Source organism: Papaver somniferum, chromosome 11 (assembly GCF_003573695.1).
Source record: "Papaver somniferum cultivar HN1 chromosome 11, ASM357369v1, whole genome shotgun sequence".
In the NCBI taxonomy this organism is placed as follows: domain Eukaryota; kingdom Viridiplantae; phylum Streptophyta; class Magnoliopsida; order Ranunculales; family Papaveraceae; genus Papaver; species Papaver somniferum.
Genome location: NC_039368.1, coordinates 38,281,748 through 38,353,836, shown reverse-complemented (window position 1 = coordinate 38,353,836; position 72,089 = coordinate 38,281,748). Strand labels below are relative to the sequence as shown.

The window sequence follows — 72,089 nt, the reverse complement described above, 5'->3', positions numbered from 1 at the left end:
TGGGAAAATTGTTTCGGACAATTGTTTCCTTGGTAACATATCAAAATAAAACTACTTGTAGTTTCAGTTTTGATATTGGTTATCAGAACATGGTGTGTGGAACCTTCGTGCTTAACTCTATAGGTTGCAAGTCTATTTTGAGATTTGTAAGATTTTTTCGATTTGTCCTTTATTTTTTCGTTTCTTTGTCATTTTGTGACAAAAATGGGGAGAAATATATGGAGTAAACAAGTGATACTGGCATTGATTTTATATTGATTGGTATCACTAAGGAAAAGAACATTGGTGCTTAAACGTTTATCTAAACGAAAGAGTGAAAGCACAGACTAAGGGGGAGTAACATATCATATTAATTGGTATAAAAAAGACGTGTGAATTGAAAATCTACCTATCTTCCTTAGGTGGAGTATTAGCTTTGTTATTATAATGTCAACAACGACATTTTTGAGGATTGAATGTATACAGATTATTGTGTTGTTGAATTCGGGAATCAAGCGTATGTGTAATGAATTCTTGTAATTTGTTTATCCATATGATGTAAGAGTTTTGTCACTAAAACTGACAAAGGGGGAGATTGTTAGAGCATAGCTCGGTTGAACCCACCAAGCGTTGGTATGTCAAGTTTGGTTGTCATATTTTAGTGAATCAAAATTCATGTTAAGAGTCGATTGATTATGTACTACAGTCAACTTCATATAGGTTAGCTTGAAAGTATTAGAATATGAGACATTAAGTATTGCGAAGACTTGAATATGTGAAGAAGCAAGGAGCTACAACAACAACATCATCCTTCCACTTGAGGTTAGTGATATTTGACTTGAACTGTTTCATTCCCTAACGTATCTTTCAAGTCGTGCATATTGAAAACAAAATTGTGAAGCATGATTGAACTCTAGATAGACATAGTATTAAGGAATACAATACGAGGTTTATTTCTTAACCATTAAACTTTGTACATAAGACATCTTCATAATCATTTGATTGCTATTGTGATTATGTATGGGTATGAGGTGAGGATTTCATCCTAGTGAACAATATTTACATGTGTTCTAAGGAAGTAAATTCATGAACTTGGTTTATGAATCGAAAAGGAAATCGCCAGGTGTTATTGGTATTGTTATTCATTGCATATCTCGTGAATAATCAATATGTGTAATTAGTATAACCGTTCATGACTTGTTTTTTTTCTTGGTAAAACTATTCACAAAGGCCTGACTTATGTATTAGTATGACTTTTATTAGTGAAACCGATCTTAAGTAATCACCTGAGATGGTATGATCGATTTTCTGATTTAATGTCTGACCAAATCTGGGTAAAGGGGAGCCGATCCTAGTAATAGGTGAAGTACATCACAAAAGGGAATCGATCCTTGTATGAGGTGCAACAGGTTTATAGCATAAAGGGGAACCGATCCTATGGACATGTGCAACAAGTTTTTAGGCAAAGAGGAACCGATCCTATGGACATGTGAAACATATATAAGTTAGATACCATATATATGTGGGGAACCGATCCTAGTACCTAGTCAACCGAATTTTGGAAAGCTAGTGTGACTAAGCACAGTACTCAGTTGGAAGGTAGAACTGAAACTTGTTTTGCTAGAACCATTAGACCCATGTTTTGTGATTGAATGTTATTTGATCAATCACATAGTTCTTGAAAGTCAGATGAACCAATTCTAAACTTGTTTGGAAGTGTGGAAAATCGGTTTCAAGGTTGTAAGTATGAAACGGGACTTACAAAGTAAGGATGTCGACATACTTTGAACACGTGCTGTGAATGTTTATTATTTAGTTGTTCAAAGTTATTCCTTAATACCTAAGGGAAGAGAATCCCAGGATCGAAACATAAATAAGTCAAGAATCTTTTAATCAAGGTTACTAATTTCATTTTTAGGAAAATAAGATTTAGTAATGTGCATTTACTAATTAGAGATTTTCCGAGAGATTTCGATCATTATTTTTGGACAGAGCATTTCCAGGAATTATGGAAACCGAATTTGTGATTTAATGAATATCTTGGGAATATTTTCGGTTTTGGAAATTCCTTGGTGTCCAAACTTCCTGATCTATAAATACTTGAAGTTTGCATTTCTAGCAAACTAATCCTTCGTAACATCAAACTACCTCTTGTTGTGCTACTACTGGTGAAGCCGCCTATTCGGAGAGGAGAGTAACCTAATTAGGCGAAATCTCTTACGGCCGCTCCTTTTAAAGTCTTCTTTGGGATTGAGAAGCTCTATTAGTACCGTTGGTGGGAAACTAGATAATTGCGGTTTATATTTTGTTTTCGATTGATTTGATTGACAAACGGTGGTTGAACTTTGATTGCACCTAGTTTGTTTATGCTTGAGGATCTTCTCTTATGATATAAGATTCACTCAAAATAGTTCAGAGTTTCGACATGGATCTTTAGACTGTTTGTAGTTCTAAAGACGATCTTGTGATAATCCATTGTTAACATACTCCGTTCTGTGCGTGATTGATCACAAGAGATTTAAGTGACTGTGTGCAGGTGTTTATTGAAGATTTAATAAGATTTGATGACAAAGAATATATTGAAGATTTCTGATTTGTGGTTCATAATCTTTGGTATGCACAATACTTGTTTCGGTAAAAAGAGGATCCAACTAGTAATCGGTTTTATCCTTGTGATAGAATTGGATCGATTATTTGAGTAGATCGACATCAACACAATTCTCTGGATTAAGAGTGTTGATTGCAAAATCTTAAAGATTACTTCGTTAATTGAACATAAGATAGATCTAAGGACCTGACGAAGGAGTTTATGTTAAGATAAACAAAAGATCCTTTGTCCGACCCATATCACTTGGTTGAAGAGAGTTGATACCAAAAAGATTTGTTATTCCTTTACTGTTTGGGATACGAACCAAAGGAATTGTTCCAAGTACGTGACTTATTTATAAGTTGGAGGCGTGGGAATACAGACATAACTAGGTGAACTATAGGTTTAGTAGCTTGGTATCAACTATACGAAGTTAGGTTTAAATTTGTGTAGCGGCTTAATCCTGAGAGTATTCAATTCTGGACAAGGTCCTGGGGTTTTTCTGCATTTCGGTTTCCTCGTTAACATAATCTTGCTGTGTCATTTACTTTTATTTTCTGCATTATAATTGTTTTATTATAATTAAAGTAAATCACACAAACGTTAATTCATATTTACTTGATAAGTGAATCCTATCGTGTTTGGTTAAGTCCGAACCTTTTTATCAAGTAAACATACTTCATTGTTGTATTGTCTCGATCTTGTATCCATATACGATCACACGAAGTATGAACCGATTAGTTATATTGTCTCGACTCAGTCCATAGGCAATCACTTTCGGAGAAAGGACTTATAGGTAGGAAAAGTTTTAGATTGAGGTATATTTTGGTACCCTTGTCTTTTCAAAAACGTTAACTGAATCATCCATTGAATTCAATTCTTATAGGTTGGATCGCACCAAACACAGATTCTTATATCTTTTCGTGTTTGCCTGCTCTGATACCAATTGAAAAAACGAGGGTACCCAAATATACCACAATCTTAAAATTTTCCACCTATAAGTCCTCTTACCGAAAGTGATTGTCTGTGGACTGAATCGAGACAATACAACAAATCGGTATTCACACTTTGTGTGATCTTCTATGGATATGAGATCGACACAATACAACAAACAAAGTGTGATTACTTGATAATAGGTTCGGACTTAACCAAACTCTATAGGATCACTATAAAGTAATACGGAGTTAACGTTTGTGTAGTTTACTTTAAATTATAATAACAACAATTATAATTGCGGAAAACAAAAGTAAATGACACAACAAGCTTTTGTTAACGGGGAAATCGCAAATGCAGAAAAACCCCTGGACCTAGTATAGAATTGAATACTCTCAGAATTAAGCCGCAATACAAAATCAAACCAACTTCGTATAATTGAGACAAAACAACTAAACCTATAGTTCACCTAGTTTCTTCACTATCCTTGCGCTTCCGACATTCGATAAGTGCACGCACTGGAATAATTCCTCTGGTTCGTATTCCAAACAATAAAGGAACAACAAATATGTTCGGTAACAACTCTTTTCAATCTCAGTGATATGAGTTAGACAAAGGCTCTTCTGTTTAATCCAATAAACTCCTTTTGTCGGGTTTTGATCAATCTATCCAACAACTACCAAAGTAGCATAGTTTAGACTATGCAATCAACAAAATAGAATCTACCAAGACACTATATGATGATACCGATCTACGCAACTAAACAATCAAATCTATCAAAGATAAACCGATTATAGTTGGATCCCAACCGATCAAGTTTTGTGTATACTAAAGATTATGAACCTGATTAAGAAATCTTCTTTGTCTTCAAATCTTCTTAGATCTTTAATAAACACCTGCACACCACAAAAATTCAATTTCTTGTGATCAATCACGCACAAAACTGAGTCTGTTAACAATGGATTATCACAAGACGTCTTTAGATCTACAAACAGTTCTAAAGATCCCGTCGACACTTCGATCTAGTTTGAGTGAATCTTATATCAGAAGAGAAGATTCTCAAGAATAAACAAACTAGGTGAAATCAAAGTTCAACAATCGTTAGTCAATCAAATAAAATCGAAAACTAATATTACTGCAATTATCTAGTTTCCCACCAACGGTACTCGTAGAGCTTCTTGATCCCACAGAAGTCTTTAAACAAGTGGTGGTAAGAGATTTCGGCTAATTAGGATGGTTTACACGAAATGCAAACTTGGGTATTTATAGACCAAATAAGTTTGGACACCAAGGAATTTCCAAAACCGAATATTCTCAAGATATGCAATATATTTCCAAATTCGATTTTCATAATTTCTGGAAATGGTCTGTCCAAAATAACCGAAATCTCACTAGAACATATCGAATTAATAAATGCACATTACGAATTTTTATTTTCTAGAGATATGCGTTTATCAAATTAACAACCTTAATTAAAAGATTCTCAAATTATTTCGGTCCGAGATCTCCTTGAGTTATTAAGGAATATCTTTGAACAATAAAAGATAAGAGTTACTGAACATGTTCAAAGTATGTCGACATCTTATTTCTTTGTAAATCCTCTTTCATATTTACAATCTTGGAACTGATTATACCACATTTCCAAACAAGTTTAGAATTGGTTCATCTGACTTCCAAGAACCATGTGATTGATCAAATATCAATACAGTAATCATGGGTTTATGGTTCTACCAAACACAATGATCGGTTCTACCTTAATATGGTTACTTGGACCGGTTACATCAGTTACCAGGATCGGTTACGTCAATTACCAGGACCGGTTACGTCAATTACCAGGATCAGTTACCATATTCTCATGGCATTACTTGTGATCGGTTACACTAGTCACTAGGATCGGTTACACCAATTACCAGGACCGGTTACGCCAATTACAAGGATCGATTACAACTCTTTTGTGATTGGTCACACCACTTACTAGGATCGGTTAGACCAATTACTAGGATCAGTCACACCAATGACAAATAAAGATCATACCATCTAAAGTGATTACTTAGGATCGGTTACACTAATAAAAGTCATACCAATACATAAGTCAGGCATTGTGACTAGTTTTACCAAGATACATAACAAGTTATGATCGGTTCTACTGACTCACACACATTGGTAATCCAAAGATATGCAATGAATAACAATACCAATAAGCCTAGCGATTTCCTTTTCGATTCATAAAACAAGTTCATGAATGTACTTCCTATTAATAAATGTAAACATTGTTTCCTAGGATGAAATCTTCACCTTTACCCATACACATAATTACAATAACATTCAAACGATTATGTCGATGTATTATATACGAAGTTCAAAAGATAAGCGTTATACTTCGTATTCTAATTCCTTAACACTATGTCTATTAGAGTATAATCATTCACAGCTTCGCAGTTATGTTTTCAATATAGCACGAATTGAAATATACGTTAGAAATGAAACAATTCAAGTCACACTATTACTAACCTCAAGAGGAAGGATGATGTCGTCAATGTAGCTCTTTACTTCTTCACATTCTTCAAGTCTTCGAGTAATACTTGTATATCTCATATCCTAATAACTTCGTAGTTTAACCTATACGAAGTTGACTCTAGTACATAATCAAGCGACTCTTTAACTTAGTTTTGATTCACTAAAATATGATAACCAAACTTGACATACCAATGCTTGGTGGGTTCAACCGATCAATGCTCTAACACCAACTGAACTTGTGGTTCGCGAACTGGTTCGCCAACCTACCCTGAGTAAAAATATTAGTAAATTTAATATTTCTCTCTTATGATGTTTGAAATATTCCCAATTGATAAAATCATTTGCATAGGAAATTTTCAATTGATCCACAAATTAAACCGTTGAACATCTTTGATAAATCATATTTCGAGATTTTTCACAAGACAAGCTTGACTCAAAAATTCTTCTTTGTAAATTTATTAGAAGTCATACGACATAGTCTCAATAGATAAAATGGTGAGATAATAAGTAAAATAGAATGGTTGAGTCTTCACATACCCGATACAGAAGTTCTCCAAATGGCTTCGTCGTTCTTCAGTCTTCAAGGGTGATGTATGATACTCAACAAAAAATTATAACCTAATCCGAGACTTAACTTAGTAGACTAGATATCAAGACATAGTTTTGATCAAGACAACAAGCTTGAGATAACAAAATTTATGGGTTCAACCGAGGAACGCTTTAAAAAACTGCCTTAAAGAAGTTAAAAACCCAATTTTATTTGGGAGTGACTAAATGCAATTCACACTTAAGTTAAATAAAATGCTCTCCAAATATTGTAAACCTTACTAATATATGTAACTATAACCCGCCTTCATCGTCTTTCTTCTAACTTATTATTTATTTTTTTACTGTCGTTTTTGTTTTTGCTACTGGTAAACCATACTTCGGTGGATGATCAAATAAGTCATATGATCAAAATGATATGGAGAAAAAAGACATAATAGAGTCTTATATAATTAAAAGTTCAATCGACCTCATTTCGATATCTAAACAAATACGTAACATTCAGTTCTAAAAGATAGATAATCAAATTTTCGATGGTGATTTATCGCCTACTGTTGCATCATCACTCATGACTAAATCATATTAAAACAAGACAAGATGTTACTAAAATTAATTAACCTAAATTGATTTGATTAAAGGATTTTTAGGTTTTTAATTGTTTGTAAATTGATCTCAACTTGGTACATGTGTATGCAGTGAAGCAAATTTGTACGACTCTCCATCGAAATTGTTAAGACTTTCATTAATTTTTAGTATTGTTACAAGTAATTCTAAGAGAAGAAAAATCCACTTGATATTGATATTATCAGTTTAAGGAAGACTAGGTCAAAGAGAAGATGATGAACATGTGTTTTAATTAAGTTAACAATATTTGGAGAGGGTTGTATTTAACTCAAGTGTGGGTTGTATTTAGTCACTACCTTTTATTTTTATTTTAGAAAAAAACTTGTATTGAGATCACATTATTCCAACAACAGAATGTAAGGTGCTAATTACGAAGGGTCATACCTTATCGATAAGCCTGCTAGAGTGAAGCATACTTGTTGAGGAACTTACTGGCAATATGTAACCAAAATCATGGAACTTCTTCAATTTGAAAAAAAAACAAACTACTATTAATGTATAATAATCATTTATCGATAATAAATAATTTCTTTCACGAATTCACATACTCAATTCAAGTAGTGCAAATGGATGTCCATAACTGGAAGACCGAAGCACATAACGATGTGGTAGCAGAATGCCATTTACATTCACGAAACTAAACTAGGACAATATGCATCTCAGGAGGTAAGCTCAAACAATTACTCAATTTGTCAGACCTAATTTTTTATTGTATTCCTGGTGGACCTTCAGGAGGCTTACCAAGATTTATTGACCCCTTAGAGATTGGGTTAACAGGTGTTACCAAATCATCAAATAATCTCTTCCTAATCCCTTGAGACAAGTCTTCCATATTATGAGAAACAATATTCACCATGATATCTCCCTCATCTCCTTCAGAAGATCCTCAATAATTTCCTCAACTATTCCTTCCATAAGAAATAGTCTACTAGCAATATAAACATGATCTCGTTCCAGAACAACTTGTCTATCTTCCTCATGATTAAATTCAAAGACAAAAGTCGCATCACTGTGAAGAGTCATATGAACTTCTCCTTTTAATTCCCAAATATGCATAAGAGAATTCTCCACAAAGTAATAAGGCAGTTTACGCCCAACAAAAGAACCCACAACCAGATTCTCAAATTGCTTAATATTATCTCCAAAATCAGAAAAGGAAACTACCGTTTTCATCCATTAAATAACCGAGGATCTCGATAACCTAATTCCTCATGCTTCATCCATCGTTCACTATTAGCTTTAGAAGCCATCTCTGCCCAAGAACCTTTTCCAGCACCAGATCCAACTCTGCTCATCTCGATATTAGGGTTTCCTCCGCCAGAAGAAGGAAGAGGAGGAAACATCTCCCATCTTTCTTAGCAAGATCAGTCAAACCGCCTCCCTGAGAAGATCTCTCCATCACCTTGGGAGCAAATGAAGGAAGAAGAAACATAGCCGTAGAAGAAGAAACATCACCACCAGATGGCGGTGCCATGAGAATCGACGAAATTGCAGAAAAAAGAAAGTCAAACCCTAATCACCTTGGTCAAAATCCGACGGCCAAGGTGAAATGAAAGATGGTATTCCATAGTGCTTGTCATAAGGAATAAAAAATAACAGCTATGCATGCCAGAAAAAATAAAACGGCTGTTACCGTGATCGTTTCCAAACCGTGGGTGAAACTATATTTGAAGGTCGTACAGTACTCCGTCGTAATACTGGTTAGAGCATTTCCTGCTCCTCTACCTAATTGCATTCGAAATTGGGGAGGGAGATCCAAAACCTGAAGAAACTTTTGGGAAACCACTGTGAACACAAAAATAACGATGGTATCCAAGCGTTCACAAATAATATTCACATTTCATACGAAATCATTGGGAGATATGAAATATATATAAAACAATATGAGTTCGAAGCCTATCAGACTCTGAGCCTTCGGGCTCGTCATCGTCTGGTCACAAGGGAAGTAATTAAACCATGCATACGATTAAGGCATAATAATAAAACAGAAAGTAAAGTGTTGAATGTAAATGAGACAATGATTTACGTGGTTCAGCACTTAGGCCTACATCCACGGGGGTTGGAGTTTCACTATGTATTAAAGAGTTCCAATGATAGTCAAATTACTCTGTATGAATTACGAAGCTAAAGGGGGAAATGGAATTCATACTTACTCTTCCTATTTCTCTCTCCTAAGATCTCCTATGCTCACTCAAAACCGGCCGACCCCTTCTCTCTCAGTGGATAGGGGTATTTATAGGGATATAACGTGGGGTCTATTGTGTGAGACAATTACAACCTTATCTTCTCGATATTTGTGCTAATCCCGCTGGTATCTTCGTTCTCGATCGATGGCTCTCAACGGTCATGCTTGGTGACGAAGGGTCACCTCTTTCTCCTCCACAGGTTGATTGGCACGTACTCTATGTTTAGGGTGTTTAATGTGGGTGGTTGGGTCGTCTGCACGCGTCAGACAGGTGTCTGCGACTTCTGTCCCATCTGAGTCAGTATGTCCCATCCCCACCGTTGGTCTTGGGTCCTCCTCGATATGGAATAAAGTAGATCCTAGGGTATTCTTCAGTGCTTCTCAGTGGCTCGATAATCAGTGCTCCTAGGTTCTTAGTCGTCGGATCCGCTTGATGATGAACATGTGTAGATGGCAGTTGTCCCTCGGGTGTAGAGACGTGGCATCGTGCCTTGATGTCTCAGGTTGTGCATCCTCCACGTGTTATTCTTCCGACACGTGGCAAATGATGAATTATGTGTATACAATTTGCCCCTTTTCTTCTGATTTGGATGTTAGTCAAAGTTAGAAGAAAACTGTCTTCACATCTTCTTCATCTATCCACAATAACTTCCCCTAGATTTTAGGGCACGTATCCCACTCCTTGCAATAACTCTTTCTTGAATCATGGGACGGTTTTATCATCTTTGTTATAAATAGGAGAGAGGATGTCATTGAGATAAATTTCATTCTTTCTTCATTATCTTGTCAGTTCATATTCTCCGAACTTCTTCATTCTCTTCTTTTGTTTTTTAGCTCTTTACTCCTGCTGGTGCTGCTCTTCAGGTGTTTGCGGATCGTCTTCATCCTCTTATTGATGCTTATGATTCAGGTATGGAGTTCTTCCAATTCTTATTTGCTTTCGATCAATTTTCTTTTTCTGCTACTTCACCTAGATTTCGTGATGAAGAACAAATATACGAAAGTATATATACTTTCCCCTGTTCTTTATCATGAAACCTAAGGATTCCCCGTTGATTGTTTGAAGCTAGTTTTTGATGGTCATGACTGGATTAGGGTTCCTTGATTTTGTGAATTTTAGGTTTTCTAGATTTTACTGGGTTACTTTTCTCCGTGTTTCTGATGATATTTTTGGCGAACGACATAAGTCTTTAAAGCTTCGTTTTGTGAACTTCATCACTTTCTTTGTTCGTTTGTTTGTAGATATGGCTAATCTTCATCGGATTCCATATCAGACTCCACCATCGGGCCCTTATAGATCTCCACCATCTAAAAATCCTGATGCATCTCCGCCGAAGGGTGGTCTACCTAGGTCTTCCCAGCCAGATCTTCGTGCTCAGAGACTTCATCTGTTTCTGGTCCCCGAGTTTCGTCTACCAAGATAGGGGTTCCCCCGAGGAGTTCTCAGGGTTCCCGATATGTTGTTAATCGTCCTTCTGCATCTCAGCGTGCTGAACCGAAGAACGCGTCGTCTCCTACTCCTCAACGTGCTAAGCCGCTATATATACAGCCTATTCGTTCTATTTCTCCTACTACAAAGCCTTCTCAGAAGTCTACGGTCCCCTTATCTACTGCTCAAGTTAAGGGGAAGTCTTCCAAAGGCTGACCCTTCGAGAAATCCGCCAACCAAGAGGAAAGCTTCGGATATGAGTCCCCCGAAGAGGCCATCGTCGGATAAAGCTGATGATTCTGATACTGCCCCAGTTATACGAAACGTCTCGGTTGGTAAAAAGAAGGTTACTTTTAAACACATAGATCTTGAGGCGTTAAAGGTAAAGCATGAGCTTGAAGCTTTCGACGTTAATTTTTATGCTCCTGATGACGATCTCACTTATGATTTGATTAAGAATTATAAGTATGATGACTTTCATCTGCTGACAAACGTGGGGGACTTCGAGGCTGGCCCTATGTTTCCCCTATATAAGTCGGGTGACTCCTTTTATTACGATGTCTTGGCTCATCGCGAGGGCCCTACTCCACATACTCATTATCGCTCGGTGGTACAACTGTCTAGGAATTACCTTCGGTCGCTTAAGGAGTGCTACCTTCGGAGTTAGGGGGAGATGACGATGGCCTGCTACGTTCCTAACCCGGCTGAGAGAAATTGGTACACTCCTGAGAACTTCAATGCTTCCTTTGGTGACTATGTTAATAGTAGGAATCTTAAGCCATGGAGCGTCGGTCTTCGTACTATTCTTGCTTCCCAGGGCGAGGTTCGTCTCCTGAGTGAGGTGAGTGGATCTAAGCTCCGATACGTCCCTGGTACTGAAGTAACTTCTCAGCGAAAACTTTTCCCTGCTCGTGAGCGGATCAAGCGTGATCATGATTATGAGTGGCACGCCACCGTTATTGAGGTTGTCGGTCCTTGGGCTTATGGTTGGGTACCTGGTTAGCATGGATGGCGCCATGTTGCTGGTATCCAGCCCCGTGATAGTGCACCAGCTCGTTATGGTAACTTCTGCCCTTGGCATTTAAATTTTGATGGTATGGACTTTGAGTATGCCTTCGATGCTGCTGATGTAGACGAAGAGGAAAGCTCCAACGCTATCCTTCCTCCGAAGGATGTTGCTAATGTCAAGGTATGACTTTTTGTGAGTTTATAATGTGTATATTTGCCCCTTTTCTTCTTAGTTTGATTTGGTCGTATTACGGAGAAAATTGCCTTCTTGATAACACTATACTATGTCCTTAGATAACAAAGAAGAAAAAGATAAGTCCGGTTCAATCTTCCACCACTACTGTTGAGGAGACTGAAATTCCCGATGAGGTTACCAGCCTAGTGAACGATGAGCTTGCCTAGGAGTAAGAGGAATCTACCGATGATGAAGATCGTACATGGAATTCTCCTCACAATTACGAGGATGGTGAGAAAGAGATTGCCCCTGGCGGTCAAGGATATACTGGCCGTGGAGCTAATGCAAAAGAGATTTCCCCTGGCGGATAAGGAGATATACTCGCTGACGAACATATATTCCATCCTCCTCCGACCTAGAGGAACGAAGATGTTGATCTTCAATCCACGATCCCCACTGGATTGGGTCCGAAATTCTCTTTTGGCAAGATCCACTCCTCTGGTGGGCGGGATGACCTTGGTGCTGCTATAGGGTTGGCTTCAGATTTCTCCTTGATCCCTCCAAACGATGAGTGGGATGTTCTTGGCGAGACTGGTGGAGAAAAAGTAACTGAGATGGAAGAGAGTTCTGCTAGTGAAGACGCCAATGCCGAGGCTAAGAGAAATTCTGATTCTAGAAAGAACGTTGTTGTTGATGAGGCTTCCGCTGAGGCGTCTTCGGAGGGTTTTGAGAGGGCCATGATGCAAGATGGTGATGATATTACACTTGAATGGATGATGAAGAAGAATTAGATGTTCGTGTCAAACCCTACTCTAGTGATCCAAGGTGAGAAGAGTTCTGATGCTTTCACCCGTCAGAAGATGCAACTAACATCCCATGATGAGGTGGCGGAGATCTGGGAGAAGGATTTTGGAGCTACTTCCACTAGTATTTTAGTTTATCCTCCGTATTCTGTTGCTAATATGATGGCAATTGCCGATAGGTACCAATACGGTTTCCCTCAGCAGCGGATTCTTGAGGTAAGGCGTCATAAATTCCCTATTAGCCAAGTGATCTAATGTTGTGGATTTTTTACAGTTATAGCTTGTCTTGTTATTAATGCAGATGATGAGAAGCGAACATTGTAATCATACCTTGTAACAGTTCTTCAAGGGGAAGGCCCTTAAGTTGGAGGTAAAGCTTCGTCACAGAGAAGGTGAGTTGACAGCTGCTGAGGCGCTCATCGCTGCTAAGGACGAGGAGATATTGGAATTGAAGAATCGGCTAAAGGGAAAAGAGCGGCTTGGTGCTGAAGAGGAGAAGCTTCTTAATGAGCTTGCACTGGTTCGTAGTGATTTGGAGAAGGCTCGTAATGACACTTCGTCCTCCAAAGGTTTGTTTTCTTATTTATTCTTTTCTTCGTCTCTCCCTTTCGTCTTCTTAATGTGCTGTCTGAGTCTCCCATCCCTATCTTTATCGATCGATATCCGAGAATTAACATGGCTTCAGAATGAGAAGACTCTTCAAGCTTCTCGGATTAGGGAACTAGTGGAGAAAATCAAAGATGAGGCTGATAAGTTGAATGCTCGGGAAGATGAGCATAATGAATTGATGGCTCAGTATCGACAACGACGTGAGCAGATGGTTGATATGCAGAATCGTTATAACTCTGATCGTCGCCAGTTTGATGGTGCTTTGTTGTGGACTCGTGAGAATCTACGTGAGGCTCGTGAGGGTATTTATCGTTTAGAAACTAAGGTGGCAAGCTTGGAAGAGGAGCTGCGTCAAGCTCGTTCATCTCATGATCCTGAAGCTCGGGATTATATACAGTGGCTCGTTCGGGAGAGGGATGATGCCAGAGCTGAGGCCCATGCCCTTAGTAATGCTTTATCTGCTTCTCGGGCCGATGTCGCTCGTTTAGTGGAATCTGAGAAGGACCTTGAAATAAATATGGACGGGCTTACTAAGGGGATAGAAGAGATGAGTAATGAAGTCAATCACCTTCGACATTTATACTCCATGAAGCAGGTAGAGTTGGATGAATGTCAGTTTTCCCTTACAAATCTTCGGTTGGATTATAAGAAAATTTCGGACGAGTATGATTTTCTTGATGAAGCCCGGGACGCTGTAGTTAATGAATATGAAATAGCTTCGGCTAGGGTCGAAGGTATACACTTGTTTGGTCGTGAATAGTCTTCGTAATTTAGATTTCTAACCTATTTGTGTTTTTTTTTCAGATCTCGAGGGACAACTTAACCTCGCAAATGAAAGGCTTGAAAAGGCTCAATCTTCCCTAGCATACCAAGAGGGTCAAGCCAAGTATTTCGAAGGGCTAGCAGGATCTAGGGATGCAGCGGCGAAGGAATCAGCCAAGAAGGTGGCCCGACTGACATCTTTGTTGTCGCAATTTGAACTCAAGGCCACCGTTATTACTCATAAGGCTCGTTGTCAGCTGGCCGAGGAGATTAACAAGACTTTGACCAAGATCGAACAGAACCTTCTGAAGGAACATGATATTGTTAAGAAGTATCCTCGTCGTCCTATGCCTGAACCCTTGACTTACTCTTCAGGTCCTTTTTCGGGAGGAAGTGTTCCTTTGTCTCAACCGAAGAATCCTGCTGATCGCGTCGAGTCTTCCAAGAGGAAGTAGACTTCTATGTATGTTATAGAAAGTTGATCTTTGTTGATTACTTGGCTCCGGGCCATTTTTTGTTGTATCTTTCTTTTCTTGTTCAATTCCTCGAACTTGTAATCAAATTTTATGGAATGGATCATCGTTTGTTTGGATATGTACAATTCTGCTTTACCTGCATCATTAGTTTACTTGATTTTTAGGCAACGAGTAACTAAATATTGAAAATTAGGTAAATAATAAAAAGTGTTTGACGGCAGTAACGAAGGTATGCACCTTCGTTATTGACTTTGGACCTGTCACCCCGCTGGCTAACCCTTGGCCAAAGGATCACCGAACGGTGGGGGTTGATGCAGCGTTCCCGGATATGTGATGCGTTTATTAAAAATATTTACATGCACTTATTCCGCTGAACCGCTGTATTATCGATCGTTTGGGTATCTCTTTCTGCTGGAAGCCTTCCCCATGGTCGTACACTTATATACGCTGATAGGGGAGTCCCGAGAGATTGTAAATGGTTACTTTCCCCAATAGAGTTATTTTGCACCAAATTTTGTTCAATTGATAAGGTGAGGTCTGATATTCCTCGTCCAGAGATAGAAACACATCGAGCGGGTACGCTGTCTTCTTCTTCTGGTACTCTTCACGCAGATGCAGAACTGCGCTGCTTTATGGATAGTATGGCGTGAGATATTTAGCGTTCCATGGGTGCATGAGGAATTCTCCTTTCAGATTACGCAGGTAGTAAGATCCATTCCCAGCGATGTCATGTATTATAAACGATCCCCCCCATGTTGGTGCTAACTTTCCCCACTTTTTCTCTCGCTGGTATCATGGTATGGTTCTTAGCACATACTGTCCTTCTACAAAGTTTCTAAGCTTAACCTTCTTGTTGTGTTCTCTGTCTAGCCTTTGTTGGTAGTTTTCCATCCTTTGCAATGTTGTCTCCCTCCTTTCTTATAGATCGTCGAGCCTTTCCAGCATCATATATGTCGTGAGATTCTTCTCCCATGCTTCGGTCTTTGTGGTTGGCATGATAATTTCTGTCGGGATGACTGCTCCGGCTCCGTAAGTAAGGAGGAACGGTGATTCACCGGTGGCGGACCTTTGTATTGTTCGGTATGCCCATAGAACGTTGTGTAATTGTTCGCACCATCGTTCTTTGTGTTCGTCCAATTGTTTCTTGAGGATAAACTAAGGGTCTTATTTGTAGCTTCAGCTTGGCCGTTTCTCTGGGGGTAAATGGGGGTTGATTTGTTCTTCCTGATCTTGAAAGTATCAAAGAGCATATCTATGTTTTTCCCTTGTAATTTCTTGCCATTGTCATAGACAATTTCTGCGGGAATGCCAAACCTGCAAATGATGTTCTAAAAGATGAATGTGAATACGTCCACGTCTCGGATTCGAGCTAGGGATTTGGCCTCCACCCATTTGCTGAAGTTGTCTGTGGCTACGATTAAGAATCGTCTTTTCCCTGACCCTTCGATCGAGGGTCCAACAGTGTTTATGCCCCATTTCGAGAATGGCCAATGACTATCTACAGAATTTAGCTTTGTCGCAGGAGCATGAATCTTTTCAGCAAACCGCTGGCATTCCTCGTATCTCCTGGACATCCTTGCGGCGTCTTGTATCATATGTGGCCAATAGTACCCCTGCATTTTTGCTTTACCCGCCAATGATCTCATTCCGTTGTGGTTACATGCATCCCCTCTATGGATATCTTTCAAAATATGATGCCCTTGCTCTCTTGATAAACATCGTAGTAGTGGTCCGAGGAAGGAAATTTTGTACAGGACTCCATCACGAAGATCGTATCTCCCTGCCTTTGATTGTATCTTTCTGGCTTGCTTCAAGTCTGTAGGTAGCGTACCTTTTTCAAGGTAGAGGTGAATCTCGGTTCTCCAGTCTTCTTCATTGCTGAAGTCCTCATCTTAGTTCGCCCTCGTCATGATATCATCTTCGACGAGGTCTTCAGCAATATCCTCCCCTACGTTGTCGTCATCAATGTCCTCCCCTACATCGTCTTTACGATTCGTAGCGAAGGACTGTTGTGGGGTGATCGAAGGTTCGTATACTCTTGTTACTTTTATGGCTTTAACGCTCTCATCTTTCATCATGGATGATATGTATGCCAACGTGTCGGCATGCCTGAGATCTTTTCTGCACAGGTGTCGGAACTTGATGCTTGGTATCTGGGAGGCTAAGGTCTGAACCAAAGCCATGTATGCAGAGAGGGTGTCATCGTAGACATTGTATTATAGTTCTATTTGCCGAATGACTAATTGAGAATCACTTGTTAAGCGTACATCAGTTATCCCCATTTCTATTATTAACCGGAGGGAATCTACTACAGCTTCGTACTCTACGATGTTGTTAGTATGCCCCTTGAATTCCAATTTTAGTGCATGCACGATCCTGTCTCCGGTGGGAGAGGTAATCACGATTCCTATGTCTGCGCCCTCTCTATTCCTCGATCCATCGACGAAGATTTCCCATCTTCTTTGGCTTGAGGGTTCGAGTATATCGACTGGATCTTTCCCGTCCTCTTCTGCTTCTGGTATGTCCTTCACTTCTTCATCGTTACCCAGAGGTAAGTCCGTCAAAAAATCCGCTAAGACTTGTGACTTTTGGGCAGTTTGGATCTCGTGGATAATGTTGAATTGATCCAGATGAGTGTTCCATTTTGCTATCCTTCCTACTTTCCCTGCGCTCTTGAGGACAGCTTCCAACGGTGCTTTACATGGGACTCGAACATGATGAGTCAAGAAATAGGTTCTTAGATTTTGGGTTGCCCATACTAATGATAGTATGAGATGCTCAATCTTCGTGTAGTTTCTTTCCGCCGGGTTGAGAGTCTTGTTGACGTAGTAGATTGGTTGCTCAACCTTCATGTTGGTTTTGACAAGGACCGCGCTCACCGCATCCTCGGTTGCTTCTATGTACAGGGCCAATACCTCATCGGTATCGGGCTTTTGGAGGATCGAGATCGTAGCCAGGTATTCTTTTATCTTATGGAAGGCTTCCTCGCATTCGGCGGTCCATTCGAATTTTCTCCCTTTTTTGAGAATGTTGAAGAAATGTTTGCATTTGCCCGATGACCTGGTGATGAATCTTCCCAGAGCCGCTAGGGATCCATTGAGCTTCTGGACTTCTTTCAGGTTCTTTGGGGACGGCATTTCTGCTATGGCCTGGATCTTGGCGGGATCCACTTCGATGCCTCTCTTCGTTACTAGATATCCGAGGAATTTCCCTGAGGTGACGCCGAATGTGCATTTTTCTAGGTTCATTTTCATGCCGTGTTTCCTCATTGCTTCGAAGATATCCCTCAAGTCTCGATGGTGGTCCTTGCGCAACTTACTTTTGACGAGCATATCATCGACGTAGACTTCCAGAGTGTTCTTGATCCATGGTTTGAAGATAGCATCAACCATCCTTTGGTATGTTTCCCCTGTATTTATAAGTCCAAAGGGAATCCTTGTGTAACAATAGAGGCCGTGCGGGGTGTAAAATGTTGTGTGTTGTTGATCTTCTTTCGCCAGGGCTACTTAGTTGTAACCAGAATATCCATCCATGATTCTTCGTACCCTTCAACGGCTTCTACCAGTTGATCGATGCTTGGGGGGTAATTATCCTTCGGACAAGCCTTATTGAGGTCGGTGAAGTCGATGCATATTCTTACTCCTCCATTCTTCTTTGGTACGATGACCATGTTCGAGATCCATGTTGGATACTTTACTTCCTTGATGAGCCCTGCTTCTAACAGTTTGCGGAGCTCTTTCTCAATTGTCTGGTGGTACTCCGACGCTACTTTTAGTACTTTCTTCCTGAAGGGGACCGTACCCGGCTTTATACGGAGTTCGTGCTGAATTATCTTCGGATCAATTCCTGGCATGTCTCCTAACTTCCAGGCAAAGATGTCCGCATAATCCATGAGTAGCTTGATTAGAGCCATCCCCCTTTCTTTGTCCATTAAAGTCCCTATTTTTATCATCTTCGGGTTATCTCCGGTCCCTACATTGATCTCCTTCACAGGTTCCACAGATGTGAATGTAGGCTTCGGTTCCCCTAGGAGAGGGACGTTCTTTAATTGCTATTTGGTAGGCTCTTCATCCCCTTAGCTGTGGAGGTACCTGCTTCGGTGTTTAGAACGATGCTCTCCTTCGTCAGACTTCTTCCGGAGATCTCTTCGAGATAAAGGTAAACTTTTTTCTCCTTGGCAGCTTCTTTGTTTCGGTTTCTTCGGGATTTACGTTGCTCATCTTGCTCGTTATTCAGTTGATTTTGTATAGCCTGACATTCTCGAGCAGTTACCTGATCTCCTTTTATTTCCATTACCCCTTCGCGTGTTGGGAATCTAAGGTACTGATGATAGGTCGTTGCTACCCTTTTGAGCTTGTGTACCCATCTTCGGGTTGATGATGGAATTGTAAGGAGAAGGAGCGTCCACTACGCTGAATCGTGTATCAACCTTCATTGGTCCCACGTTTACTTGTAACACAATGTCTCCCAAAGGCTTCGTTGGGGCCCCATTGAATCCGTATATGGTGTAGTACGGCGACATCAATTGTTCGTCATTCAGCTCCATTCGTTTGAACGTGTCATAGAACAATACATTGACCGAGATCCCTCCATCGATGAGGACCTTCCTGGTATTGCACCCCGCGATGGGTAATGTGAGAACCAAGGGGTCGTTGTGATCCTTCATGTCATCCTCTACATCCTCAGCATCGAAAGTTATTGGAGCGTTCATCCATTGTTCATGTTCCTCCACTTTTATTCCATCAATTTTGTACAACTCACGGTAATCTTCAAATTGCTTCCTTAACCTTTTGCTTATCTGGGAAGTTAGTGATGGTCCAGTGGCTTCAGAGCATGAGATAGTGTTGAGCGTTCGATTACCCTCGGGTAGCTGAACTTGCTTGCTTCGCTTAGCCCTCTCTTCGGTGTCGGCCTTCTGTAAGTTGCTTGAGGTCACCAGCGTCAATCAGCTTTTGAATCACTATCTTGAGGTTCTTGCATTTTTCAGTCTGATGCCCGTTGAAGCAGTGGTACTCACAGTATTCTCTAGATTTCTCGGACCGTGGTGGCTTCATCCCTTTGGACCAAGGCCACTCTAAGTTTTCTCGCTCCTTAATATCCCTTAGGATGAGAGTGTAGTTGGTTTTGATCTTCATAAAGACTTGGTCTTCGAATTTTCGGTCGTCGCGTCGACGATCATTCCTTCGTCCTCTCTTATCTTCCTTTGGACGTTCAGTTGAACCGCCCCTCTTTTATCCGCTAGCTTGCTCTACTGAGTTCGTTCGATGAGATCTTTGAGTTTGGGCTCTGGGATTCTCCCGCTGGATTTCTTCTAACCTGGCGTTCTTTTCGATGATTACCCGAAGGTCTCCTTAAATCGTAGGTACACTTCCGTGAATCTCCACAAATAGTGGGATCATTCTGTCTAATCCCCATTTGTAACAGTTGATGTTGACCACTGGGTATACGTTCCCTATAGCTTGACAAATTTTGTGTCATATGTCGGTGTATTCCCTGATCGTTTCCTTGTAAGCTATAGGTAATGAGAGGAGCTTGTCCATTCCGGCGTTGACAGCCTTATTGTACATGTATGTCCCTAAGAATTTCTCAGTGAGCTGGTTGTAGGAATCGATGGAGTTTGGCGGTATGTTGTCGAACCAAGATAGTGTTGATCCCTTTAGACTTGAAGGAAAATATCTGCAGAGGACTGCATCGTTTTGATCCCATCGGGCTAAAATGCGATTATAGTATAGAAGATGAGCTGCGGGGTCGCTGGATCCATCGTAACAATCGAACGCTGGAACGGGACACTTTTGAGGGATAAGCGCTTTGGCCAAGTGGTGAGTCAGCGTCATGGTGTTAGCTTCTCTCATCACTTCCTCTAGTCCCCCCCCCCTCTTGTCTAGATTTCAACTGCTTGATTTCAGCCATCATCTCCGCAAGAAGGTCCTCCATCGCCCGCTGGTGATCGTCTTTTGTCGTGGGTCGTCCTGATATTTGGTTTTCACTATCGAAATAATCTGAATCTTCGGGGACGTAGTCTGGGTCTGATGGTCTACTTTATCTGGCAGGTCTTCGATCTAACGGTTCCGGATTGTTGGTGTTTGTAAGGACGATTCTTCCATCACGGTTGGGCTCCGGTGCCTTTGAGTTTGCTTCGTCATGTTGGCGCGTCGCTCCTATGCTTTGGGCGACCCTATCCTTGAGCTCCTGATTTTCTAGAGCTAGAAGTGCCACTGCTTCTGCGTACACCTTATGGTTCTTCTTTAACTCTTCGAGCTCTGCCATCAGTTGGGGGTATGGTTCGATCCTTGATTTGGGGTTCTGGTTCGCGCCTTCCCTCAAATGTCCATCGTGTGACCTTCATCCACTGTAAGGATTAGAGGGGGTGGGTGGTGTGGGTGTGTGTGTGGAGGGGGGGATCAGTTGTGAATCCACGCGCGGGGCTCTGACTGGTTTACTATCAGCAAGGGTTGAGTAACTGGCAGAGCTTGTTTTTGCTCGTTCGTTGAAGGCATCCCGAAGACCGGTTGGTGCATCGTTGATTCTGCAAACCCTTCCCGTTGTTCATGCATTCTGGTGGCTGCCATTGTCTTTGCTGCCTCAGCTTTGGCTGATACATCGGATTTGGCTGCTGCCCCTACGGCGTTGGCATCCAATGGTGAGGTGATCTCGGTGGCGTCGGGATTCTGGTTGGCTACCTTCAGTTTCTCGCCTTTTTGGTTGCTGCGGGTCACAACTGGTGTAGTCCTTGGTGTTTCTTTCGACGAGGCTTTGGTTTTGCCCACCTCCTTCGTTTTCTCCATCTTTAACTTTCTGCAAAAATAAGAAGTAGTCGAAGAAACAAAATCCACGTTGATTTTGTTAACAAAGTCTGTTCGGATAAAGTTCGTTAGTAAAGTCCGTTCAAAGAAAGTTTATTAGTGAAATTTGTTCAAAGAAAAGGCGTAGATCCCAGTGTGTATTTAAAGGTTTTCAACGTTTTCAGAGGGAAATGCAGATCTGACCATTGTAAACATAGATCTATTGACAGGTTCGAAATACTTTGAGAAAAATTACCCCCCCGCGGGTTCATATATGAACGCCCAGTTTTAGCGTATGTTTTGTTAGAAAATATACGAGAACGATGAAAACTTAAACGAGTGGTTTCGTCAAGGAACTCAAATTATCCGCGAGGAAAAATATATAAATCTGAAAAGGTTGTCAAGGAAAAAGCAGATCTAGATTGTTTTTTGCATAGAAAACATAGATCTTCATATAAGCTGTTCAAAGCGCTATTATAGAGGGAATAACGCTGAGACCCAAAAAGTAAAATCATAGGGAAAGATAAATCTTTTACCGGGACTAGAGTCCCTGTTTCTAACGCCAGATTGTGAACACAAAAATAACGATGGTATCCAAGTGTTCACAAACAATATTCGCATTTCATACGAAATCATTGGGAGAGATCAAATACATATAAAACAATATGAGTTCTAAGCCTATCAGACTCTGAGCCTTCGGGCTCGTCAGCGTATGGTCACGGGGGAAGTAATTAAACCATGCACACGATTAAGGAATAATAATAAAACAGAAAGTAAAGTGCTATATGTAAATGAGACAATGATTTACGTGGTTCAGCACTTAGGCCTATGTCCACGGGGGTTGGAGTTTAACTATGTATTGAAGAGTTACAATGATAGTCAAATGACTCTGTGTTACTGTTAATTACTAAGCTAAAGGGGGAAATGGAATTCATACTTACTCTTCCTATTTCTCTCTCCTAAGATCTCCTATGCTCACTCAAAATTGGTCGATCCCTTCTCTCTCAGTGGAGAGGGGTATTTATAGGGATGTAACGTGGGGTTCATTGTCTGAGACAGTTGCAACCTTATCTTCTCGATCTTTGTGCTAATCCCGCTGGTATCTTCGTTCTCGACCGGTGGCTCTCAACGGTCATGCTTGGTGACGATGGGTCACCTCTTTCTCCTTCACAAGTTGATTGATACGTACTCTATGTTTAGGGTGTTTAATGCGGGTGGTTGGGTCGTCTGTACGCGTCAGACAGGTGTCTGCGGTTTCTGTCCCATCTGCGTCAGTACGTCTCATCCCCACCGTTGATCTTGGGTCCTCCTCGAGATGGAATAAAGTAGATCCTAGGGTGTTCTTCAGTGCTTCTCAGTGGCTCGATACTTCAGTGCTCCTAGGTTCTTAATCGTCAGAACCGCTCGATGATGAACATGTGTAGATGGCAGCTGTCCCTCAGGTGTAGAGACGTGGCATCGTGCCTTGATGTCTCAGGCCGTGCTCCTCCACGTGTAATTCTTCCGACACGCTGGCAAATGCAGAAACAGTAATTCAATTCGAAAAGAAAAAGAAAAACCCTAACATTCTAAACTTCTGCCAAATCTTAAAACCTAACTTTTTTTTAGACATGAACACAAGAAGTTATCTTTCATTTGAAATTTTGACTTGGTTTAGAAATTAGAGCTTAAAAATCAAATCTATTATTGAAAGGATTTAGCACAGTTATTATATGTAATTTGTTTATGCAGAGATGGATGTAAGTGAGAGTGAAAATGTGGAACTCAGGGAGAGTCATGATGGTTTAAATGAGAAAAGTGATAAAGGTGGAAAGGAAATCATTGAGGTTGTGGATGATGATGTTACTATAGATGAAGAAGGTGAGATAGCAGTGCCCAAAATTGGGATGGAATTCGATACAGTAGAAGAAATTTATGAATGTTATGGACGTTATGCTAAACGGATGGGATTTCTATGTAAAAAACGGTCGTCAAAGAAGGATAACGGACAATTAAGACATGTAACTTTTACTTGTATTCGAGAAGGTAAGAAGAAAAGAGTTACAGATGCTTCAGTAGTTCTCAATCCGCCGTTCAAAACTGGGTGCAAGGCTAAACTGACAGCACGATTGGAACCTGATAATAAATGGCGGATTAGTGTGCTTGTTCTTGAGCATAACCATCAGAATATCCCTATTGCAGCTCGCTATTGGAGATACAACAAAGTAATTAATAACCCTGTGAAAAGGAAACATTTACGAAATGACAAAGAAGGAACAAGAGTGCACGAGCTCTACCATACAATAGCAGTGGAGGACATTCCTGAAATTGTTTCTGAGCAAAGCCCCCAGGGAATGTTCAGTCTGAATCGTTGTGATATTGGAGAGGCACAGTTTTACAAGTTCGATAATGACAAATCTCATGAAAAGTTCCATTCCGGTCAGGTATGGGCAAGTTGTTGCAAATTAGATGACATGCCAAAGTATTATGTTGAGCTAACCAGAGTTGAATTGTTCCCAGATTTTAAACTGTACGCGAAATGGCTTGAACCATGTGCTCCACCAAGGGAAGTGATCAAGTGGCTCGATGAGAAAATGCAGGTATGCTGCGGAACGTTTAAAGCTGGTAAAGAAGAGGTGTTTAGCGATACTGCTTATATCTCACATTTGGCAACAGGAGTGTCAGTCAATAAACAAAGCTTGTATGAAATCTATCCAAAGAAAGGAGAGGTATGGGCGATGTACAGGAATTTCAACTCTGACTGGACGTGTAATGACCTCAAGAATTGTGAATGTGATGTAGTTGAGGTCCTAGAGGTGTATGATGTTTGTTGGCTTATAGTGTTGGTTTTAGTTCAAGTTGCTGGCTTTGAGACTGTTTTCAAGGCTAAAAGAGAAGCAGGGCATGATTATATTATGGGTATACCATGGATTGAATTGTTTAGATTCTCTCATCAACTTCCTGCCTTCCGATTTACAGAAGTGAGATACGGGAGCTTGCGAGGGTGTTTGGAGCTTGATCCCAAATCAATGCCCGCTTGTTTATTCCCTCTGAAGTGAAAGTTTACAGGTGCTGTAGGATTTGTTCTGTCCAACTCAAAGAATGCACACCCTTTTGTGCAGTACTGTTTTTAGTTTTCAGGCTGATATGTGTATCTTGAACCGAACTATATATCTCTATTAATACGCATTGGCCGAGATTTTTGTTGCTCAAGTTATTTGTAACTAGGAGTAGTAGGTATCTGGTAGAAGATACCCGTACTTTTTTTCCCTGAAAGCTTCTTAGAGCTGTATTCTAACATTTCAGGTTTCAGTTCTCTTCTGGTAGAAGATACCCATTTATGGTTAGCAGTAATTTTAAATTACTTAGTTTTCTATGTAACCTCACTTTTTCTATCAGTAATTTGATTCGGTTTCAACTGAGTTTTTACTCACTGTAAACTCAGCTGTAAAATCTGCAGGTGATCAAATAATCAATAAAAAAAAAAAAGTGTCAGGTGTTGTTATGGAGATGGATTTGTTTGGATAAAAAACGTTTTTAAGGTAAAATCTTCAAAATCTTATGTGAGTTTCGAGTAAATAATAATCTCTGCCTTTGTAGTATATCAGATAGAACCATTGCCATATTGGTCTTCAATAATAGTGCATAGGTATATGCATATGAAGCTGCCAAAAAAATATATGAATCAGCAACTGCAGAGTCAGAAATTTGATGTCTTTGAAGTTGGTTCTTTTTTTCTTTCTTTTTTTGACCCATTTCTTTGAAATTAGTTATTCATCTGTTTTGTACTAAACAAATTTGGAAAGCTAGAACCTTGATGATGCGAATACAGGTATTGCGTAAGATGCGGAAACTGTAGTTCTGAAACTCTTGCAGGCTTTCCAAAAATAGGAGCTTTATGAGGAATTTGTTAGGCTGCATACATAAACCAGTCATACAACACAAGTACAACAGTTTGTAGGAAAGTTTCTGCACCGTGTAGACCTCTGATACTGTTGAATGAAATTCTATGTCATGGATAGTGTATGAAGACTAATTACGCATTAACTAAAGAATTTCAATTCTTGGTCTTTTCAGTCATCGCTACTATGCATAAAACCATAACTACAAAATATTGGTCTTTTCAGTCATTGTAACCAAATAACTCCCACTAGCAACCCCAATTTCACAATCTTTATTCAACTTGACAACTACGAAAATTGTACTGTAATATCTTTATAAACACAGTCTAATTGTACCTGAAGCATATGGAATCACAGCATGCAGTAAAACCCTGTTATTTTAACAACTGAAATTTCAGAATGCAATCACACAGTGTGAGACGCACCAAGGTATCATTACACTCCAAGTAAAAATTTCAAGTACCAGGTCTGATAAGAGACAGAACTTAAAAATAAGAGAAAAGGGGGTTTTGTGCTGGAAGAAAACTTGATGCAAATTGCCATATCTTCTTTCAAGCTTCAGCTCCATCCGAACGCAATGCTATAGATAAACCGGTAAAGGATTTCATTAGGAACAGTAGATTCAAAAATGAAGGAATAGAAATAAATACCTAAACCTTAACAAATGCACAGAGCACAAGTAAAGTAACTGCTACCGCATGTAAACACATATGCTGCATCATGTAAAGTTTTGTATGGGATTCTGCAGTTATCAGAAAGCAGGCACAGTGGCAATGGCAGGTATGTTACCACGTCTTAAGGGCTGACTTTATCTAATGGGAGAAGGCAAACAGCTAAAACAGGTATTTCCTTTTTCTCATTTCAACCATGTTATATGTCTAAAGTAAAATACGACAGAAGTTATATTTCGTTGGCATGCATCCCCCAAAAACGAAAACACTAATCATTGCCCACATTCATAGTCCAGATTTTTCACCCAACCTACGCGGCATTCAGTAATTCCTACATGGTTTTGATTTGGACACTACACCACTCATTCACAACAAAGGGTTACTCGGTCTCATATTCTAGGGTTTAGAATCTTTAGATGCTTGGGCGACAAAATGGGCAAGAATCCTGGGCGATGAGTAGTGGCTCCACACCACAAAACATACCTTACATTTGTCCTACAGACAGATACCTAATATTCCTCTTTTTACTTTTAACATTCACGCCGCAAGTCCTCTATAATCTCTGCGCTTCAGCTGCTTGGTCATTAGAAGTTCACAATCATATGGTCCAAAAAATAAGGCATGCATAGTTTTTGTAACACTGTAATCATCATACAAGCAAGAAATATGGATTCCTGTACTTGTTCCTACTGAAGTAGTCGATGACACAGCTTGCAGATTTTCAACACACCACCAAATCCACAAACTCATAATACCTCTTTTATATGACCAAGAATCCTATGTTATGCACTTTCAAGTATGAACTCACTGAATTACTCTGTGTGTTGAAACCACGCCAAAACCCCACTAACCAGTTAAAACATACAAAATATATATGTTCTGATTTCAGATCACAACCGCAAGATTCAATCCCCTTTGCAAGTGATGTGACCTTGGTTGTGAAGGGGCTATGAAGCCCCTGATAGGACTCATCCTTAAATCATATTAGGTTTAGGAGGTTGGGATGCTATATTACCTTGATTATGGTGAATTCTTCCTTTGTGAGTGACCAAATTATTGCTCGGCTTCCCAGATCACAAAATATTGCACAAAAACTAAAAAAGACCTTGTTTTTCGAAGCTGTGTGATTATATACAAGCAAATAAGCCCCAGTGATTACAATAAATTTTATGCTAATAAGCTAGAAGATGTTATGCAACACTACAAGGCCTTACCTTCGATTTTCACCTTTTCAATCATAGAGTGTATCAATTGAAACATGTCATGCGCAGAGGTGTGGAGGTAATTTCATGTAAATAATAAAAATGAAGGGGTGCATTTTATTTTGTTTCTTGAAATTTATTACGATAACGCTACACAGACCACTCGACAAAGTAGGAGATCAAACCAGGGCAGTATAGGTCAGAGATATTAGACAATGCATAATCCTCAGGATGAGCATCTAAGAAATCATAGGATATCCCAAAAATCCACACTAGCATCAGAAGACATTTCATATATCTTAAGCAACCTACACTAAAATGTAATCAATCTTGGATTTTGCCCTTGCACCTTTATTTTGAACACCATTTCCAATTCTCTCCACAACAACCTAATACAAATTTCTATCCAAGGTTCTATCTACAGACTACAAATACGGTGGTTGACAAACATCCATTCTATCTACAGACTATCCAAGCAAGGTGCTTGTCAAACATCTATAAAAAAAAATAAAAAAAAGTTTCAATTAGGCAACAAATACAGCAAATTGGGATACAAATTAAACCACGCCCAGTTCATTAAGAAATATTCAACAAGAGGATATAATATCAACTCGATTAAGCTTATGAACATGGTTAAACTCATCAGATTTTTTCATACTAACAGTTATGGTACATCTAAATCAGCCAAACCCTAACACAAACTTTAATATTAGATCTAAAACAAGGATCTCAAAAATCATCAAAAACCCTAAAAAAAATTCAAACCATAGATTTCATTCCCAAAGGAAATAATAAAACCCTAAGATTATTAAGAAAGAGGAAGGAGTGAGGGTAATTACTTGGTTTATTTGGTTTTCCTTCACCCCATTTGGAAACGGTGAAATGAACTTTCTCACGGGCTAAGGCTTCAGATCTGTGAGGTTCTTTAAGACAATTACGAACAAGGCGAGCACAGATGTTTGAATATGTTATGTAGGTCATCCCTGCTGATCTCCAGAATGGTACTGCTAATCCTGATGCTGCTGCTGGAGACGCCATTCTTCTTCTCTCTAGATACGTTTCTGAACATTTCTCTTTGACCTAATAAATAAATAGTGATCTCCTCTACTAACCAGAGAAAAACACGTGCGTTTCGCATGCTCAACTCATGACTAGGTACGCTTGGATTATGCTCGTTATCGAGCCCATAAGAGCAACCACAGTCACGACCAAATTTGGGTACTAAACCCAAATTTGGTCTTAGAAAGTGCCGCAGTGGTGAGGAGTAAAGCCATATTTAGTCCAGAGAATTAGGGTTTGTGACCAAATGTGGTCGCCAACCCAGACTAAAATGATCAATAGTGGGACGGGGTTATTACGAGCGTATGAATCGAGACGGAAGTATAGTGGGCGCTTCACACCGGGCGTATGTATAAAGAACGTATGATATTGGGGCGGATGTATACAGAGCGTTTGAATTAGGCGTATTTATAAACACCGCCGGGCCATACGGAGATAAAACATACGTCCCATAGCAGACGTAATTAGAATGTACGTCCCAATGGGGCGCAGTTATTAAAAACGCCTGGTTTGGGCGCATGTATTACGTGCGACTGTGTGAGGCGCATGTATTATGAGCGTTGATAACAAAGACATAAGAAAAAGAGGCTATGACAAGAGCACCTGTTGTTAGGTTTGGAACTGCAAAAAGAGCTTCTGAGCTCAAATTCTTTATGGAAGATCTTAACAATTTCGATACCTTGGCTCACGTTTTTAACAAGTAAGTTTTTTTTTTTTCCCCTTTATGAGATTTGTACAGTTCCGTGAATTTGTTGAGTGTCACGTTTTTGCTAATTTTGATCGGAAGTTTCGTTTTATTTGGGTTAAATTTATCGTTTTCATTATGACCTCAATTTAGCAAAATTTTGATTTGATTTTGATTTGAATCTGTCGGTGGTTAGATTTGTGTACGTAATTGAGATTCTATTCTTTTACAACGGTAAAGTTGTGTTAATTTGAGATTTAGGGTTTGACGTATGAAGTTTGAGATGAAAATTTTACAAAGGGGCAATTTGTTTTGGCTTGGTAAGGGTGGACACTTGTTTGGTTTTTGTACTAATTGATCTTATTGTCAATATTTTACAGATCTAGCAGATTTGGAGGACTCCAAAAAGTTCAGTGTGCTATTGCTGGCAAGAATCTATACATGAGATTCAGCTGCAGCACAGGGATGCAATGGGTATGAACATGGTTTCTAAAGGTGTTCAGAACGTTTTGGATTTTCTTCAAGCTGATTTTCCCGACATGGATGTTATCGGAATATCTGGTTCGTTCTCTTTCTGAATCCTGTGACCACCGTCATACCTACCAGATTGTGTTTGACTGTAATCTATTTGGAAAGTTTTACTTATAATTTGGTGATGTATCACTCTTTTTTTTGTGCATCTATGGTTTTTGATTTTTCTTTGGATTCATTTGTAGGGAACTTTTGTTCCGATAAGAAACCAGCTGCTGTAAACTGGATTGAAGGACGTGGTAAGTCGGTTGTCTGCGAGGCAATTATCAAGGATGAAGTAGTGAGGAATGTGTTGAAGACTACAGTTCCAGCTTTGGTAGAGCTTAACATGCTCAAAAACTTGACTGGTTCTGCCATTGCATCTACGCCTGAACTAGACGCACAATCCATCTACGCCTGAACTAGACGCACTTTCTATGTCCGCCCAACACAGACGCACCTTCCATATCCGCCCTACCCAGACGCACCTTCTATGTCCGCCCGAGTCATACGCATTTTCTATCTCCGTATGTATCAGACGCACATAACTTCTCCGTCCCAGTAGACGCACTTCCCATCGCCGTCCCATGTTAGGCGTGAACTATACCTACGCCTCAATCAGGCGCACGTAATAACTCCGTTTCATTCAGACGCATATTTTAAAGAACGCTCGGTCAAGAAACGTGAGTATAAGTTCCGTCTGCACCAAGCGTTCGTATAAGTTACGCTTCACCAAATTTTGGTCGTCCCCCATTGCGCTTGAACACCCAGAATACCAAATTTTTTTGGCTTTTAGTCTGGCTTTTGGTATTTGGTCCGTCTCATGACTGTGGTTGCTCTAAGAGTCGTTAGATGCAGGAGGAGGGGGCTGAAGAAAACAGAATTGCATTGCACGGGCCAAGATGTTCTGCAGAGAACAGAAATATGCATTGGTGCTGGTAATTAGATATAAACTCATAATTTAGTAAGTGACAATAGGATATTTTAAAATTTTCTCAAAATATGCTTCCATATCCAAACCTTTTAAACTTGGTACCAATGATTTGATCATCTATTTAGTGTTTCTCATATGGTTATTTATCTTTTTTTTTTTGGAAGAATACAATATTTACGGCGTTTTATTTTAATAAAATGCTCGCAGTTTCAAGCCAATTTTTCTTCGAGACATTATTATACACCATGTGTCTTGCGTCTTCACGTAATGAGGGTGTATGTACACCTTTCATCATCCTCCACGTGTACAGAAAGAGACACGTGGAAGGCATGCGAAGCGAGACATCAAAACATGATAGCAAGCAGGATGTCATCGGTCAGCAGATCTGACGGTCAGGGGCAGAGGAACACAGAGGTATGATGGCTCAGAGGAGCACCAGATAATACCCCTTGGGTATTAACAAACCCAATCCCGAGGAGGATCCCAGATCAACGACCAAGAGGAGGTTTGGCTGACACGGATGTGACCAGACAAAGAGACACTTGTCTGACACGAGCAGACATCCATCTACCCGCATTAAATACCAAAGAGATATACACGTGTCGATCAGCTCGTGGAAGAAGCAAGGACAACCCTTCGTATTCAAGCTCAGGTCGCGGCATGCGCCGAAGACCTCTGCGTAAAAGGCACAAAGCACAAGAAGATAAGCAAGGACAACCCTTCTAACCTTCTATGTGCGCTGGTGAGTTCACTAGTAAAAATGCTGATGATGCTTTTACCTTCTTAGGAGCTATCGCTGAAAAATCCCAACAGTGGGAGTCTTGTGTTGAACCCCCTAAAAGACTCTTGGTCAATAGAAGTAGCACCAATATGGTAGATACGAGTTTTGCGTCAGATGCTAAGTTTGCTGCTTTATCTAGAAGGTTAGAAGCATTGGAAATGGGTCAATCTAAAAATAAGTCCCTTGTTGAACCTAATAGAGCCTCTCAAGTCTCTAGTTGTGGAATAGAGCCCGATAACTCATTTTGGGAAGGTCAGGTTAGTGAAGAGCAAGCTCATGTTGTCTATAACAATGCTAGGTTTGAGAACCGTCAGAAGTTTGACCCCTGCTCAGAGACCTACAACCCTGGTTGGAGAAACTGGTTCCAAACCTAGCATTGTTATAGACAGCATGAGCTTGCTCTTCACTAACCTGACCTTCCCAAAATGAGTTATCGGCCTCTATTCCAAAACTAGAGACTTGAGAGGCTCTATTAGGTTCAACAAGGGACTTATTTTTAGATTTAACCATTTCCAATGCTTCTAACCTTCTAGATAAAGCAGCAAACTTAGCATCTGACGCAAAACTCGTATCTACCATATTGGTGCTACTTCTATTGACCAAGAGTCTTTTAGGGGGTTCAACACAAGACTCCCACTGTTGGGATTTTTCAGCGATAACTCCTAAGAAGGTAAAAGCATCATCAGCATTTTTACTAGTGAACTCACCAGCGCACATAGACTCGACCATGGCTTTGGTCGAATAGTCTAAACCATTATAAATAATCTCAACAAGTTTCATTTTATCAAATCCATGGTGGGGACACTGGGATAGGAAATCATTGAATCTCTCTAAAAACCTATAAAGAGACTATCCCTCTTGTTGCACACTAGTACTAATGTTCTGCCTAACAGCTGCAGTTTTATGCTTAGGGTAGAACTTCATATAGAAGGCAGCGATAAGTTCCTGCCATGTTTCTATGGATTCAGATGGTAGGTTGTTCAGCCAGGTCTTGGCTTTATCTTTCAAGGAAAAGGGAAACATCTTAAGTTTCAAGACTTCATCACTAAGGTCTTTTATTCTAATTGTCCCACAAATTTCCTCAAAGTCCCTAATATGGAAATAAGGGTTCTCATCATCTTTTCCTAAGAATATAGGGATCATCTGAAGAATACTAGGTTTTATCTCGAAATTAGCGGTAGTGGCTGGCAATTTAATGCACGAAGCTCGGTTGGACCTAGTTGGGAACATGTAATTTCAAAGTTGCCATCGGTGGCACAGCAGAAGTACTAGGGGTACTTTCCTCACGAAGAGACAGATTCTTAAAACTGAAGTTTCCAAAAACAGAGCTCTCAAAAGAACAATCTTCGAGCTCCCTGCTTATATCATAAGAACTACTAGGTTTTTCGCTAATCAATCGACCTAGAATATCTCTTTTCCAAGCCCTATTAACAAAATCGGGCATACAATAAAAAAATAAAAAAAATATTGAGACCAGACCATTTGACCAAAAGGAATAAATTCAATAAAGTCGACCACTGGTACCCTTGTATATGCCAGTTGTGTTGACCTAGAGTTAGGTTATCGACCACTGGTACCCTTGTATATGCCAGTGTGTTGATATTAGTCAGACTAGTATCTCAATCCATTAGGATAGGTTCATTTTGGCGGAGGCCTTCAGACAGATATGGGAAACGCCGTTCACTTAGTAAACATCAAAACTATCTATGTTTTTCTATATCCATCTTCTTGATCTATCCATGTGATTAGTTTTGACTCCGGATATTGATGTCCATAGTGCGACTATCTGAGTAGAGCTCTGTCACTTTATATGAATTTTAGTATGCTTGAATGTAAACTCGTGTACAACAATTGGAATTTCGCATCAGGGTACCTCCTCCTGTAGTCAGTGATTGTAAGCCAACCAAGGAGATTCTTTAGTGCCTTCCAAGGTTCGTTGTAGATAGCTAGGGTCTGGAGTAAAGGTTTTGTGGGTACACCTCTGGTAAACCCTCAGGAGACAACACTCCGCCACTAGGGCCACCTAGTGGTTTAACGGCTTGCTGCACGTGCTAAGTGTAGTCATTTCACTTTCTAGATTAGATTTGCTCGAGGACTAGAAAATAATAAGTTTGAGGGTATTTGATAGACACATTTTTTGTATCTAATTTGTCCTCAATGTACGTATTGTTGGACCTCTATTTTTGTACTAATATTGTGTTTTTATGTATTTTTAGGAAATAAACATTTTTGGAAAATTCGGCTCGAAAAGTTGATTTTGGCACCCCCGGAGGACAAGTGTTATTCGGACTCTCGCTTTTGGATAAGGGGTAACCTAATTACTAAGGGGCACCCCCAGGTCACCCCAAAGACAGCTACTATTCGCACCCCAGTTCTGGTTAGGGGGAGGACATCTTCTTCCCAAATTCAAAAACCAAAAATTGGCGGGAAAAATTGTTCTTGAACTGCCGTGACTAGGGTTGAGGATTTGAAGGTGTTCCAGTGAGATTCAATGGCCCAAATTAAATGGGTTTGTTCCTAGGTCCTAGATAGAGCTGGTATGGGTGTTGGATTTGGTCAAAATTGGTTAGATAACCGGTGGGAATCAAATCAGGGAAGATATTCTAAAATAGGAAAAATATTCTATTCTTGGAATTCTTGGATGGAAGAGACGTGCATGGGTTGATGCTATTGGCTGGAAACAATCCCTACATCTCAAGGATGACGCGTGAGAAGAGATAAAACAGGGAACAATCCGTAACAAATCAGAGAATTAAAGAAAAAATATTTCGGAATATTTTCATTAATGGACGAATATTCTTGGAATTATTACGAGGATTTGAGTGACCTGTTGTGTATAAATAGGTCCCTAATGTCGAGAAGGAGGAGCGAGCGAAGTTTAGAGAGAATTGGGAGAGGTTTAGAGCACTACAGAGCAAGAAAATCCAAGTTGCAGAGATTATGGTTCTGCTACTGTTGTTGCTGCTGCGAGGAGGAAGAACGTGAAGAACAGACTCTCCAAGACCGTCGTCTATCAACAGTGACATCGACTGTCATCTGTGGGTCGTAGTTTCCCAATGACAATAGCACTTCAGCTCTGTCGTTGACTCTGGACGCCTTCTGTGGGTCGCAAAATCCTGTTTTACATCATTTTCTTGTCTTTCTCTTCATTGTAAAACACTTTTGAGCATCAATGAAATATTTTGAGAGGTTTTCCACCAACCACAAAGACCGAAGCATGTGAGAAAAATCTCACAACAGACATGATGTTAGAGAGATTGGACGACCTGGAAGGAAGGAGGGAAGCAGCATTGCAGAAGATGGAAAATTATCAACGAAGACTAGCGAGGGAGTACAACAAAAAGGTAAAGCTTCGAAATTTTGTAGAGGGGCAGTATGTGCTAAGAACAATCCCACAGTATCAACGAGAAGAAATGGGGAAAGTTTGCACCTACAAGGGGAGGACCTTTTATAATACACGACATTGCGGGAAACGGTTCCTACTATCTTCGCAATCTGAAAGGTGAGGTCCTCCGGAATCCTTGAAATGCTAAGTGGCTCAAACCGTACTACCCATAGGAGCAACGCAGCTTTGCATCTGCGTGAAGAATACCAGAAGAAGAAGACAGCGTAACCGCTTTACATGTTTCTATCTCTGGACGAGGAGTAGCAGGTCTCAACCTATCAATCAAACAAGCTTTTTGAAACCTTCAAGTAAACAAAATTTATTAACAATATTGGGGAAAGTAGTTAATCTACAATCTCTCAGGGCTCCCCTATCAGTGTCTATGAGTGTAAGACCAGGGGGAAGACACCCATCAGAAAAAGATACCCAACCAACTTCAAGGCAGTGGGTCGACGGAATGGGTGCATGTAAATATTTTCGAATAAGCATTCCATATCCTAGAACGCTGCCTCGGCCCCCACCGTTTGGGAATCCTCTGGCCCAGGATTCTCCAGCGGGGTGACAGGTCTCAAGACAATCACGAAGGTATTTACCTTCGGTGTCACACTCAAACACTCAACTTTTTACAAAACCAGTCATTTCTAGTCTAACACTTCACAATACTTTAAAATAAAAAGATGAATTGATAACGCAGGTACGCCAAAAGGATGATCCATTTCATAAAGAGTTGATTACAAGATTCGGCAAATAAGATTAAAGAAGGAAACACATCAAAAATGATCCGAAATTATATAATCAACAAGGATCAACTTTCTATGACTAATAAAAGAAAACTACTTGTACGACACAGTTTCATCAACAGGGTTGTCTCTGCGAGATGAAGGTACGCTTCCACCTGAAGAGGGCCCAGAAGAACCAGGCAAAGGCGCGGGAAGGGGACGGCGCGGATAGTTCTTGACAAGACCATGTTCGACTTTAAGGCCAAGTTCAATCTTATCCAGGACTTTGTTGGTCTCTCAGCCAACTGACATCGAGCCTTATAAGTGATAACAGCGTCCGCTGGTGGGCTTGAGACAGCAATACAGATAGGCGTTCCGCCTCTTTGGAGGCAATCTCCGCGGCTTCCTCACGAGACGCGGCCAACCCTTTGAAATGGTTGGTTTGTCCTTCCTGCTGCACTAAGGCAGATTGAGTCTTTTTAAGCTCATCATTTGCTGCGTGAAGCTGTCCCTCGAGTGCTGAAAAAAAAAAATACCAAGGGGTTAAAAGAAGAAATAACAGAATCACACTCGATAAAACGAGGTTATACCTTCGACATTAGCCGAAGCCTCCTCATACTCATTGACAACTGCGTCCCGAGCCTCATCAAGAAAGTCATATTCGGTGGATAGTTTCTTATAATCCATGAAGGTTCGTAAGAGCAAATTGACTGGCGTCTAAATCTACCTGCTTCATCGAATCCAAGTGACGAAGATGGTTGACTTCATCATTCACCTCCCCCATCCTTTTATGAAGTCGATATACATTCATCTCAAGATCTCTTTCAGACTCCACTTGCGAGCAACATCCGCTCGAGACGCTGCTAGGGCTTTACTAAGAGCACCAACCTCGGCCCTAGCATTATCTCTTTCCTCGGAAAGACGCAGCATATTCCTAACCCCGGGGCTAAGAAAGAACGAGCCTGTTGCAATTCTCCTTCTAAAAAGCGCACTCTAGCCTCTAAGTCTGAAGCATGTTCTCGAGCATCACGCAGGTTGTCACGCGTCCATAGCAGCGTACCATTAAACAAACAACGGTCATGATTGTACTTTTGCATATCAACCATCAGTGTTCGCTTTTCACGCCACTCAGCTGTTAAGGCGTTGTGCTCATCACGAGCATTCCACTTTACGGCTTCGCTTTCAACTTACCCACCAACTCTGCAATACGGGATTTCTGTCGTTCCCTTTCTTTCCGAAGCCATATCAACTCGGGGACTCCACCCACTGAAGATAGGGTGGGGAGACTCAGACAGAACACCAAAATACAGATAGGGAATCACAAGGAGTGAAAAATCCATAAAATACAAACCTGTGAAGGACGAGACACTTCTACGAGTCTGCTCCAATTCGTTGCGGACTATAGCAAGTTCTGAACGAAGACCTCCTCAGCTTACCCACTTTCTTTTTCTTTCAGACGGCCCCTCAGTTCATTTATTTCCGCTTCAGCCGCAGACAGTTCCTCTTCCCTATGACGAAGCTTGGCCTCCAACTTTAGATTGCTTTAAAGAATTGGTATAGAACATGGTTACAATGTTCGCTCCTCATCATCTACGTCACAAACAACAAACATTATTATACCAAAGGGATCAGATATCACGAAGAACACAATGCGCGGATAACATAAAAAGAGTACAAGGATTTACCTCTAAAACACGCTGGGGAAAACCGTACTGGTACCCATCAGCTATGGCCATCATATCAGCAACGGAGGGAGGGTCAACCACTAAATTAGCTTCCGAGCTCTAAGATCCTTCTCCCACATCTCAGCAACGCGGGCTTCGAAGACAGTTGCATCATTCGACGAGTATAAGCGTCGGAATTCTTCTCACCAGACACGGGGGCAGGGTTAGGGACGAACATCAGGTTCTTCTTTAGCCAAGCCAAAATGGCATCTTCACCTTCAGGCATTAGCGAGAAAGGAAATCCTCGGAAGAAGACTCAACCGCAGACTTCCCCTTGGCGGTATCTCCTCACCCGCAAGTCTCGACATTACCACCCTCAGCATGACCACCTGCGTTCTCAGCTTGCTGATCAGTGGTACCTTCTTTCCAAGGTCCCCAAGCACATCCCAATCATCATGTGGGGAAAGCAATGAGAAGTCCTCGGCAAGACCCATGGCAGCAGTCACATCGAAGGATTCCCCCGCGGAATATATCCTACCGAAAGAGAATTCTGGGGAAATTACGGGCAAAGTACCCGTCACCAACAGGGGCAGATCCATCCCACCAGTACCACCGACGGTAACATTACCCTCACCATCACTACCCGCGGCAACTTCTTCTTCAAGATCACCACCCGCGGCAACTTCAGCCTCACCATCACCACCAGCGGCAACTTCTTCTTCATTACCACCTTCGTCATCAGGGTGAGAAGTGTCGGTACGCTCTCTCCGTTGGATTTCTTCATCCTCACCATACCCTTGGTTTACGGGACTCGTAACCTCCTCATAACCCTCAGCCTCAATAACCGCAAAGAGTAGAAGATTGTTTGGGTCCAAGTTTTTCTTCTTCGACACCTACAAACCATTATACATCCCACAAAGGCTCATTTTTTCCCTCACTTCAAAAATGAAAATTATTCAAGCAAGGAAAAAGGGGCAAAAAGATAGAGAATATAAGAAAAAACTATACCTTGGCAGCAGCACACTCTTTGATGGATGGATAGCACCAGAACCCTCCTCCTCATCTCCATCAACGACATCAAGAGCATAAGGAAATTCATGCCCGCGAAATTAGGACGCCAAGGACAGAAATCTCCATAACGAGCAGGAGGAGTTTCACGAGGCTTGCTATTTTCAGAAGGACGCCAACCACGTGGACCCGGAATCCATCCGTAAGCCCAAGGACCAACTACCTCAATAACAGTAGCATGCCATTCATAATCATGGTCACGCTTAATCCTTTCACGAGCAGGAAAGAGTTGGTTAGCAGATCCCTCAGTACCAGGAACATACTTCAGCTTGGCATCACTCACCTCACTCAAAAGGACGAATTTCACCACGGGAGCAGCAATATTACGAAGCTAACACTCCACGGCTTACGGTTTCTGCTGTTGACATAATCCCCAAAAGAACTGTTAAAGTTCTGAGGAGTGTACCACTCTCTCTCAGCAGGGTTCGGAACATAGCAGGTCATCGTAGTCTCTCCCTTGCTCCGTAGATAACATTCCTTCGGTGAACGAAGATAATTCCCAGATAATTGTGACACGGAGCGATTATGAGTGTTCATGGAAGAGCCTTCGCGACTAGCCAACACTTCATAATAAAAGGAGTCACCCGACTTATATAAGAGAAACATAAGACCCGCCTCGAAGGCTCCAACTGTAGTCAACAGATGAAACTCTTCAAACTGATAATTAGCAAGGAGCTCGTAGGTGATATCATCGTCAGGAGCATAGAAGCGAACCTCAAAAGCTTGGAGTTCGTGTTTTTCCTTGAACACCTCAAGATCAATATGCTTGAAAGTGACCTTCTTCTTACCAACTGAAATGTTGCGTATCACGGGGACAATTTCTTCTTCGTCTGCGGAATCAGGAGAAGGACCCAACTCCGAAGCTTTCCTTTTAGAAGGAAGATTTGTAGACGGATCAGCCTTCGGCATAGAACCCTTGGAGTACTTCCCTTTGAAAGAAACCGCGGGAGGAGGCGGCAAAGATTTCTGCGGAGGCACTAAAGGAGGAGTCATTGAACGAAGGGGGGGAGCATCCACTATGTACGAGGAGGAGGAGCCCGCGTGCTCCTAGAGTCATCACGAGGATGAACCTGCGCACTCCTGGAATCTTCACGAGGACGAGAAGGGGCGCGGTTCACAACATACCTAGACCCATAAGGACCCTTCGGCATGTCCCCTTTCTTAGAAGGCTTAATCTTCGCACCGGAGGAAGATAAAACCCTATGGTCCCGAGGATCCGATTGCGAAGACTTGTAAGGGCCTTCCCCAAGTGGAGATCTGTCAGGATCTCTACGCGGAGGGGATCTTGGCGGACTAGATGGCGGAGTTTGGTAAGAAGCCCGCTGACGATAAGACATATCTACAAGGAAACACAAAAACAGATTAGAGAAGAATACGAGGAGATCACTAAAGATAAAAAAAAACCGTAATTGATGGTTCATCCGGATAAACATGAAAAACCCTAAGAAACTGAAAAATACTCATATACCGACTCACAGACGCTGTAACAAAGAACAGGGGCAAGCATATATGCTTCGACACGTATGATCTTCATCGTAAAACCAAGAACACAACAGCAGGAGACAAACGAATAGATACACAGATAAATCAATGTCGAACAACTGATGAAAAATCCATACCTGTATAGAAGAGGACGACAAGCACCAACCGCAGTCGAAGAAAGGAGGATCGGAGATATCAACAAATACAGGAGCAGCAACAATCCAAAAACGAAAGAGGCAGAAGAAAGAAACAGAAAATTGAATGTTATATTCCTCACAAGAACGGCAATAGTAAATGGCTAGAGAACAAGAAGAGAATGAATTTCAATTTCAATGTACTTTTTTATGTTTTAAGTTATTTAAGTTATCTGGAAGTATGATTTCAATTTCAATGTACTTTTTTATGTTTCAAGTTATTTAAGTTATTTTATTTTTAATGTATTTTTTTAATTTCTTCGAGAAACAATGTAAACCTTGTTTTGTAATGTAAAAATTCTCAAATTTTGAAACAAATAAATAATCATTGGAACAATTTGCCAAACATTTCAAAAACCAATTTTTTTGATCAAATTTGAAAAAAATAGCCGTTGGAGGTGTGAAGGAGGTGTAAAAAAAAAAGGTCAAGCGCTGAACTATTCAGCGTTACCTGTTGACGCTGAACGGAACAACGCCCACCAGAACGCTGAATGGTTCAACGTTGATACTCTAGAATATTCGCTTAACGATGAATGGTTCAGCGTTTGGGTTACTTTTTGAGCGCTGAACGATTCAACTTTTGAAACTAGCTGCTAGTTGAACTGCGAGCAAATGCTAGGAGAGAGAAGCAACAAGTATATGTGTTAAACTTTTTTCCCACACTTATTTTTTGATTTGGAACATTTTTTGACCAATCTAGCAGCTCAATCTAACCCATAGGGGTTTGCCTTAGAGCAATTTCAGCGTTAAGGGTTTCACACATTATCCAAGTACCATCTTGTAGTACCTGGAGAGTTTCTTCTTATTGGAGCAATTTAAGCATTATGGGTTTTATGCTTCAAAAAAAAAAAAGTACCATCTTCGAGCAGTTAATGGGAGGAGGTATCCACATGCTTATGCCACAGCTTCTTTAGCAGGGTACAAAACAACCTTGATTGCAAATTCAAAACCAGTAACCCACTCTTCTAAAATTTGATAAAATAGCCAGAGTAGACAAGGAAAGGCAACTAGTAGCAAAAAAATAAAAACCCAACATTTTGACACTTTAAGAGGGACAAGTTGCATGAGTTGCTCAAATCATAGCAAAAAACTTTATTCAGCATACTACCATTATGAAGAAATAACACGAGACTTTAGTCGTCTAATACAGCATAAGAAAAGCAAAAATGACATCTGCATATGGTAAACTGTGCACTTCCTTCACAAGGATCTTAACTTCCACTCGAAACCTCCACCCGAGAGAAGCCAACTCATCCTCTATGACCTGTAAGCAGCTGCACAATCCACGGATCTTTGAATTCATGACAACAAGATCTATAAACTCCGGTAATCTATAACGGTGACTTCATCTTCTGGGGCATCAAGATCCTGATAACTGCACTCCCAACAAAGAAAACGGTTAATTCCAAATAATTTAATGAACGTACTACCCATTTGCGAGACAAAAACATCAGCTGTTGATCAGTCACATATATATCTTTCTTGAGAACACTATGCTCACCTACGAAGACGTCGGGGATCCGGCCGAAAGGCTGGAGATACAGCAATTATTGGAGTGGGTCCACCACCGATCACCTGGGGACCAACTCGTCCATTCCTAGCACCAGTTCCTTCGAAAGGAGCACCACCCTGCTCCCTCAGCATCCGCATTGCAACTTCAGGCGGAGCAGGGACAAAAGGTCCTAGTGGCCTGCAAAATCAGTATCAAAATCCATGCATACAAGTTAAATAATAGATGATCCAAAATAATATGCCAGACTAAGACAGCTGTATGATCAAAGAAGGTGAACCCACCCAGCACCAGGAACAGGCATCAATACTGGGGGAGGTGGAGCTAGATCAGATGGGAATTGAGCACCATGCAAGCCAGGTCCTCCAGCTCCACCATAAGTATCATACATAGGTTCGTCAGGATCTCCACCACGACCATCCATAGCACCACCACCACCTGTTGTGTTCGACTGGACATCTCGAGAAGGCGAATGCTCAGTCTTGTCAAACCTTTCATCACCACCACCATTTCTATCAATCCTCTCATGATCTCTGCGATGATGGTTCCCACGATCATCTCTTAGCCGTTGGTTATCCAGATTTTGCCTACGCCGTTGTGGCATATCTCTCTGTCAAGGGCACAAGTAGGGAAGTAGCATATCAAGAAACAGCCGTAAAAAAATGAAGATTCTGCTTAGAGGAAACTGTGAAATTATATTTAAAAGAGGGTACCGCTATGTGCGTAACAACCAAGGGTGACATCAGCACAGTTACCAGATAGTTATTATGTCATATTATAACGGTTGCTACGAGCAAATATAACTTTTACAATGTCTTGTAAAAAACTGAACTGAAATTTTATGCATACGAGAAAAGTATATCAGTTCTGTAGAAACTTCCGCTTATAAAGTTTTTGTTAACTTGCATCTACTGCTTAAACTGTGTACGAGAACAAATTGGTGAAGTTCCTATGTATGATCAGTCCAGATATCACCTTTAAGTTCTTGCTCAGAGGTATTCTAGTACGCAGATATTGGCTTTTCGAATCTCATCAAATAGTATGAGTTAGTATAAAGGTGATGTCTAGACTGATTATCCATAGGAACACATCACCATCGCCTTTACTGATGGAACACAAGTCCTGTACTGGAGATAGCACCGCTTCCTCAACCCCAATAACAAGCACCAAAACTATAACTTACGGCAAACAGGTTATATATAAAGTATAAACATGCATTCAAAGACACATTTAAACGCAGGGCCTTTTACAGTAAAGTGTCTTTGTGGATCATACCGGAAGTGGTTGCTGCATGACAGGCTGTCCACCGGGAGCATCCGTATCACTGTAAAAACAAGGCAGCCATTACTAATAGTTAACATACAAGTTAAAAAGAAACACCAAAACGACTCAAGGTGGTGCAAAAATATAACTCTTCACAAAACAATGCAAAAACCTCAACTTACTTCATGTAGTTGTAAAAATATAACTCTTCACGCACTTTAGAAGTCAGATCCATCACGAGGTCAAGGTGTTTCAATCTCAAATGCTTATGGACAAACTCAGCAGCATGAAAGAGCTTTGTGCATCCTTTAGCTCCACAACCATACTTCCACCCGTACTTCTCATCTCTAATTTTCCGGACAAAAGGATCCAAACCCTCAACAGTAGCCTCCTCTATCTTTTCCTTCCCTGTCATAACTTCCAATGGATCTTCTCCAAGTAACCTTGCTTGCCAAGATGAGTCGACTTTCTTTTCCCACTCAGCTGCAGCTGTTTCATCGTAACTCTTGCCCTCCACTCTCACATGACGAAGACCCTTAGCCTCATTGGTTTCAATCACGCCATAGTAATCTAAACCATGGACGCGCCAAAGATAAGTAAGTAATGTATCTAATAGTTCCATCCCCTCGAGACCCTTAACAGATGTCAATCCTCGAATTATTATAATCGGGCCCATGGATCCAGTATGAGATTTGGCACCGTCTTTGTCATTATCTGCAGTGCATAATATATTTTCTTCTATACCTTTTTCTTTGTCAAGTTTACGTACAAGAGACTGTGCCTGTCCAATGTCAGCTTCAATTCTTCTGGGTTCAGAACTTACTGGATGAGCTTTTGGAGCCGCTGAAAGAAGGCCATTCTCTCTCGCAGGTCCTCTGCCGTGTCTTCTTCTTTTGCTGCCAGTTTCTGCTTCATCCTCAGAGTTGGGATCACTTGCGTTTCCTGATTTGCTTGCTAATGTAGGACTTACACCTGGGCCACTGCACCCAAGAGCGAGGGTAAGAGAAGTCGAAATATGAAAGAAAATGTCATAAAAGAGAATAGATCTTACATGTCCAGCGTTCCACTCTGCAAATCTAACATAAAGTCTTTTGCAACTTTGCGAGCAGCGTCATTCCTCCTAAGAATGACAACCGAACGAGATAAAAATTAATAAGGCTGAAATGAGTTATAGAATTATTCAATTATTTTGACCTTAGTTCATATATTTATCTCAAGAAATCAGCGGTGAACTTAAAATTTGAAGCAGTTGAAAAATCGGACATAATGTCAAAAGAGTTATAAAAAAAACCATTAATATAATTAATTCAGTCACTGGTCAATTTCAATCTTTTCTTGGTTTCTCAAATGACTGCATATAAGAAAGCAAAACTCACCTTTCAATAACTGATACTAAATTTGTTGGGTGATATTTGTCTTTAAGCCTATATCCAAAACCAAATTCAGTCAGAATATACAAAAGATGAAATAAGCACAAACAGCTGCGGTCAGAAAGAACAAAATGCGTTTACCACTCGTCATCCTTGTGTGCGTCAAAGAAAGTACGTTTCTGAGTAGTAATGTACTCTGATCTGTATTCCTGATACCTAAACAATCAAACGCAGATATTACTCCATTGTAAATAAATGCATAAAGAAAGCAAATCAATTTCTGTTTCAATCTGAGACTGCCCCTAATATACCTGCGCTCAGCTTCAGCCGGCAGTATGTCATCTTCAAGCTCTTGAATAAATTGCTTATACGACATTAAGCCTTCCCTGTAACAATTTACAAATAGATCACTTACCTAATAAAAACATATTTGAGAAGCCAAATGGAAAGCAAAGAAAGATAAATACAAGACAAAACCATGAAGTAAGAAAGGAACCAAAGCAAGCTATGTATAGAATTTTTTAAAGTGCCATGGTGCAAGTCAATGGATCAAGGTACTGTATATCAATTAGCTAGACATCTAAACATCCTCACATTAGGAAACAGTGATGCATAAAAACATACCAAATGCAAAGTAGTCCTGCGAAGGACCCAATATTTCGTTGCTCCCCCTCAGTTGATATGCCTAAAGGATAACCATCCAAACAAGAGTGCTATAGGTTGCAAATTGTTATGCTAAGCTGAAGATGGTTTATTACCAAAGACAGATGCGATTACCATTAACTGCAGTGGTATAGTTTGAACTCATAGTTTCCACAATATCTATTTGGCCAGAACAGTAATGATTACCATTAATTTCATAACTAAAAATGTGCATTCTAACTGGATCTATCCCTGATTTGCAACTATTCCTTCTAACTGAAGAGTACATCTTCATAAACATATACGATGACAGATTCTCAAAGAACTATTCGGTGAAGAGAAGAAGGAAAGTAACTCGAAAATTGAGAAGGTGGTATGTGTGTTTTGCAAAAGTTTCTAATATAGGACGATAAGGAACTAAACGAAGCCCGTGACCAGCTTTGTAATTCAAAAATGTGGGTGAAACTCACACATGAAAACAAGGCAATCAGAACTTCCAATTGATCTAGGCAACAGAGACTCAGAGTCAACAGCAACTTATATGTCAGTTTATTGTGCTTCTATTGCTTTCTTCACAACATTGAATTGTTGACATCATTAAGTTGAAGAAAGTGGAACTAACTCAGAAATGATGATTGCTCATCTGTGCAACTCAGTGTGCAAGCCTCAATGACATGAAAAGATAGCGGCTCAATAATACCAAAGTGGCAATAGATGCTTATCAGGCGAGGACAGAAGATAAAGACATTACATGTTTACATATCTTAATCAATTGGAGTGTTTAGTCATATTAGCATCGAAACTGAAATTATTAATCTAATCATAATGATTGATAGCAACAATGACAGGAACTTTGAGAAACAGAAGAGATGGTCAAGTTTAACTTTGAAAGATATGTATCCAAAAAAACAATGGATCGAAAATCTTAGTTAACATTCTACAGAGGAAAACATGCTCTTTAAAAGAATAAGTGCATAATCATTGTTCTTAATTCCTAACCTTTGCATACTGCCGCCGTTTAAGGCATCATTGAAACCACCACGTCCAGAGTCCCAGTCTGGCAAATAGTAGAAAGGGATTTAGTTATAAGAAGACAAAAAAAAAAAAAAAAACGAAAAGAAGAGTAAAAAAAATTAAAACTTACTACCAGTTACCAGTTTGGCAAATAGTAGAAAGGGATTTACCAGAAGGTCCATTATGATATCCCCCAGGTGGCCGATTCATATGCCGACCGTAAGGCCTTTCATCACCATAACCTCTACCCCCTGGTCCACCACGTTCATATCCCCCAGCATAATCATAGCCAAACCTACACCAAATTAACGATATTTTAGAATAGTGAGAAAGTAATAATTTTGCAGAAATTTTTTGAGTAAATAAATTCAAACGAAGCATCAACCTCAGCAACCAAATTACTATAATTTTCCTGCTGTGAATTCAAACACGTAGTTGAGGTATTATCCTACTATCAACAAAAATTCCTGATCATCAAACTACGTCCTTGAGGATTCTAGAACACAAGACCCATTGAACTATCAGGGTTAACTCTTGCTACAACTGCATCATTTACTTATGTAAACAGCAAGTAGGAGATGGAAAAAACATGAGATCATTATCCAGAAGACATGCAAACGTGAGTAGGACTCGCAGAATCTCAACTTAATGTCATTCAAATAGACAGCTTAAAGCTGATTCTCAAGGAACCCTATTGAGGCCTAACCTATGATCTAAATAAAGTCAACAAAACCAACATAGTCTATTCTAGTTCTTGATGACCTACCAAGTTAGAACATCATAAACAACTGAAATCTTATTTACTCTCCTGCATCAGTTTCTATCTATGATTGGTTGTAATAAGTATCCCACCACTTTTGCTGAACAGCTACCGTGTCATATCATATATAGCTTCCTGCTAGAACTGTTCCCATCTAAATATTTTACCGCCTTCGGGAACGAGTTGTAACATGTCATGCTCATATGTCCTTGAGTTTTCTTTCAACACATCAACCAAGTCCTGATCATTACTCTTGGATTCTTCAAAATGCACAAGAGGTACCATGGTTCCTCAGCTAACTAGATACGCTAACTTCGCTCACCCAGCCAAATGGAACTAAATGAAAAGGTTCCCTTGTTGTGGACTAGTTGGAGATAGATGAGTATACAGGCAATTGTACATAAGAAGAAAAAGGTGATTCCATAATAAAGCAACCAATGCAAGACCCTCTGCTCCTAATTGCAATTGCTACCCTGGGATTGACTAGTTATAATTCCACTACTTACCATGACTTGCTAATCAAGAGCATTGGCATACTGGATAAGGAATGTTGGAAATTCAACTAGTAAATAGTGATGCTGATAAACAATATAATAGATATAATAAATAAAAAATTGCTTGCTCAAACTATTAAGAAACAAAGAGAACTTGCCTTCTATCATCAGGAGGTCCAAAGCCGCCTCCTCTTCCTCCACCACCACCACCCCTAGGGCTACCTCTGCGACCATCAAAGTTAGGACCATCATCTCTACGTGAACGCTTAAAAGGTGGTGGTGAATGACCTCGTCTGTCTCGGTATGGAGGAGGAGGGCTAGGGCTACCTCGCCGTTTGTAGTCCCTCTCTCTATCCCTATTATTATTATCCCTTTCTCTATCTCTTTCCCTATCCCGAGGAAGATTACGGTTATTATTATCATGGTGATAATCTCTGTTATTTCGGTTTCCACCACCAGGAGCACCGGGACCAGGCCGATCAGTATCATCTACTCTTCTCTCTCTTGAATCTCTATCCCTTCTTCTAGAAGCAGGTGGTATTGCTGATGGAGGTTGTTGTGATGAAAGAGTTGATGGAGTTTCATCATCGGATTTCTCTTTCTTTTCTGATTGACGGTCGCGACGTCGATCCAGTGATTCTGCTGGCATATTCATCACTTCCGCCATTGAAACAAATTAAGATGAGAAATCGATTACAATAATATGATAAACACACAGAACTAGAAAAACCCTAGATTCAATTTTGGTTTCTGGGTAATCTTGTTCTGAACCAAAAAAAAACAAAACCCTAAACTGGATTTAAGTAGTAATAAATACAGGAAAAGATACAGAGAGGTTTATGAATTTTCTCTGTCTGCCTCTCGCTGAAACTATGCAAGTGTTTCCCTGTCTTGTTTTACGTCATTTTCTTTTAAATCGCCGCAGAACGCAAAGTTATAATCGAACTGGGAAAGAAAGATATGAGAAGAAGAATGGCAGTGTTTCCGTCTCACTTTTTTTCTTTTAAGAGCCCCTTCTCTCTCTCCAGTCGTTCCCTATCGCGATTGTGAATGCTACGATTTTTATTTATTTTTTTACTCCGGAAGGTGGGAGAGGATATATTCTAGACTCCAGGACGCAAACACGGATACGGGCACGGCCCGTTCTACCGAGAAAGCGGAACCGCTTGTCACTAAGGCTCAGTGGCGGAGCCAACCCCTGTCGGGCTGGCTCCCAAGCCCAATATTGCTTGTCCTAAGTCATTTTTTGGACAGCCCAAACTTTTTTTTTTCTTTTGTCTGTTTTTTCTTCAATACTCACTCCGTTCCTAATTAGTTGAGACATTTGTATTTTGCACAATTATTAAAGCAAGGAAAGAAGGGGAGTATGTTAAAGTATTTTTTTACAAGTATGCCCTTATGGATAATAACTTGTAAAACTTCGAAATGATTTATCTCTTAAACTACACCACGGTTTTTCGTAAACTTTATACCGTTGAAAAGCATTTTAAAACACTTACGTAACGAATATAAACATGAGTATAAAATTATATATATTTCTTATAGTAACTTATTAAGGCAAGGAAAGAAGAGGAGTATGTTTAAGTATTTTTTACAAGTATGCCCTTATGGATAATAACTTGTAAAACTTCGAAATGATTTATCTCTTAAACTATACCACGGTTTTTCGTAAACTTTATACCGCTGAAAAGCATTTTAAAACACCTACGTAACGAATATAAACATGACTATCAAATTATACATATTTCTTATAGTAACAATAATCAATTAAAAGGGTAGTTTTAGAAATATCCCCTTGATTAGTGAAATGGCTCATCTATTTGTGGGACAAAATTTAAAACCAAATAGCTCAACTAACTAGGGACGGAGGGAGTAGGAAAGAAAATATCTATTGATAAGCAAAGCTTACAAATTGTTTTTATCCTGTTGGATTGATGATTGATCCAATCAGGCATATTATTTAACCAGCAAAAACAAACTAATTGAGTTCTTGCATGCTTAGTTAAAGAGTCTGCAATGTGATTTTCCTCTCTATGGGCATAAGTGCAAACCCAGGATCCAAATGAACTTAATATAACTAGAATATCATGGACTAAATTATAAGTTGTTCATTTTACTGATGTAGGCTTTCCATTTACTGGAGCTATCACATTCTGGTAATCTCCCGCCAGGTGAATCTTTCTCAATCCATTCTTGAATGCCCATTGTACTGCTTCTAAAAGGGATTGTGCCTCAGCTTTCTCTGGATCAATGCCTAGAGATGCACCTTCTTGCAATCCACAGTTGTTCCCTGCAAAATCTCTGCATATTAGTCCCCATCCTGAGAGTATTGTTTTATCAATATGTGAAGCATCAAAGTTTATTTCGAGAGTTCCATTAGCTAGAGCCTTCCAGAGCTTGTCAACTATTCTCATAGAACTATTGTTACTTATTTGTAAACTTTTAGCTCTGGTCAATTCTCCCATCTGCATGATAATGTTTTTAGCAACAATATTACTATGGAAATCCTTATTATCAGAGATTTTATCATATCTGACTTTCCAGACTAGCCATAAGATAAAAATCGCTACTTCATACATACTAAAATCCTTAGGCACAGAAATGTTTGCTTTCAAAAAGAAATTACATATCCATTTATGTAAATCTGTGCTCTGGAGAATTCTAGATAAACTATGACTAACAGTGTCCCATATATGTCTTCCAACTCCGGTGATTGTGGCACGATCGCTCGGCCTATCATCAAGCGCGCGCTACATGTTCCAACTTGAAAAAGCGGGGTCTAACAACCACACTCAATATTTTGCTTAGCAATCTGTATGGACTAACTGCGACATACTTTTAAGAGAATCAACTAGACAGTCAAACTCGATCTTAATACAAAGTATATCAAGGAGTTATATCTTAATTTCTCGATTCAATACTTACTCAAGCAAATAGAAATCTGCGAGTTTAATTGAATACAAGAGAAATCACTTGAATGGTACCAAAGACCAATATTAAAGGATCAATAAATTTCAATCAACAACCAAAGGTTGGATTTCCTAATTGATCAATTCAATGCACAACCTGTGATATTTCAATTATATAACAAAATATAATGCGGAAAAGAAATAACACATGCACCAGAAGTTTTGTTAACGAGGAAACCGCAAACGCAGAAAAACCCCGGGACCTAGTCCAGATTGAACACACATTGTATTAAACCGCTACAGACACTAGCCTACTACAAACTAACTTCGGTCTGGACTGTAGTTGAACCCCAATCAATCTCACACTGATCCAAGGTACAGTTGTGCTCCCTACGTCTCTGATCCCAGCAGGATACTACGCACTTGATTCCCTTAGCCGATCTCACCCACAACTAAGAGTTTATACGACCCAAAGTCGAAGACTTTAATAAACAAATTTGTATCACACAGAAAAGTCTACATGAATAGATAAATCTGCCTCCCACAGAAATACCTACGAATTTTGTTCCGTCTTTTGATAAATCAAGGTGAACAGGAACCAATTGATATACTGGACTTATATTATCGAAGAACAACCTAGAAATATCAATCACCTCACAATAATCTTAATCGACTAGCGAAACAAGATATTGTGGAATCACAAACGATGAGACGAAGATGTTTATGACTACTTTTCTATCTTGCCTATCGGAAAAATTAATCTCAAGCCAATCCTTACGATTGTACTCAAATACGATAGAAACAGCAAGATTAGATCGCGCAACTATATAGAATATAGTTGGGTCTGGCTTCACAATCCCAATGAAGTCTTCAAGTCGTTAATCTACAGGGTCTTGATAGAAACCTAAGGTTAAAGGAGAATCGACTCTAGCATACAACTAGTATCACATACGAGGTATCGGGATTAGGTTTCCCAGTTGTTAGAGTTCTCCTTTATATAATCTTTAAATCAGGATTTGCAATCTAAGTTACCTTGGTAACAAAGAATTCAATATTCATCATTAGATGAAACCCTGATTAGATTCAAGCTAATATATTTCAACCGTTAGATCGAACTTAGCTTGTTATACACACATGAAATGCACGTTCACTTAGGTTTGTGTAACTGTATCTAAACATGTACAAGTCGTTGGTTCAACAGTAGTTAACCATAGGTTAGCCATATGACCACTTTCATATCAACCTTATTTTTCTTTACCACAACTAGTTCAAATGACTTTAATGATCTAGTTAGAGAGTTGTTCAATTGCTTAGATCTCATAGAAGTATACAAGATGCAATCGAAACAAAAACAGTTTTGATTCACTCGAATCGATTCATGAACATTATAGCCACGGTTTGTAAAGATTGCATTTCTTAATATATAAATGTCTTAGTTCACGAATTAAACTGTTTTTAGAAAATAACCCACTTAAGTATGCATACTGGTACGCATACTTAAGTACCCGGAATAAGTTTGTTTTCAGTTCACGAACTCCAGCAGATATTCACGGGATGTGAACTTCCGACAGTGCACGTACTGGTACGCGAAATTTAGTTCCGGTTATCCTGAGCAGTAAAGTACGCATACTTTGGTTCAAGGATTTTGGACTTATACAAGTATGAGTTATCACACAATGCTTATATCCAATCATGGTTATATATTCTAAACTCTCATTTGAACCATTGAAACATTCTTAGAGGACGTTATATAGTTGTTGTTCACAAACTATTTTTCGTCAAAGCGATTTTCAAGTAATTGAAACAAACATGACTTTGGTCACTAGTAAAGATGAACTTGGCCAAAGCGAAAGCTTACTAACACATATTTCGAGAAATAGATAAACGAGATAAACTCAGCTCGAAATAGTACATGTGTATAATCATAGTCTATATAGCAATACGACTTTTGTCTCAAGATAGGAGATAGAGTAGACTTTTAAGTGATAGATAAGTTCAAGTCTCCACATACCTTTTTGTCGATGAAGTTCCACCAGTTCCTTGAGTAGTTCTTCGTCTTTGCATGATGAACGTCGTGGAGTCTAGAGCTCAACTACACTTTCTATCCTAGTCTGAGACTTAGCTATGAGTATACTAGAAATCAAGACTTATAGTTATGGAAACTAAACTTGACAACAAGCTTGAGATAGCAACGCTTGTGAGTTCGACCGAGCAGTGATCTAACACAACTCAATGAACAAGTGTACATATTTGTTGGTTTAAACATCCATTTTTCATGTTTGTTGAGTCCATAGTGGGAGAAAAATGAACAAACTTCAAGTTTGTTCATTCCATAGGAACTGCTCTTAGCTTATCCTTTTCTACAATAGGGATTCTAATTTTCGTAATCTATTTAACAGTATCTTCATCAAACAAGACATTCAATATATCAGTTTTCCAGGCCTTAGAATCATGGTCAATAAGTTGGCTCACAGTTGTCATATTAGAAGAGTAAAATTGACTAGATGGAGGTTTATGCATATTTGGAATCCAAGTATCCTTCCATATATTCACTGAGGTACCATCACTTGTTTCCCATATGTAGTTTTTTTTATAATTATGTTCAAACTTGTACATATGCCTTGCCATATCCAAGACCCTTGTTTGTTCATTGCATCAGTAAAAGGATTAGCATCATGAAAATATTTTTCTTTCATAATAATGGCCCAAGGCTCATCAGGACTTGTAATCATCCTCCAAGCTAACTTAGTAAGAAGAGACAAATTTAGCAAATCTGTTCTTCTAATATTAAGACCTCCTAAATCTTTAGGTAAAGCAATATCCCTCCAACCTTTAGGATAGTAACCCTTTTAATTTTCTTTTTTCCCTCACCAGAATTTCATTTGAATGTTTTCCATTTTATTTTTAAGATCTTTAGACATTGGGAAAACATCTAGGTGGTGGCTAGCTAAACTACCTAGTACAAGTTGAGTCATCACAGTTTTACCAGGATCAGCTAAAAAGATAGACTGCCATATATCTAGCCTACCACTATATCTATCAAGAAGATGCACAAAAGAATCATATTTCCTTTTCTGAAGAAGAAGAGGAACTCCTAGATACTTCTCATTTAGTGACAATCTCTTAATTCTAAGTATACTTGCTATGTCATTCTTCACAACAGTTGGAACCTTGCTACTGAAAGCTAAAGCAGATTTATCATATTTGCTAAATTGATCTATCAAGCAGCACAGATTCCTAGCATCCTTATTTTTAACCTTAATAAAAATAAGACAATCATCAACAAAAAAATAAGTGAGATATAAAATGGCACATGTTATTTGCTTTATAACCATGAATCAGTCCATTATGTGTTCAACTTTAATCAAGCTTCTAGAAAGGCACTCCATACAAAGGATAAACAGATAAGGTGACATGGGGTCACCTTGTCTTAACCCCCTTTGAGGAAGATAAACATTACCTGGATATCCATTAAGCAAAATGGATGTAAATACAATTGTAATGCACTGTTCTACCATGCTGCACCAATCATTAGAGAAACCCAATTTTCTAAGGCAATGAATAAGAAAACACCATTACACTCTGTCAAATGCCTTTGACATATCCAATTTTATATCTACACAACCATCACTAGCTTTGGTTCTTTTCATAAAATGAATTAACTCATGAGAAATAATGATATTATGATGGATACATCTGCCAGAAAAAAAAAAGCAGTTTGAGCAGGAGAAATAATTTTATGAAGCACACCTTTAAGCCTAAAGGCGAGTAACTTAGAGATTATTTTGTAATAAACATTGCACAAACTTATGGGTCTAAAGTCTATAGCACTCTTGGGACAAGAAGTTTTAGGAATGAGAGATGTGAAATCATGATTTAACTGTTTTAAGAGATGGTGTGAGTGAAAAAAAATTGAATTATTTTCACTACATCATTTCCAACAGTTTCCCACATAAACTGATAGAAACCAGGAGGAAAGCCATCTGGACCGGGAGATGTCCAAGGCTTCATCTCAAAAACATTTTTTTCTAATTTCATCAGCATTAGGGATTGCAATTAACATAGCATTGTCAGCATCATCAATTTTAGCCTGTATATTACTAAGATAGTCCCTTGAACTAGGAGGATTAGAGATCCTACTCATTCTGCCAATGTGTCTTAGAAGTTCACACTCTATGTCCTTTCTATCATCAAGCCAAATACCTATATTAGATTGCAGATAATCAATTTGAGTTTTTTGCCTCCTAAAATTTGCTTTATGATGAAAATAAGCAGTGTTTCTATCATCTAACAAGAGAGCATCATCCTTACCTTTTTGTCTCCAAAAATCAGCTTCAATGTCGTACCAATATTTCAGTTTTTGAGTTAGTTCTTCAATTCTGGTATCATTGTGAGAGTTTCCAGCACTAGTAATTGTAGATAACTGAGATTCCAAATTAAAAATCTGGTTTTGAATATTACCAAAGTGATGATAGTTCCAATTTCTGAGACTAATCTTAGTATTTTTGAGACAACTAGAAAATTGAAAGGCAAAAGAACCATTAGTTTGACATTCCATTCAGACTTAATAAGAGCAGAACAACTAGAATCTCTAAACCAAGACTTGTTAACTCTAAAAGGTTTTTTGTATTGCTTTCATTCTTACAAGTTAGCAGCATAATTGGGCAGTGGTCACTACCAACTACAGTCAAGTGGTATATAGCAGCATTTTGATAATTATGAGACTAATCAATGGAGTAAAGTACTCTATCTAATCTTTCTAGTACCAATTCAGTTTCACTCCTTCTATTTGTCCAGGTGAAGGGGTTTCCTATATAAAACATACTAAAAAGATTATTGTTCAGGATAAGCTGCTTGTTGTCATCTATAGTATTTTGGTTTGGAGCATTACCTCCCTCCTTTTCATTCCTATTAAGAATGAAGTTTAAGTCACCTATTACTATCCAAGGATTATTATGGACAGTCATAAGATCTCTAAGATGATTCCATTGAGCCTCTTTATCATGATCTTCGAGAGCACCATAAAAACAAGTAAGCAGAGAGTAGTTATTTTGACTGTCAAATTTAACAAGACAATTAATCATATTCATATGCATATCAACAATTTTCAAATCAATTTTTTCCTTCCACATAATGCATATACCACCAGACAAACCAATTGGGTTCAAGAAAGAAACATTTGGGTATTTGTATCTAGCTAGTAAATATTGCATCCTTTTTTGCTTACTCTTTGTTTCAATAAAAAAATGTAGGTTTTGAGATTTAATGAGCATGTATAAATGATTTCTTGTATCTTTGTTTCCAGTACCACAGACATTCCATGAAATGATTTTCATTTTGTTTAGCAAGATTTTATCAAGAAAGTAATTACGAGTATATAAAAATCTAGAATTTTCTGAATTGCAAATATAGAAAAGCAAGTTTTTAAAAAACAAGAAAAGTTCTTTTGAAGTTACCTTTGTCTCCCCATTAGTGTTTCCAAGTTGCTTTTCCTTGTGTGTGATTCTATGTGCAGCTTGTGTTTCCAATTGATTATCATCACAAGAGTTGTTTTGAGCAAGATTATGATGGCTGGTTTCAGTGGATGCTTCATTCCCCTTGTTCACTATTGTCCTAGCTCCCTTACCCAATCTTGCAAATAAGTTTTCATCTTCTCCCATTTGAGTTTGATCAGTAGCAGGACAAATAAGGATACCATCTTTTGGAGGAACAAAAGAAACATGTTTTGATTCTTTTTTCGTCTAAAAGTGTGGTACAGTGCCTACCACATTTTCTTCTCATATCTTCTTTTTTCCAGCAGTATTTTTAGCACCGAAGAAATACGGTTTGTTGTGAGCTTTTTCAAGATAATCTGTTATTTCCTTACAAGCATCATTTGTGTGTTTGATAATGAAGCAGGTAGGGCAAATATTATGTGGTTGCCTCTCATAAAAAAATTAATCCATCTTGTATAACCTGCATTAGTTTTTGCAAGTACACCTCTTCTTAGTGGATTGTTGATATCAATTACCACACAAACCTTAACCCCTTTTTTGTCCACTGGAATAACATGTTCTGGTTCAATTGTTACGACTTCTCCCATTAGTTTCCCAATTTTTTTGACTGAAATAGGATTCACATGCTCAAGTAGGAATTTTTTTTGAGTTGGATCCAAAAACATTGGTGAACCCAATCGAGATCTTTGTATATTACCTCAAAGTCGTAACCATGCAGAATAACCATATATCCATTGATGCTCCAAGGTCGACTTATATACACATTGTTTTTATTTTCTTCATTTTTGAACTTGAAAACCATGATACTATCATCGATCTCTGCCACCCGCACTTCATCTTCAGGAATAAAAGACCATGTAAATTTGATATACTTTTTGACAGCTTTAAAACCCATATTTCTTTCTTCCATAATAATCATTCCCACCAAGCAGAACTTCCATTCTTCTTCATATTTAATTGCTTCATTCCCTGCTATTTGACTTTTAGTGTCTGAGCCTACATCCAACTCCAGTGCTGACTGCTTAAATTTTTCAGCAAGATCCACTACTTGTTTGTTTGCTTCTGTAGACATGATGATATTGAGAGATTGAAAGTTTTGTTTGTGTTATATGGTTCTCTGGGTTTGGTTGATACATGGATATGGAATATAGGATTTATGGTTTCCCTTTCCTGGTAAAAGATTTTCTATAATAAAATTATGGGAAGGATATCTCTGAAGGTTATGGCCGGATAATCTAATAACAGAAATACATAGAAAAACTATTAATCCGCCGAGTAATAAAAGGAAACCGTTACCAATTATGCCACGACTTTTTTGAAATTTGAAAAAACTTTTTTTCCGCCTCTTCTTTGTTTGAATTTTCCTGTGATAGTCAATGGATCGGTACTTGCTGAGTTGATAACTCTCATCATGATGAATCAATGGAAACCTTTGGCTTCAAAAAGCATCTTAGCTAGCAGAGAAAACGCTATAATCACAACAACAAAAAAAGGCAAACACCATTAAGGAGGAAGCAACCTGTAAACACATTTGGGAGAATAAAGATTAGTTAGAAAACATAATCAGGATAATTTGAAAGTATGAATAACACGTATGTTTATTATTAAAAAGAGATATAATAAGTGTAAAACAATTTTATAAGAGAAACATTGATTTTTGATAAGTAAAGATCAAAAAATCATGGAATAAGCGATAGGGAAACAAAATATTAACAAGAAAAGAGAGAAAGGATCACTGAGTTACAGACATCGATTGCAGAGCATGCGAGAGGAAAATTACTCATAAGACCCATTTCCTCTTTGTTCCTTTTGTCTACCCTCGACTATTTTTGCCTCCCCTTCGGCAAATTTCTTTGTTCACAAATTCGCAGAGCATGAGAAAGAAATTGATCAATTTCGAGATTTCAAAAAAGAAAAATTGGTAAGAGATCATATTTTGTAGTAAACAATAACCAGATCTATAATATCACAATCATTAAATAAATCTACAATATCACAATTATTAAGTAAATCTAGAGATATATGGATAAATCTACATTTCTATTTCATCATAAAATAAATCCCATAAAATCAAGATCCAAAGAACCAAAAAAAAAAATCAGTTCAAAATTAATGATATTTACCTTTTTCTTTAAAGTGCATTTTTTGTACTGCAATATCATTTATAGCCTTAGGTTTCGCCATTATTCAGTTCTTTGACTAAAGCCTAAACTAAGGTTTTTAGTTTGTGATTTTACTGAGTCGATCAGAGAACTGAGAACGATTTCTTAGTGAGTCACATATGGAATTAAACTGACGCGTGGTATTTAAGTGAAAACATACAAAGTGACACAAAAAATTTAAGACTATTCTTTGTTCTTTGAAATTCGTAGTTACAAATATGATATATATATATATATATATCTGTCAAGAATTTTCTTCAACAATCAAGTGAAAAAAGAACTTTTAATTCTGCAAAAAAAAAAGAAAATCAATCTTAGAGATCTTATTATTTAACTCCAAAAATGATGTAATAAATGATATTCATAATATTAATCTCTAACCAATCAAAGAATTGTGCATAAAAAACAATTATCTTTTTAAAAGCTTCATCAACAAGACAAGTAAACTGAAATTTAAAAAAAAAAAACAGCAAAAATGATCGCTTACTCTAGCTTAAACGTGAACCAAACAAAAAAGAAAAATGATAACATGCCCATTATTTTTTTAAAAGATCATCACAAAACCAACTACACCCTAAAAATCAGAAATTTCTCCGGAATATTATCTGTAAACAACAAAAAATAAGAAAGTGTAATGAAATTAACTTAGTCATATGGAGATATTTGGTGCGTGTTAAGGCCTCCTTCATGGTTTTGGAACCATTAGCAGCATTCGTACAAACACTATAAAAATATGATATCATAAGGATTATCTGAAACAAGGGATTTAAATGAATTACTCTCAAATTAGATATTGTGTTTGCTCTATTTCTTCAAGAAAACGTACTTGTTGGGTGCAAAACATGAAGAGTCTTCGAATATAAATTGAGAAAATGTACCATAAATATCCAAGACACACCTCTTTCATCGAAATTTTATGAGAACATTTTCCACTCATATGTATCAAATCGGGAAGCTTTTGACAATTTGAAGTTTTATAGAAGTCGATCGTTATTCTAAAGGTGACTAACTTTGTACTTGAGGGATTCGCATATATGTGACTTTTTTTTTGTTCTCAATGATTGTATGTTATGATCACAATACAATTATCTTTAACGAATTTTTTATCCGGGTAGGTAATTTTCTTCTGGTGCTTTGGTAGCAAACAAAGCAAAGATAACCAACAATGTTTCAGACAATTACGTGCAGGAAATGTCCAACTAAATAGGGAGTACAATAGATGTAACCTATAAATGTACCAGATTTAGTGGGCTTGGTTGCCCAAGTCCATGATTAACAGCTGGAACTGCCAATTCTAGTTCTATATCCTATACACGTAAAATGATTATACTACATCCAACACATCGAATATGCAAAATGATTTAATAATAGTAAGAGTGCATAACCATACAAAATTTGGCCGAGGCCCAAGCTGAAGTTGTATGATCACTGCTTCGTTTAGAACGACGTGATGTTCAGCTTCTCCAAATGCATACTGCACAAAATATTTCATAAACATACAAAAGGTTATTATCTCCTCTTCAGACTGGTCTAGAACTTATCAGTTGTTGTAGTTAAGCATTAATTATCCATGACTCTATCTGGATTACCAATAGAGGGAGTCCTAGCTGGAGCTCCAAGTTCACCAGATGATCTGGTTCAATCACTGGTTCAGGGACAACAAAATGATGTTCAACTTCGAATGCACCTTGCACAAAAGATATAATAACATACAAAAGGTTATTAACGATAGAATTGATAGAGTTCTCCTCTTCAGACATGCCTAAAATTTATCCAGATGCTATAGTTAAGCATCTTCATTCAGAACTCTATCCAAAATTTATGAATTACCAATAGAGGGAGTCCTAGCAGGAGATCCAAGTTCACTGGTTCACGATATTTATCTTCTCCGAATGCATTCTTCCAAAAGATTTAATAAGCACATAAAAGGTTATTAACGATAGAATCCTCTTCAGACTGATCTAAACTTTATCAAGATCGCAATACAGTTTTTTTATTAATGGGTTATTTTTTTATGTTTCTTTAACGAATTTTTTATCCGGGTAGGTAAATTTCTCTAATATTTGACGGATTGTATTTTGTTTATAATTCGTTTCTCATAAGCTGTGTAAGGATATTTTGTTTAGGCTATGTTATGGAGTAAGGTTTTTTTTTTTTTTAAAGTATTACCTAATTGTGTTTAAGGGTAATGCAAGACTTTACCCTGATTAAGAGAGAAATCATTTTCATGTACCTATTTTGTTTTTCACATTGTATATATGTTATTATTCTGTTATTTTTTCCCTGTATGTATAATTAGCTAAGTTTGATTGGATTGCTTCGGTTTTTGCAAGTTCCAAGCCACTAAGGTCTTTTTGTGGAACGATCCAAAATGGTGAAAGTTTTCTTTACCAGTCTCTTTGCAATAAACTATTAGAAGAACTTTAAAATGAAGTTTTTATTTTTATTTTTTAAGCATATTAATGTTGTTTGTAGCTTCTAGGTAGTCATTTTCTCAAATGTATTATTACTGAAAGTGTGTTCTTAATTAAAAAGAAATAAGACAAACTTCAATTTTTTATTTTCTCAATTGATGATACCAAGATTTGATTTCATATGATTTGAATATCATTTTCAACTGTGTGGATTTTATACAACATAAAAAAATAGATGAAGATACAAAGTTTTAGACAATAGTCTCCTATCATTTTGAAAAATGAATTATGTGTATTTAGATTATGCGTCAGACCCTACCAACCTACAGGTTAATTTTATTTGATGTGATGAAAATTATCCACTAGATTACAAGTTTAGATTTTTGGTCAAAAATATCAAAGGTTTTGCTCTCTTTGTGTCATTATACGTCTTAGGGTCTGTAACAATTGCATTGCCTTAACTTTGTCTATTGTTTGTGGAATATATTGGTATAATTATAATGGCTATGAAGATATTACGATACTTTACGGCTATCGGTATTTTAAGTGAGTTCCCGGTTGATTTGGGAGTAATCCGATCGTGAAAAGATTTGGTATTTCAATCATGAACAGTTTTAGATAGTTGTTGGTGTTGTCGAGGATTTTCCACCTAAGTCTCTTTGGTCATTTATAATTTGTATAACTTCATACAATCTTATGTGTATGTTAAGAACCGGGTTGTCGCTTTTCAGTCATGTAAAGGGGTTGATTTAGTGTGTATATATGGACATTAGATTTGCATGATACAAAATGTAATTATCTCATAATTAGGTGGCACGAAATTTTTTTTCTTTAACAAGAAAAAAACACGATCAAACCATTCTTCCACGGGTCATTTCTAGTGTTCAATATTAAAAAAAAAGTCTCCATAATATTCATACTTCTAATTTTATTCCGTAAGTTTGCGAGACTGCCACAAGAAATGAGCTTCAAGCATCAAGGATCAAAGACATCTAACATTTGCAAAGCACCCAATATGTCTGCAACATTTGACATATCCATCTAACAACAGTCTCCAAATATTGAACATTCAATCAACAAACATTGAAATACCACAAACAATCAAAAATTAATGAACAAGGATATTCTGCAAACTGTAATCAGGAGCATCATTGAAATACCACAAACAATCAGAAATTAATGATCTTAATGAACAAGACTATAAGATTCATGCTGAACTAGTTTACTTAATTCATTAGGCTAAATCTCCAATCCCCAAACCCAAATATACCAATCCAAAACAACTATAATAAACAACATAAACAATCTTCAAATAAGTACGCCCCGCACAATACATCGTGAACTGTCCTTGAAGATGAAGCCTTCGAAATAACAGTTGACAATAAAATTAATAACAGTAGGGCATCTAAACAAATGACAATTACATTATATACACGACAGAAGGAAAATAGAAAATCAAAAAAACCACATGTTGCGCCATTATATATACATAATCAAAATGAAGTCTAGGGATTCTCTATGACCATCGTATGTACAACTTTTGTTTAACAATGAAACCATTGTGTTATACAAGAATTTTTGAAATTAATAACCAAATATTGAATTATAGATAAATCAATCAAATGTACCAAAAGCACAATTCTTAAATAAGGGTTTACTAAAAACCCATTAATAAGAAGTCAAAATCATATAAAGAGAAATGAAAACAAAACCATCAACCCATAGAATCAATCTATCAATCCATAGAGAAATGAAACAATGAAAGAAAATCGAAATACTTGTTGGTGTTGTTTGATTTTCACAGAATCAATCCAAATCGATCTCAATTAAAACCCTAAATCAGATTCAAACATGCAATTAAACAAATTAACCAAACATGCAATAAATAATTAAGAACCCTAAGTTGATCAAACAAATTACCCAAATCAGATGAATGAATTACCTATTATTGTTGATAATTGAAGAAGAAGAAGTAACTTAAAAATATTAAGTAAATATGATTTCGTTTCACTGAAGGTGATGGTGGTGTAATACCCCGATTCGGTAGGTAGCATTCACCGATTGGAATATAAGTAATGGTTTTTCCTTTCCTACCGAGGCGTTTTTAGCACAATTGGATCCGGAGTTGGAAAAAAACTTCGCGGTTAAGCGTACTCGGGCGGGAGTAATCCAGGGATAGGTGACCTCTGGGGAAGTTGTCGCTGGATTACTGCAGCGGTGCCTATTTAAAACCCCACGCCGTCGGATAACCACAATGGCTAAGTGGGGGACAATATCGGTCGATGGAGTGTCGGGTCATTAAAAAATAGTACCACAACTGATGATGGGTCACCCGCCCAGGGTAAGAGAGTACGCTTAACATGATAGGTCGGGTACTAGTCTCATGTGGGGCAGGGAACGTCGAAGATCTGGGATTGAATATATTTCAAGAGCCGAGGACGGCTCCAATTTAAGGTGGTGGTATTGTAATACCCCGATTCGGCAGGTAGTGTTCACCGATTGGAATATAGGAAATGGTTTTTCCTCTCTTATCGAGGCTTTTTCAGTACAATTGGCTCCGGAGTTAGCAAAAAAATCTGCAATTAAGCGTGCTCGGGCGGAGTAATCCAGGGATGAGTGACTTCTCGGGAAGTTGTCGCTGGATTACCGCGGTGGTGACCATTTAAAACCCCACACTGTCGGATAACCAAAGTGGCTAAGTGGGGACGATATCAGTCGGTGGAGTGTCGGGACATTACAGGTGGTGGTAGTGATAGAGATTCAGGAATGGTGAAGAAGAAGAAGTGAACAATGATGCCGCGATTCTTCAATTCATGGGGGGGGACATAAAAGAACGAGCAAATAATGATGAGTAATAGATAAGATGGCCATGAATACATAGCATCGATGGCTAGGATTCACTTATACTCAACGACTATTATTACCCAGTTTTTTCGGTCTGATACCAACCTGGATTCCTTAAGAACCGAGTACATGTAACCTCTCTACACAGGTTCTAAGATTTGTTCCCATTTCTTGTACCCCCTAGTTCGGTTCCCGTCCGGGTTTATTGGTTCTGGTCCAGTTCCGCGATTTCGCGCCGGTTCCTATGCAGCTCTACTTGCTGTTGCATATTAGAATTCATTAAAGCTCGATTCACATGCGTCCTTGCAACCCAGTTATAGAGTATAAATTTTTAACCTATTGACTTTAATTATGGGAGTTAGACTTAATTAGTCGGGCGCAAAGTAGTGGGCCTCAATTTTGTCTCGTCTGGGCCCGACATACTTAAACAACTTCTTTTCTAAAGATTTTTGGTAAAATTTCGAGTCTTTATTTTCAAGTTTTGTACCCGTAATACATATGCAAAGCATTTCACACACTTTACATATATTAAGCTTACATATGTTAAGCTTGACATGTGCAATACATATGCAAAGCATTTCGCATACTTTACATATGTTAAGCTTGTATATAAATATATAAAAACAATACAAATATTTGTACCCGTAATATATATGCAAAATATTTTGCAAACTTTACATATGTTAAGCTTGTATATAAATATATAAAAATAACACAAATATTTAAGAAAAGCAAAACATAATCGAGTTTTTTAAAATGGGATTTGATTTTTATTAATATATTTCCATTTGTTAAGTTTGTCTCGGCGAGACCTCGGTCATGTCTTTGTGAAATACCGGTCGTCTCGGCGAGTTTCTCAGCCAATCTCGTCTCGCCGAGATTAAGAAACTGGTTTGGACCTATGGAACAAAATCTTGACAATATCTCAGCCATCAGCCAAAATTGATTACACTAGTCAAGCATTGAGATGTGCCGGAGACATCCTAGCCAGATATTGAATATTCGCCACGAGGGAAAATTTCCAAACAAGGTTCCACGGAGTTGTGAATTCAAATAGGAAAAGGATTTATAGTGCTTGCTCTAATCGAGTTGGTTAGAGGTTGAGTATCTAGATTAAATGTATTTATTTGTTTGACATTTTTTTACCTCCCAATCGATTTTGGTCGTCCATTTTCCTTTAGCGGCTCTATTTTTTGGTCATCCATTTTTCTATAGCGGCTCTACTTATTTAGGCGTTTAATCTATACGGTTACCATTCAATAAATTAGGCTTCGGGTTTTTATATAAGACAATCCATTTCCAACTCTAATTTCCCAACCAATTTTCTTTTCATTTCTTCTTTATGTTCATCTACTAGTATAGTTTCATTTCTTTTGTCTTCCATTTGTAGCATAAAACTGGTGTAATGTACTCGCATAAGATCATTGTCATGTTCGAGCTTACAAACTGGTTTTTTGTGATAAATATATGAGTGCTCAAAATTGAAGGAACGACACGTATTAGAGCCGTGTGTTTGATTTCTTTATGACATTAAATGAGAAATTATAATGCAAGAAATGTGCATGGCGTATAAAATAAAATAACACACATCCAACTTAAAAATGAAAACCTTTATTGGGAAAATGCATGTGGTTAACCAAGCTCATTTAGTTGTCCACTAAAGACTGGACGAATATTTCAATAAATTTGTACATATTATTTATATGATTATTAAATTCATTAATCTAGTCATCATAACTTATTATACATTTGATTTTTAGAGAACACTCATTCGAATCCAGTATTTTGAAGCTAACGGTCAACCTTCAATCTAGATAAATATTATGAAGTCTTCGGGGTAATTTTTTTGGTATGAAATCCTAAAACAGATTATGTGCGTTTTTATTTCTTGACAAATGTTATAAACACCTCAGTTATTATCTAATAAGTATGCTCTCTTTGCTAGTTTTCTTGTGAATTATATATTTTACGTTTGTTTTGAGTTTTGCAAGTGTTTTGGAGTCATCGGAGCAAAAGAAGAAGAAATATGTGTAAAGGGCATAATGGTCATTTCACAAACAAGTGCTATTATGAGTCATTGAAGGAATCCATGTAATCTTCTCAGAGCACCCATATGTAAGGAAAGTATCAGTATTAGGGCCTGCCACTTAGTTTCCCCTATCCAATTGACGGGTGCCAACAACCGTCCTAATTATTATGACCCAATTTTGATCGAAAGAAGAAGCTCAATAACTTCCTTAATCAAAGAAGTTATGGTTCATTTCTCTTAATTGACGTTGTAAGAAGATGCAACAAGATATCGCTGCTGAATGAAGATTTTGTTGATTGAGGTGTAAGAGATGATCATGGTGGTCACCGTGAAAGCAAGAGATATTAGATATTTTGGATTAAATGAGGAAATGCAATTGAGGGATCTGAAATTAGAGTTCTGCTGGTGAGTATAGGGGTTTGATTCTGGTATTATTGTTGGTGTCAACAGTGATAAGAATTAGAAGTTGGGTTTTCTTCGAATTGATAATGGTCATAGAGAAGAAGATTGAATTGAGAAAAGGGGATCTGATATTGATTATGCGGTGGGGAAGAAATGAAGTCCGATGGTGGTTGTTTTGGGTTAGTTAATGATTGTGGTACGGATGATAGAAAGACATGTTCATTGCCGTGAATGATTGCATGAAATATGGTGAGTGTTTGTGTCGTTGATTTGACAAGTGGTGGAGAAGAATTTGAAGAAATGGTGAATTGGGGTTTTTGAATGGTGGTGGATGTTTCCCACATTGGAAATTTACCAATGAAGAAGATGGAGCTTGTGATTGTAATGGTATAAGAAATGACAGTTAAAAAAGGTATTCGATGTTCAAGAATTGAGGGATTTGTGTGGTGATGTTGTTGCTACAGAAGGTATGAGTTGCAGTTGTTGGTGGTTAAGAAGAAGAATTTATTGTTGGTGATGATTAGTATGAACAAGTGGTTGTTGCTGCTGTAGAAAAGGCATTGGTGGATTAGTAGTTGGACATGGACTTCTAAAGTCTTGACCTAGTTTTGGAAGTGGGAGAAATAAAAATTCTATAAAAGGAAACCCTTGTTCACATAAAAGATTTCTGGGTCTTTCATCTATCTTATCATATCTATCCTACTTATTTTCTAGGGTTTAGACATGAAAGTTCTACTTTTTCTTCTTGTCTTAAATGTGAGAAGTTAATTCATTATTGGTTAAAGATTAGTTTGATTTCACATAATATGATTTTTGGTTTAACGAATTATTTTTGTCGCATATTTATCGTTCATGATTCACTAAAAATATCGCCATGTATGATTTGGTTGTTTGTTTTGTCAAGTTGCAAATTGGTCGAACTCGTAATCATATTAAAGCTAGTTTAAGGTTTATTATATGCAAAAGTGATATTCCTTGAATACAAGTTGCATAATTGTGGTTATTGTTTGTAGTGATATATCCTAGTAATTAGAATTAATTCGTGACCTTCATTAAATTGATTAGTGCGCTTTCCACGTCAATTGCATTGATTAGCCTAATTTTATGAATTTTAAAGCTCCGCCGGAATTAATCTTGATTAGTGCTTTTATACGTTAGGTTTTTTTCTTGGTAGAATTCATATTCGCATATTTTAATGTGTTTATTGATGACTTGAGGAAATTTGAGGGATATTTTGACGATCAAGGTATCATATGGCTTTTGATAATGAGAGATTAAATATCAAATATAGTTATTAAGACAAGGACATACTTGTGGATGAAAACGAAATCCTTAACCAATATTTTTACATATTTGATTTGCTTGTTCAGTTTTCCTTGTTCACTTTTAGTTTAATTTAGTTTAACTTAAAGAAATCAGAAAATACCTCCTTTGTTTTATATATAGGACTAGCAAAAACCCGTGCTGTAATGGCCCGGGATTCGACCTTTTGTTGAAGACAGAGAACTCATGTATACCTGGAATCCCTGTCCCAAAGAAGAACTCTAACCACGTGTTATTTAAGAACGAACTATCAAAAACTCAGGCTTCCTACGCCAGAAACTACTATAAATATTGGTGATCTTGAATCTGTTGGTGGGGAATGTGAAGTTGTTAGTGATGCCGTGGCAAAGTCAATCAGATAGGAAAAGCCCACTTCTTGCTCTTTTAAAAAAGACTTATAAGAAATGACCGGTTGGATTTGTCCAACCAAGCCCAACTAGCTCAAACCTAAACTAAGTTTCAGCAGACATTTCAAGGTAGCCAACAAATGTAGAGGGACCAGCTCCTACTTCACGGCAATTACCATGATCATTGTTGTCCCTACTGGAATAAAAATCTTTAGTTGGATCACAACTATGTAGGGAGGTTCGATGCAATACATACTTGGGCACTTCCGCATATCTACGTTATTATTTGGACATTCATTTTTCTACCAGGGCTCTCAAGATTCAAACTAGGGTTGTGTGATAACATCCACTTGGCTGCTCTTGCTTGAACAAGAATTCGAGATCGGAAAGACTTCATTCCGGTTACGCCGAGCCTGACATCGGAGCAAGACATTATAAAGTCGAAAGAATCATAACAAATAACCATTCACAAATAAAGTCAATATGGGGCTATCTTGTCCTAATTATCCTTTTTTGAGCCCTAAATATTGCCTGACAAACTAATTTATAGCCGGTAATATCTGCTAGATGACTAAAGAAAGTACAATATCCATCATTGGTCATTCCGGAAATGACAGAATGAAGTTGGCGCTGCAGTGTCTTTACCACCTATTACAGGTGGTGTGTAATGTAATTTTTGGCTGTTTAGAAAAGGGCGGCTAGTTTATAGGCTTCCATCCTTGTTTTGGAACTATCTCTGTGAACACGTAAATCACGAAGGCATCTATATGTTCACAAACAATGTTCAAACTCTAGGTACATACTCGCACTGATGATACAATTGCATTGATTCCTTGGATCAAAACCTTCGGGTTTATCATAGCCTCATCTAATAATATTGCGAGAGACGTTTACGCAGGTGAAGATAAAGAAAACGAAGTATAAAATTAAAACTCATGGAGCGTTAGACGAATATAAAGTGCTGAAATGTAAATAAGACTGGGATTTACGTGGTTCAGCACTAAGGCCTACATCCACGGGGTTGTTGTTTCACTATGTACTTGATGATTACAGAGATAGTCGAATGACTTTGGAGTTTACATAGGTCTGTGTATTGTAAAGGACAAACTTACACTCACAATCCTTCTCTCTCTCCTTCTCTCCCTCGTTTTTCCGATCCTCTCACTCTTGGTGGAGAGGGGGTATTTATAGGGTTAGAGTGTGGGACCCATTTCTGAGGGCCGTTGGAACCTTATCTTCTTGTGTTTTGTGTCCATCACGCGGAGATCTTCGCTCATTACTTGATCACGCATAGTCATCCTCGTTCATTCTACGGGTTGATCGACACGTATACTGCTCAGAGTGTTTAATGCGGGTAGTTGAGACGCATGCTCGTGTCAGACAAGTGTCTTCTGCCCCTGTCACATCCATGTCAGTTAACCTTCTCTTCACCGTTGATCTTAGATTCTTTTGGGGACGGGATAAAGTAACTCTTCGGGAGTTATTTGGTGCTCCGCAGTACATCGTGTTTTCGATACATCTTTTAACTTCTGCCCTTAGATTTGTTCGGGCAAAGATCCGACGTCGACGGGACGGGCTTCTTGGCTGTGGGCGTGTGTCATCATGTTTTGATGACTTTGTCTGCATGCTCTCCACGTGTCTTCCTGTATACACGTGTTTGATGATGAAATATGTACACACAATTTGCCCCTTTTCTTCGGGATTGAGTGTTTAGTGGGAGCATTGAAGAAAACAGATGTTACATATTCTTCCTCTCTCCTAATAACTTCTCCTAGATACTTGGGCATGTTTCTTACTTGTGCATTAACTGCTCATTTAATGGGCACGTTTCCCATTCCCCCTTTAACTTCCTTCTCTTTCTTTCGAGTATATTAAGGAGAGGAGAAAAATTAATTTCATTCAACGTTCCACAAAATTAATTTCATTCTCCCTGTCAGTCTTCATTCTTTGTTCTTCAACCATTAAATTCTCTCTGCCCTAGCATTAATCACGCTCGTTTCTTCTTTGTTTCTGGTTTGTTGTCTTCTTTCGGGATTTTGTTTATGGTGGTAAGGTTTCTTTTCTTCGTTTCTGTTGTTTTAAGTTGTGTTGATTGTAAATTTTCAGCTGCTGTCGTCCCTTGTTTGTGATGAAGAACATCTTTTGATACATGTATGCTAGTTTTCCCCTGTTCTTCTTCTCAAGTCGAGGAGGCCATTGTTGTGTTTTGATTGGATTTTTAAGTTTAAGGTTTTAGGGTTTTGGGGAATTCAAGCATGTATGCTAGTTTTAGGGTTTCTGGGTTATATTGAGATGAACTGCTAATTTTGTGGTTTTTTGATCTTTGGCGATGTCCTCGTGTTTGGTTCTAACTTGTTTATGTTGTACATCTTCGCAGCCATGTCTGACCGTCCGCGGCTTCCTTATCCAACTCTGGCATCCAGTCTACCGAGATCCCCTCCTCGTAGAGAGTCTGATACATATCCACCTGGGGGGAGATCTCTCTAAATTGTCACAAATGGATCCCCGCGGAAGTAAAGTTTCGTCTTCTTCTGGGACGAAGGCCTCTCCTCCTAGGAAAGGGGATCCATCGAAGAGTCCTTCCGGGTCTCGATATGCTGCTGGTCGTGTTACTTCCCGTTCTCGTGATGACTCTAGATGTACGCAGACACCTCCTCGTGGTGGCGCCTTCGATATTCCTCCTCTTTGTTCTGTAGCGCCCGTGCAGCATCCTCTGCCGCCGCCTCCAGTACTTTCTTTCAAAGGGAAGAACTCCAAAGGTGGTGTGCCGAGAACTGAATCGTTTAAGAATCCTTCTTTGAAAAGAAGAGCTTCCGAAGCTTTTGTTGGTTCGTCCGATCCCGCGGAAGAGGATGATGCTGCCCCGGTGATACACAGCGTTTCGGTCAGCAAGAAAAAAGTCACGTTCAAGCACATTGACCTTGAAGTTTTCAAGGAAAAGCATGAGCTTCAAGCCTTCGAGGTTCGTTTCTATGCCCCTGAGGATGATATTACTTACGAGCTCATCTCGAAGTATCAGTTTGATGAGTTTCACCTGTTGACTACGGTTGGAGACTTCGAGGCGGGTCTTATGCTGCCGTTGTACAAGTCTGGTGATTCCTTTTATTACGATGTGCTGTCTGGTCGTGAAGGCTCTTCCACCAATACTCACAGTCGTTCCGTGTCGCAATTATCGGGGAATTATCTCCGTACACTGAGGGAATGTTATCTGCGGAGTAAGGGGGAGACGACGATGACATGTTACGTTCCAAATCCCGCTGAGAGGGAATGGTATACTCCTGAAAGCTTCAACAACTCCTTTGGGGATTATGTCAATAGTAGGAACCGTAAACCGTGGAGTGTTAGCCTTCGGAACCTCGCTGCTCCTCGGGGCGAAATTCGTCTGTTAAGTGAGGTGACCGATGCCAAACTGAAATATGTTCCAGGCACCGAGGGGTCGAGTCAGCGGAAACTTTTTCCCGCGCGCGAAAGGATCAAGCGTGACCATGATTATGAGTGGCACGCCACTGTTATTGAAATTGTTGGTCCTTGGGCGTATGGTTGGATTCCCGGTCCGCGCGGTTGGCGTCCTTCTGAGAGCAGCAGGCCTCGTGAATCTCCTCCTGCTCGTTATGGAGATTTCTGTCCTTGGCGTTTAAATTTCGAAGGCATGAACTTTCCTTATGCTCTCGACGTCGTTGAAGGAGACGAAGAGGAAGGTTCTGGTGCTATACTTCCATCGAAGAGTGCCACTACTGCCAAGGTATGGTTATTGTAGATTCTGGCCGCGCCCCTCCTTTTTTGAAAATCAAACTTTGTATGAAGAAATAACTCTTTTTGTGGAACGTGTGCAGGTGTCGAAGAAGAAAAAGATTGGGCCCAAGCAGTCTTCTACCATTGTAACGGGTGAGGCTGAGGTTCATGAAGAAGTTACCAGTCCGGTGAACGAAGAGTTTGCCGAGGATGAAGAAATTTTGATGGGGAAGAACGCACTGATACTTCCCCTCCTGATGTCGAGGAAGAGGTTGGTGCGGGTGTGATGGTGTTGTAGGGAGAATAACGCCGCGGTGGCTGACGAAGGTTATCGCGGACATGTCTGCTCCTGCTGGTGAGGCTGCGGAAACTCTCCCCACCATTTCTCAAGAGTTCTCGTTTGACAGGATATATTCCGCGGGGAACTCTTTGACGATGCCCTCGATTTTCCCGAAGACTTTTTGCTTTCCCCCAATGATGATTGGGATGTGCTCGGGGGTTCTGGTAAGGAAGATGGCTGTTCAGAATGAGGGCGCGGATGATCATGCGCGTGATGCCGAAACTTGTGCCGATGGGGCAAATGTCAGCAAGGGGAAGTCTGTGGTTGACTTTCCCGAGGATTTCCCTCATTCGCTGATGTTTGAGGGTGAGGATGCCATAATGGATTGGCTCAAGAAAAAGAGTCTGCTGTTTGTTCCCACCCTGCCCCGGTGGTTGCTGGTGAGAAAGATTCCGATGCTTATACCCGTCGGATGATGGAACTATCTCCCAGGCGCGTGTTGCTGAGATGTGGGGGAAAAGCTTGAGTGTTCCAGAGGCTACCCTCGTATCGGACCCTCCCTCTTCTGTTGCTGACATGATGGCCATAGCCGATGGGTACCAATATGGTTTTCCCCAGCAGCGTGTCTTGGAGGTAAGTCCTCGTACATCTCTCGTGACAATTGAATCCTTCGGTAATAATGTTTTCCGTTTGATGTAGATGATGAGGAGTGAGCATTGTAACCATGTGTGTATCAATTCTTTAAAGCGAAATCTTTGAAGCTGGAGGCTAAGCTTCGTCACAGAGAAAAGGCATTATCTGCGGCTGAGGTGGAGATAGAAGAACTGAAGAAAAGCCTTAAAGAGAAAGAAAGGTGGGTGAAGCGGAGGCTGGTCTTCGTTCAGAGCTTGCCGCCGTTCGTGCTGAGTTAGAGCAAACTCGCGGCCAAGTTTCAGCTTTCACAGGTTTGGTTCTTCATCTTTCCCTCGTAATTCCTTCTACTACTTAGTTGTTCTGTCTGAGCTCCCCACCCTATCTTCAGTGGGTGGCGTCCCCGAGCTGATATGGCTTCGAAACGAAAGGGCCGGCAAAAATCTCGTATCAAAGAGCTGGTCGAAAAAATTAAGAGCGAAGCCAAAAAGTGGGACGCTCGAGCTGAGGGATGGCGCGCAAGGCATGTTCAGATGGTTGATATGCAGAATCTGTATAATCATGACCGTACTTTGTTCAATGGTACGCTGCTGTGGACACGTGAGAATCTGCGGGAATCCCTGAGCGTACTTCGTTGTTGGAGTCTAGAATACATCTTCTGGAAGAGGAATTACAAAAGGCTCGCTCCCTTCCTTTTCCGGGAATTAAGGAGAGTATGCTGTGCTTACTAGAGAAAGGGACGATGCCAGAGCCGAAGTTGGGGCTCTCAGCAAAGCCCTTGCTGCGTCTCGCGCTGAAATAGCCCCCAGGCTGAGTCTG

The 72,089-nt window shown here is 39.1% G+C and overlaps 3 protein-coding genes, 1 long non-coding RNA gene and 1 pseudogene across 6 annotated transcripts; 3 read left to right on the top strand and 2 right to left on the bottom strand.

Annotated features, from left to right (window-relative positions):
* Positions 1 to 12,774: 12,774 nt before the first annotated feature.
* On the top strand, positions 12,775 to 14,612 carry LOC113324322. Its single transcript, XM_026572639.1, has 3 exons — positions 12,775 to 13,002; positions 13,127 to 14,006; positions 14,200 to 14,612. Exons 1-3 carry the CDS (start codon positions 12,775 to 12,777, stop codon positions 14,610 to 14,612), a joined length of 1,521 nt encoding a protein of 506 aa, XP_026428424.1.
* Positions 14,613 to 23,021: 8,409 nt separating this feature from the next.
* On the top strand, positions 23,022 to 24,799 carry LOC113323793 (protein FAR1-RELATED SEQUENCE 4-like). Of its 3 annotated transcripts, XM_026572143.1 has the most exons (3): positions 23,022 to 23,838; positions 23,915 to 23,994; positions 24,071 to 24,799. In XM_026572143.1, exons 1-2 carry the CDS (start codon positions 23,149 to 23,151, stop codon positions 23,966 to 23,968), a joined length of 744 nt encoding a protein of 247 aa, XP_026427928.1. In that variant the 5' UTR covers positions 23,022 to 23,148; the 3' UTR covers positions 23,969 to 23,994; positions 24,071 to 24,799. The 3 variants fall into 3 exon arrangements, with proteins under 3 accessions (XP_026427928.1, XP_026427927.1, XP_026427926.1); XM_026572142.1 differs by having other exon boundaries at positions 23,915 to 24,799; XM_026572141.1 differs by having other exon boundaries at positions 23,022 to 23,994.
* Positions 24,800 to 25,545: 746 nt separating this feature from the next.
* LOC113323830 lies at positions 25,546 to 28,241 on the bottom strand. Its single transcript, XR_003347866.1, has 2 exons — positions 28,009 to 28,241; positions 25,546 to 25,876 (listed from the first exon to the last, which is right to left on the bottom strand). It is a non-coding gene; the product is annotated as an uncharacterized LOC113323830 (long non-coding RNA).
* Positions 28,242 to 28,709: 468 nt separating this feature from the next.
* On the top strand, positions 28,710 to 29,844 carry LOC113324321 (annotated as a pseudogene).
* Positions 29,845 to 40,585: 10,741 nt separating this feature from the next.
* LOC113321048 (serrate RNA effector molecule-like) lies at positions 40,586 to 47,752 on the bottom strand. Its single transcript, XM_026568928.1, has 12 exons — positions 46,862 to 47,752; positions 45,620 to 45,744; positions 45,435 to 45,492; positions 44,105 to 44,179; positions 43,935 to 44,009; positions 43,800 to 43,847; positions 43,475 to 43,543; positions 42,606 to 43,403; positions 42,436 to 42,484; positions 41,445 to 41,770; positions 41,152 to 41,340; positions 40,586 to 41,025 (listed from the first exon to the last, which is right to left on the bottom strand). Exons 1-12 carry the CDS (start codon positions 47,368 to 47,370, stop codon positions 40,965 to 40,967), a joined length of 2,382 nt encoding a protein of 793 aa, XP_026424713.1. The 5' UTR covers positions 47,371 to 47,752; the 3' UTR covers positions 40,586 to 40,964.
* Between the last annotated feature and the right edge of the window lie 24,337 nt (positions 47,753 to 72,089).

What these genes read in the sequence shown, in the direction of transcription:
- LOC113324322 (XM_026572639.1), top strand. Translation starts at nt 12,775, where the DNA reads ATGTTCGTGTCAAACCCTACTCTAGTGATCCAAGGTGAGAAGAGTTCT. An exon ending in CTCAGCAGCGGATTCTTGAG is followed by an intron (nt 13,003 to 13,126) that starts GTAAGGCGTCAT and finishes ACCTTGTAACAG; the next exon opens with TTCTTCAAGGGGAAGGCCCT. An exon ending in GCAGGTAGAGTTGGATGAAT is followed by an intron (nt 14,007 to 14,199) that starts GTCAGTTTTCCC and finishes TTTTTTTTTCAG; the next exon opens with ATCTCGAGGGACAACTTAAC.
- LOC113323793 (XM_026572141.1), top strand. Translation starts at nt 23,149, where the DNA reads ATGGATGTAAGTGAGAGTGAAAATGTGGAACTCAGGGAGAGTCATGAT. An exon ending in GGCTCGATGAGAAAATGCAG is followed by an intron (nt 23,995 to 24,070) that starts GTATGCTGCGGA and finishes ATTTGGCAACAG; the next exon opens with GAGTGTCAGTCAATAAACAA.
- LOC113321048 (XM_026568928.1), bottom strand. Translation starts at nt 47,370, where the DNA reads ATGGCGGAAGTGATGAATATGCCAGCAGAATCACTGGATCGACGTCGC. An exon ending in ATGCCTGTTCCTGGTGCTGG is followed by an intron (nt 41,341 to 41,444) that starts GTGGGTTCACCT and finishes CTGATTTTGCAG; the next exon opens with GCCACTAGGACCTTTTGTCC. An exon ending in GATCCCCGACGTCTTCGTAG is followed by an intron (nt 41,026 to 41,151) that starts GTGAGCATAGTG and finishes TTGGGAGTGCAG; the next exon opens with TTATCAGGATCTTGATGCCC.